Consider the following 72,089-nt stretch of genomic DNA (forward strand, 5'->3'; position numbering starts at 1 on the left):
TTCAGAAAATGGGAATGTCAGCTAGAATATTAAGGAATGAAATCTATGAGACTGACCTTCAGATAGGATATTAGAGACTGTTTTTTGAAACAAGTGGTTATTTCATCCTAAGCATAATACCATCAAAATCTGCTGATGATAAAGTCACCTGCTCTGACAACTCAGCAGCTGTGCTTCACTTAAAAGCTGTCACATATTTAATTCATTACAAGCCAGCTACCTTCTTGCTTCAAGAAATCATGGATTTTTTTACTTCCAAATATTAAGGTACAATTTTTTTCTTTTACACTCTATGGGATAATTGTGCACCAGTATCTAATCCTATAATGGCAGGTCCATAGTCCCTTATATCTTATTTTCAGTGATGCTTCTATTTTTTTCAACCACTTTCATTTTTCTTGTCTTTAATACAGTTGATTGTAGAACCTTTATTTTTCTTTTTTATTTAAAGGAAAATTATGAGGTAAGTGTTTAGAAAGGTAATTGATCTGTAGTTTAGAGATAAAAGGCCTGATCTTTCGTTCTGATACTGAATGTGCATCAAAGTCAAGTTGAAGCACTTTACATGCACTGCTTAATGAAAACTTGTAGAAAATGGAATATAAAAAAAGCCATTAGCTATGAAAATAAATGACAGGAGGTTCTGCAACCCATTCACTGACAATTTGTGTATCACTTGGATTCAAAATCTATACAATTTACAATTACACGTGTAATACTGCCTAGGTTTTATGAACAGCTATTCACAAAATCTCACATGTTGCATGTGTATGCCTGTAACTCTATATCTGAAAAATGCCAAAAATAATTTGGGGTTAGGGTTCAGAGTGGGGAAGTCTGTATATTTTTAGAAGGTAGAATAGAAAGCCCACACAAAAATGAATGCAAAGTCCAGAAGTAGAATGGAACCTGTTCCTCCCTCTCTATGTCAATGCATAATTACAGGAATTTACCCTGTATTAGACTAGTGATCTTTAGTTTACAAACAGAACATCCAAGCTTCCTCACATTTCTATCCCAAATTTAAAGTCTGGTTCAAAAACCAAGGGAAAACCATCTCACTTGGAGGCATAAAGACACTCTGAAAAAGAATACACATCTTCCATGAAAGAAGTCAAAGCAGAAAGCTGGCCCCATCCAGATACAATCTGGATGAGGAAAGATTATGTCCTATGTTTCATTCTGGGTGTGATCACACAAGCTCCAAGACATGTGCAGAGCAGGATAGTCATAGAACCACAGAATCACACAGAATATGCTGAGTTGGAAGGGGACCCAAGAGAATCAAGCCCAACTACTGGCCCAGCACAGCACCATCCCCAAGAGTCACACCCTGTGCCTGAGAGCATTGTCCAAACACCTGAACTATGTCAGGCTGGTGCTGTGACCACTGACCTGGGGAGCCTGTCCCAGTGCCCAAACACCCTCTGACCTCTTTCTAAAGTCATGCCCACAATAAGCTCACCACAGCAGTCACTGTGATTACACCATTAATAAACATTATTTATTTGCTTAGAAAAATAATTGGATGTGAACAAATACTTCAGAAGCAGAGTGCAATACAAAGGCTGTTGTACAGCTCTTTCACAATAACAAGGAGCGATTAGAGAAATTACCTAATCACAAACCAAGAGAAAAAAAATCAGGTATAGAGAACAATTACAAAATGGACAGGTAAACACATGGATGCAGTAAGCTGGAGAGGGTTATTACACACTACAGCTTCTCTGTGCTAATTCCTCCATTGCTACCGTATTACAGAGGAATATGTTATCTTATATTTACCTAGAGTTAAGAGCAATCAAGCTGCAGTTTGCAGCATGGTCCTGCTAGTTCATATTTTTGCTTTATGGATGTAGTAACTTGTTTGCTTACCCATCTCATTATAGAATTAAATAACTGATCATTTCTCTATTAAAATAAAATCCTGTATTAAAAGCTACCCGAAATAATATACTCCCCACTGCACCTCACTGGTGAATGCAATTTTCCAAGGAAATCTGTCATAGCTCTAATATGTAAGATACTTATTGATCTGTAAGTGGAATTATATATGAGTGAAGACATTTGCACCTGTACCTGTCACATTATAAGATGCTTCTGAGTAACTGATGGAAGGATTTAAGTATACTTATTGAACCTCCAACACAGTACTGAATCACTTCAAAGACTACAGGAATGAAGGATCATGAACTGGAAGAACCAATTCAGCCTGCACACTGAGGGGTCTAAATGCCCCAGGAGTACAGATGGAACACAGCTGCAGTGCTGTGGGTTGCTCAGCAATCTGTTTGTCAGTGACCACAAAAGCAAGTAAAGCATCCTGCACTGCTGAGAAAGGAAGAGGGAACAATACTGAAAATATTAATTCACTATCCAGCTCATCCCTTTGTTATCCAAGGAAACAAAGTAACCCAGATAAAGCAAAATCACAGACATTATGAAACAGAAAATGAAGTTTTGATGGGGAGGAGAGAAGTTTGCACCATTGCAATAAAGGGATCACAAATCCAGCCCAAACAATCCAAGCAAAGCCACACAACACAGAACTGTGTAAACTCAGCTATAGTATATCCAGTTTCAGGTCAGTTCAGGCAGAGCACTCATGATTAACTCAAGAACTTCAATAACACAGCCAGGGAACTTTACTGTAGAATATAACCCTGATCACAAATTTGAACCTTTAATTGAGAGTGAAACTTTCTTAATCCCATTTCATTCACATCTAAAAAAAGGACTCTAGCATAGCAAAGGAAAAAAATATATTTGTGAAGCAATTTCTGACAAACATGTCTGTAAATACTAGGTCTTTCCAAATTAAAGCTGCAGCAAATAAGAGTAGATGTCACTTCCTCTACAAAACATCCACACATTTTTACATTAAGTACCACTAGGTACTCTTCCACATAAAAACCAGCTTTAACTATACCAAGGAAAAATTACAAAGATAGAAGTTTTAAAACTACAAAACAGTATTTTAAACGTAAATAAATAAACACTTTGTGAAACTTCTGCCTGTAATCAGCTAGACTGGGAGTCTGCCAGCCATAAAAAGCCAAACTGAATATTTAATCCAGAGAAGGGTAACTTCCACAGCTACAATAAGGTCTAGATCCTCCAAAGAGACACTCACTTTGCAATGCCAATAGAAATATGAACATTTTATGAGGGCACATAAGAGTGGGCAAGATTCAGGTCTCAGATAAGATGTACTGATGCTATCAATTCTCACATACTTTTCTGGATTAAGGGAGAGCTTTTTCCTAAACCAAGATCTATGAGTTCATGCTTTTCACTTTGATTACAATACTTTTAACGTGTTCTGAAAACAGCCAAACTAGATGAACCCCAAGTTTAGAATAAAAGGCCCTGAAACTTCAGTCTGAGCAATTCACCACAGACATGTCTTAGCTGAAGAAAACACAGCATTTTAACTTTGGCAGAATTAACTGACAACTTCTGAAGCCAGCACTGCTGAAATCAACTGGTCAGCCCAAGAAGTGAATGTTTTTGTTACCCAGTCACCTTTCTCTGCTTTTCATTCAAGTTTAAAAATAATCTAAATTCTTATACTAGAATTAGAAGTCTTTAATATTTCTAAACATAGTATTCTAAATAAGAGCAGTCTCAAGAAAGCCACTGAGGAAAAGGACAAAAGTCATTGCATACTTTTGAAAAAAAATGCTGTTTAAACATTTATGATTCTTGAGTAACTGTTTGAACCTGGCAAAACAAGGCCACTATCAGTAACTTTCCTTTAAATGCACAGCTTGAGCAAAACACTAGTCTAGTTCATTCCCCCAAAGTAGCTTACTTTGCATAGCAAGCTATTGATATAACAGAATAATTTATTACATAGTAATTTTAATTTATAGCTCTTGAAATTCTTCACTTCTGAGATGCTATCAGAGATTTTTAAGAAATATATCCAACAGAGCAATTCAGTATCATGGTAGTTGAGCATTTTCAGCAGCAGTTTGGCTCTTTCCCAGAGTCATCCTAATAAGACAAGCGAACTACTGGAATCATCTCATTCTAAGCAGCACAAGCATGTTCAGATTCCCACTGGCAGGCAGCAGGATTTTCAAAAGAAGACAGAATAGTCAAGTGTTAACAAGTTTTGAGTATTAACAAAATTGTGCTTACCTTAAATTTTCAATAATAGCATATTAGAACCAGGCCAGGCTATTCAATTCCAGTTCTGCAAAGATTTTGTCTAATTTCAAAAACTTTCAGGATTAATTGAACCCTGCTCTCCCTGAAGGCAGCAGGAAGTGACAACAGGTTTCAGCATCAGAGTCAGATAAGCCTTGAGCAATTTTAGCAATCTGAGCTTAAAACTTTGCCACCTTGGTCATTGCTTAATATGCATTACATTCAAGTAGGTATGTACAAATATTTCTTGCCTTTTCACTCTTTCTCCCAGAACACATTTATGAATGCACAGACAGACAACAAACAAAAAGAAGATCCTAACTACTTATGTGATTTCTATCCATATGAATTTGCATCATTCAGGAAACAAAACCAAAACAAAAAATCCATTAGGAACAGTACACATTTATTTCTGTTACTTGTTATGCAAACCAGTAAACTTTGTAACCATGCATTTCAGAAAGCACATATTTCAAACTTACATATATATCTGTTCTCTAACTTTGTTCACATTTCCACAAAATGAAATGTAGCCTTTCATTAATCCAATAGAATGTCTGTTTATAAAACAAATACAGTGCTGATGAAGCTAAGAAATTATTTCATGGGTTCCAGCACTGCTGCTGGGGTAGGACAGAATGTTTAGAATAAAGTTCCTGTGATGATTCCACACTGACTTGTCTTATGGAATAAAAAAAAAAGCTGTTCTCCTTCATGCTGGGATTTAGGTTCAGCTGTCTGAATCAGAAAGACATAAAATTCTACGTAAGTATATCACAAGGGTTTCTGGGAAAAGGAAAATGCTGCGTATGTAACAAGCAGGCACTTCTGAGAAAAATACAAAATAGCCAAATACACAAGATGTTATTGCTAGAGAATGAAGCCATTGCCCAATTTAAATACCTGGCAGAAAAAGTGGCTTAAAAAACCCCCCATATCCCAGGCAGTATCTAATCAGTATCTAAGGACCACGTAAGGGAAACCTTTCAACCTCTCAACTCTTTCAAAACTCATAATACTTAGAAATATGTAGAGCTCCACTTGCCAAACACTCCCTAGACTGATTTGCTGTGCTTTGCATTTCAGGACAGAAACTTCTGAGAGAAGGGCCACTCTCTGTCCCTCTTCTGTACTGTGTCACCCTTCTCAGGCAGTCTTGGTCTCTCTGTCCCTTTCCATACAACCCTCTGAGAAGAGCAATGGGGCAATCCTAGATGTACATACAGACTGGGGAACTTCTGGAAAGCAGTGCTGGAAAGAGGAAAGTGACCTGGGGGTCCTGGTCAACAGAAAGTTAAATATGAGTCAGCAGTGCCCTGGGAGCCAGGAAGGCCCAAATGTGTCCTGAGGGTATCAGACCCAGTATCGACAACCAGACAAGGGAGAGGATTGTCTCACTCTGCTCTGGGGCAGCCTCACCTCGAGTGCTGGGGGCAGTTTTATTGTGGCTAGGGACAGTTTTATTGTGGCTGGGCGCTACAATATAGGAAAGACATTAAATTATTAGAGAGTGTTCAAAAGAGGTCAACAAAGGTGGTGGTGTAGGGCCTTGAGGGGAAGATGTGAGGAGCAGCTGAGGCCACTGGGTTTGTTCAGCCTGGAGGAGACTGAGGGGACACCTCACTGCAGTCGCAACATCCTCGTGAGGGGAAGAGGAAGGGAAGGCACTGATTTCTTCTCTATGGTGGCCAAGACCCAAGGGAATGGCCAGAAGTTCTGTTAGGGAAGATTTAGGTTGGACGTCAGAAAAATGTTCTTCACCCAGATGGGGGTTGGGCAAGGGAACAGCTCCCCAGGGCAGTGGTCACAGCACCAACCTGACAGAGTTCAAGAAGCATTTGGACAATGCTCTTGGGCACATGGTGGGGATACTGCTGTGCAGGGCCAGGAGCTGGACTTAGTTATTCTCATGGGTCCCCTCCAACTGAGCACATTCAGTGTGATTCTTCTCTCGTTATCAAGACCCATGTTAGACTACCAGATTTCCCTCCAGGATATGTACTCACTTGCCATACATTCACACCTCCCCCCGTTTGCCGGCTTACATATACATGTAAGCCAGCAAACATGGAGGTTTTTACAAGACTTCCACATACAGTTCTTTCTGGGTGACCAGAAGGGTCCACATACATTTCTCTTTCCTGAACCTCTTTCTGAGCTCAGGCCTCATGGGTCAGTTCTCTCACAGAAACATACTTTTGAGTAGCCAGCATTTTTTCACTGATAGTCCACACTCGTTTTTTGAAAAGTTTTTTCCTTTTCCCGTTCAAATCACTTTCTTGCCCATGTCATGCTCTGCAATGAATTTCCTGCCTCATACCTTTCCCTCACTAAAATATCCTTTAAAACTATTTCTCTTTTTTTTCCTATATAACCCTGAACCATTTTTCCACCAGTGTCCTTACAAGAGCCTCTAACAGTCTCTCTAGAAACCAATCAGGATTCATATATTTTACATACACAGAGTATTCAAGCAATTTTTCAGTAATAATTTTCCAGTAAGACTTTACTGTTCAGTTTCTTTTGACTACTTTTACTTTGCACGGAAAATGGTTTAATGAAACTCAGCCCCATGTGCACATATCTGGGTGCTGCCAGAACTCCCCCCCTCAGACTGTGGCACTCAAAGCAAAACTGAAGTAAATGTAAGCAGTTTTCCAGTTTCTCCAGGACCCTCGTTTGGGTGACAGAACCTTTTATGTTAACATCCCAACATTTCTAACAAACATTGAACATTGATTTTGCTTACACAGGCGATGTCCTGTTAAAGACAGCAAAAGGAAGAGAATCAAAAGACTCTCTACACAGATAAACCTTTGATTAATCCTCAGTAGCTCTTCAGGGTTAGAAACTCAACAAACATGTGACTTGAAAATTAGAACTGTTCAACAAAATTAAAACAGATGCACGCTATGCTAATAAAAGAGATGTTACAAAAGATAAGTGGGTTTTTCAAGGCCTGAAAAATCAGTTTTAGTCAAGATTTCAGAGGTTAATGCAACATAGTATCAGGGCTAAGTTCAATTTACTCCTAACATCAGTAGGAGCCTAAAATGTTACACACAATTTTTTTAATGCTGAATATTACATTTGAGTTGGCTAAATTACTCATAGTATGCAAACATAAACTGAGGCAGAGGAATTCATGTTGTTGGCTGAAACTATGAAATATTAAGCAAAGCCTGCTTTAAAAAGACATAAAGTACTCCACTTAGAAATTATTGTTGATGAAAATCAAGCACCTAATTATAATCAAGTAGTAACAAGTTAAGCTGTCACGTGAGAGTAAAAATGAAAAACACAAGGAAACCTGCAGGCTTGTTGCTAGATGCAATATATATGGGATTGGAGTGCTTTCCAAATTATAAATTGCCATTAAAGCATTATCTAAAATCAGGACATACATCTTGCAGTATATTATTTGCCCAGGGCAGTCATTTTATCCTATGAAAACAGGATACATTCTTATGTACATCCTGTCCTGTCATCATGCTTTTTGTGACAGTGTGCTTCTCCTTCTCTCTATCAACCTGACCTTTATTTCCTGTAAATCTGTTCAAGTGCTAATCACCAGTGGTGGTCTTAAAGGATAGTTTGGTAATGATGGCTGCATCCAGCTGAAAGTGGATTCAGGGGAGACATATCAACAGAATAGCCAGAGGCTAATTTGAGCAAGGCACACTCCAAACCACCGCACTGGTCAATGCCTCACTCAAGCCAAACCTGAACAAAGCTAACATCTCTAGTCAGTAGACAAAAATGACTACAACTCAGTCATCTGACTCCAGATACTTATGGGCAGCCCAGGGCCCATTGAGCTCTCCTGAATGGCCAATGGGCTGCACATTAGGACAAGTCCCTGAGTAGGAATACTTGTTGAATTAAATACTTGGTAAGTGGATTGGGAATAAGCACACTGAAACTTTGAAATCTTATCTAAGTGAGATAGAGAAAAGGATGTGCATATAAAATCCTTTAGACATAAACAATAATTCACCAAGTCTGGGCAAATCTGTATCTAGCTGCATCTAAACTCCCCCCTGAGGAGTTCAGAATGAAAGAGGGGTCCCTTCTGAACCTCATGACTCAACATGAGGGTCTCAGTCAGTTCTTTCTGACCCTGTTCACAAGCAGTAAATAATCACATGTACATTGCCATGGATTTTTGTTAAAGCAGTCACATTTACCACAGAACTTTGTTAACAAACTGCCTGATAGAAACAAAATGCATTGTTTCTTCTTTCTTGTGAGTGAAGTGCATTACTCTATCCATGACAATTTTTCACCAGTTCACACAAAACTTCACAATGAAATCTCACAAATCCTTACAGCTATTATACAACATTTATTTCTCAAATGTCAGCTTTCACTGTGGGCCCCACCCTGTACGGTGCTGAGTGCCCTCAGCTGCAATTTGATATTCACTTTGGCTTAAAAACTCATAAAATTGATTACAATGCCACATTTAACTGATAAATACTTCAGGACAAGTCGGAATTTTATTCAGGGTAAAGAACAGCAAAAGGTAAAAAGCCAAACAGAAGTGAAAAGCAGTGAAGTTTCCAACACATCGGGCACTAGCACTCCATTTCACTGCACAGATGGAAAATGGCCTAAAAAATAAAGAGAAAGACAATGAGTCTTATAGTTGGAAGTTTCATCCTGTGTAGTCATTTATTTCCTTCTGATATTGCTCAACAGACAACAAAATCTCTTAAGATGGTAAATATTAAGGGAAAGGAAGAATGCAATTTTTTTCTTTGACAACTATATAATACAAAGGCATAAAGGGAACAGTTGACACTGATATTTTTCATGACAAGCTATATGAACAGTGAAGTCACATGTATTTAATGCAAAGTTAAAAAAAATCTAGGTTATTTAGGAATGGCACAAAGGGTAGTTTCTCTCACTTCAAAAATTGTGTTTCTACATACTGTGAAAACAATTCATCCAAATGCATTACATCACTACATGTAAAAAAATTTAGCAGGAGCACTTCTATAGACATTATACCAGTATTTTTTTCCTCTCTTAGGGCTGAATGTGTCAGAATTGCTGCAAACCAGACTAATTAACTATTACTAATGAAGACTGTTAACAGTCTAATACAATGAAATGGAAAAGAAGTCTCTGAAAATGTATCCAATAAAAACCCCACAGTCCAGGTTAATTAATTTTCAGGGCCAAAAGACATCATTCAATAATTTTATTTGCCCTCTTACATAACACAACCTTTAAAATGTCACCTAGCTCTCCTCACACTAAGTCAAATAACAAAATACCACTGCCTGAATGCACATCTGCTCTACCTTCCTCAGAACTGTACTTCCAGAGTGTACAGAAAAATGTCTGCAACCAAAATGGGAAAATGAAAGGTTTTAATCTAAAACAGTAGCATTTCCCCCTCTTACAGCAAAACACCATTTGTTTGGTACAAGTAGTTATTCTGCAGCCAGCACTAACTAGACCACTTATTATTGTAGCCTGTCCAATTTCTCATCCAAAACTGCAAGTGGTATTCAACAAGTACTGAGAGCCCAAGGATACAAGAATTAGAGCTGTAGTGACTCTAGCTCAATGATTCTTACTATGCAGTATTTGGGGTTTGCTCCATTACAGAGAAACAGATTTACTGCAACTTGTGGACATTTATTCAAGCTTCAAGCAGCAGATAAGTCAGCTCAAGCAATGAGGCATTGCAGTACTTATTTTACTAAAAGAATGATCTTTCCGTTATTGTTCATGTGGGTTTACTGACAGGAGGAGAGTTAAGAATGAAAAGTGACAGGAGAACGAAGGTGACAAAAGGCCTAAAAGCAAACGTTGCCTTATGTTAATTATGGGGCCATAAATACAAGAGGTTTTTTGGCTGAGAAACTTTTATTGGTTCGCAAAAAGAGGATTTTAAGATTTTCTGTCTCCATCATCATTTCAGCTCTAGTCTAACTTCAGAATTTCAAGACTGGCAAATTGAAGTAGACAGCCATGCCTCCTGCCAAACCAACTTTATACAGATGCCCAGCAAATACACAGGCTATTATGATGACTGAAAAGTGGGAGGAATCAACAGTCAGAAAACAAGTACTAAAAGCTCTAGCTGACACATCAGCTAATCAAAGAGAAGGGTTTGAGACATGTTTTTCACAGGAACACACAAATGATCTCTAGTGGAGTTCTCCATGTTGCATATATTCAAGTACCTGTTTTGTAGTTTGTATTTGATGTCAAGAATGGACTGTTTTGAAACACCTGAATTATATTATAGTGAGTATGATTGATGAGGGTTATCAAAAAATCTGTATTAGAGTGTGAGGGAGCTAACTATCAAATTATTATTTTCTAAAAACTGTTAAAGAGAAAATGCTGATAAAAATCTATTACCAAAATACTTTTTCAGGAGCAAAGAAGCTGTTGAGGGCTGACATTAGATCAATTCAAGAACAGCAGTTATGGAAGGGAGTTTTAAGGTTTATGCTTTAGCTGCATTAAAGAATTCTGAAGAAACAAAAAAAATAATTAACTGGTTTTTTCAAACTACAGCATAACTCAGCTCTTCTAGCACTTCTACCATACAGTGTTGAAAGCTAACTTTCCTTTTTAGTATGACAGGTGGAATTGTCACTTAGGCCATCAAGCCATTAAACCAGTTTTTAAAGAGTATTTTGTAGATTCTGTAACATTCTAGAGAGTTTCTTGGTGCTTTTTCAATCAAGAAAATCTGACTAAAATTGTGCTATCTGACCTTCCGATTAATGGCCTTCCTATAGCCTGTCATGCTAACACAGAATCTGGGGAACAGTTAGGATTCATCTGGAAGCAATATAATTTCTGCCTTTGTCTTTCTTTTCTGGACAGTAATGGCTTTAAGTCTGTCCTCTTCACTCAATGTATGACACATACAGCCGTTCTTTTTCAGTTGTCCATTAACTTCAAGCACTATGACATGAAGAAAGCAACTTCTCAAAGGAGTTCAGCTATATGTGTACTGAATTTCTACAAATCCTTTGCTTCTTAGGTGCTCTTTTCAAGTACCACTAACATGTACCTGAGTGCAACACTACCTATTATAATTAAAAGTGGCTGCTTAAACAAATGAAACAGGTTACAAGGCTTGTGGATTCAACATATTTTTACTGTTCAGTTTCTCTATATATTTCTGATTTTTTTCCTAGAACTCATCTACCTTTTTTAAGCATGAACTGAGGAAAAAAATCAACAATGAGAAACCTACAGTTTGTGGTCTGAAGTCTAAGGCCTGAGCATGGTATTTGATATTGCCCCCTGGAGACCATGCAAAGGACAGACTACAGAGAGCACTCCTAAGCAGAAAGAAGTACATACATTTCCATGGGTACTTACAGAATCACCAATATAAACTACGAGGGGGAATAGATTCTATTCTGAAAAGTGACACCCGTAGTCCTACAAGATTTTTAAATATTTGTGCTCCTTAAATATTTATCACCAAGATGTAAATAAAGCATCTGCAACATCCTGTGGAAATCACATGCATTGGATGGCTTTAAGAAACATGTCTAACTGTGTTAACATCTTTCTTAGTTGTACCAACCTGGCATCTGGTGAATGTCTATATTAAGGCTATGTTACAAAGTACTTTTACTCATCACACTGCTTTAAATAAATAAGAAATCTCCTATCTCTTTTTATTGGGACACTGATGAGATAAGTCTCTAGGTATCGTTGAGAGGTTGGAGAAGCTCTCAACTTCTGTAAAAATATTCTTGTCAGAGCCTCACTGACCAGACAACACACCACAGTTCCACCTGAATGCAGATGACATTTCTGTCTATGTGGCAAAGCTGTTTTTTCTGACTTGACTGTACTTGGTCTATCAGATTCTGGTGAAACTTAGCAGTAATTTGCCTCTTCCCTAGCCAAATTTTCCCAGGACCAGCCATGTCTGTGAAATGATACTTGCAGCTGTGCTTTTCTGTATTCCTCAGTGACACAAAGTTCTACCCTAAGCCTCAGGCACTGTGAGAAGCCAATTCAATTTTGATTCTCTGCTACTTCTCTCTCTCTATCAGACAGCAAGCAATATTCAAAAGATGCCTTATTTCAGAAGAAGACTTAGCCTACACACAGAAAACTTCATGTTGTGCTAGATTTTTTCCTTATTCTTTCTGAGCCTGTCATCAGAACTCCTCCTTGCAGAGAGTTATATGCAATGCAGCAGTATAAAAATAGCTTTGCCCTTCAATAAACACTCATCTCCTTCTAATGTGTGTCTTAGGACCTATGCCCTAAACATTATCCTTTCTTTCTCCATCTACTCAGATTCTAAGCAAACCTAGTCATCACTGGGACACAATTGAGTAAAAGATCAGATCAGTAAGTATCAACATGAGGAACCTGCTTTCTCTGATTCCAAGAGTTCTTTGTTAATCTGAATTCAACAGATCAAAGAAAATTGCTGTGTGCACTTCAGGCATTCAACCCTACAAAGCCAGCTACTGTCTGTCCAGCTGCAAAGCGCAAAGCTGGTGGTAGAAGTGGAGATAGGACAGTGGTGTCTATGACAAAAAGAACAGCTGAGGGAAAAAAAAACAAGCTGTCAGATGCCCAATGCACTGCCACACAAATCAAAATGCTCAGCTTTATATAGGCTGATACCTAAGGTGCTCCGAGATCAGGGGAATGGCAGGTAGAAGATTCTCCAAAATCTTCTATGCCAGTTACTTGTCATTATGAAAATAATTTTGTAGGTGAACTGGAATTATAGATTCAGATATCCAAATAAAATACAGAAATAAGTCTCTACAACCAGATGTAAAACAATGTGGTTTTACCTTCTTCCTGAGTATAAAATTTTCAAGAATGTTTGCCCTTGTAACACGAGCTAATAACACAGGTTAACAGCAAGAGATAAGTTTAAGCTCTCACAGCAAGGCACACAAAGCATAAAGGAATCAACATAGAGCTCTATAGGTGGCTGCAGAGCCCCTGTGGATTCCTACTGCTCAGCTTCTTATTTCACTCCCACTTCATAGCCGTGCAGTAAGAGCTATCATCACCTGAATCATTCTGATACCCTGCTTTCCAAAAGTACTATCTGCCTCTCCCTCTGTTCCAAATGCATTCAGACCATCCCCTCTAGCATTTTGCTGCCACCTGAGCAAGGTTTAGCTCATACTCACCCATGTAATTGGAACAGTGTTGATTTTACACTGCTAAAGAAAACTGTTCGTGATTGTCCATGTAATCACAACCAGCCCAATCACCTGGAAAAGGCCACGGCACTATTTATCCAGCTTGTTTTTGTTGTTGTCAAAAACCAGTAATGCATATTTCCAGCTTGAACCATATAACAAATAACTATGTAAGAATTCAAAAATGCTCAAGCTTTTCAAGTCACTGTTTCTTAAATGTGGAACAGAATCAATCCCCTATTGTCACCTCTCTTTCATCTTTTCAGGGTGCGACTATATAGTGCACAAAAAGACTTCATTATATTCACAGACAATGCAGCTGTGTAATAATGTTAGCTTTGTCCTTCAGTGCAAAATCATTTTTTCTGACATGTGTGTCTTAGGACCCATAACACTGAAACATCAGAAAATAGTGATTCATTTTAAAAATTTCATTTGAACATCTGCACTAAACAGAATTTACAAAGAAAGACATTACTCTGATCATACAACTTCACTGCTTTATGCAATCTACACTGCTTTGTGCTTTCTACAGCTCAGTCACCCACAAGGGATGATACTAAAGGCAAGTTCTTTTTCTGCATGTGGCTAGACAATTCCAATTACAATAAAACCCCAAATTTCAAGGTAAAATTCCATTCTTAAGATTATATCCATGTTTAAATGCAAAAAAAAAAAAAAAAATCTAGTCATTAAATATATGAGAAGGAATTGTTAAAAAAAAACCAAGCTCAAACATCCTAAGAGTATGGGCATGTGCCAGGCTGGGGGTATTAAAAATACATCTTTTAAAGCAAAATGCTTCCATGTGATCCTTGAAAACTACATACCTGTGTATGTGTATGCCCATTCAGACATACACACTATTAGGGCAACCTGCCCTCATCTGCTCTGGTGCAACTCTTGCTGATAACATAATTGAGGCCATGTAATAGAAGGAAATCACAATGGCAAAAATAAATTACTCAGGTTCAGATGATTTTGGAAAGCATGGGAGAAATAGAAAGGTGAATTAAAGCATAAAGACAGCAATCAGTTTTTACATGAAAAATCAGATTATGAGTTTACCTGATGTGTGAGTACTACCCAGCCATGCTGCAACTTTTGAAGGGGGCTGAAAGGCTGCATTACAGGCTGAAAGAGAAGATATTTGCAGAGATAGTCACTGATACAAAATGCAGAAAGGAGAAATAAGATCAGGAAATGCAAAAACAATATAAGAGATAAGCCTTAGAAAACATTTCTACCAAGCTGATGACAAAATTAGCTTGGTGATATTACATTTAGGCTTTGGCATAAATGGGTAATATAAGGTAAAACCAAATTTTTAAAGACATTTTTCTAGCCTACAAAAATTTTAAAAATCATAGGTATGGATTTCATCTATTATAATCAGTATTAGACAGATGAATAATAAAACCCCTTGTTCTAGTAACATACAACATCTTACTATAAATGTTGCTAAGAGTGTAGTTTATCATTAATAGTGGGACTCAAGAAAAGCTGAATGGAAGAACTAGGTTGTCTATAAGGTAACTGTGACTAAACAAATAGCTGGCAGCATTTCATTCTGATGAGACAGGGTCTGCATAAATTAAAGAATTACAATAATGTCAGGAACTACATATAAATGAAGCTGATTGTAATACACCAGGAAGTACATTGTTACTATTCACTATGAATCCACATACATAAAAACTTTGCTTACTCTTGTTTTGATCCCAGCATGCAGTATATATTAACCTGTCCAATTTCACATAGTAACCAATTGTGACTATTACAATCCATACAATTTATCAGATTAAAAAAAAAAAAAAGAAATCCAAGCAACACCTTTCCATATGGCCAATTAGTAAAGTCATAAAATGCAGCAAATATATGATGCTGTATTGAACATCTGTGCTGGTTATCCTATGGGAATTTTTAATAAAGGACCAAACAGCATATTGATGTTAATTCTATGTTACCGGGACTTTAAATAAAAAACTAAAATAAATAGCATCCATTAAACTGATCATACTGTTGTAACTCAAATTGTGTTTATTATGCTAATGGAACATGAAATTAAGAAAAAGACCTTTATGCCAGTGGAATTAATTAATGAGCTTTATGAAGGCATTGGGATGTAATTTATTTCTAGATAAGTAAGTCTAATTTGCAGTTCCATGGGTCTCTGCAATGCTGATTGTAATAGTTATTCCTGCAGATGTGCTGCTCACAGCATGTCTTTCCATTAGAACTGAACACCTCATTATATAAACTGTACCTAATTAAACATAATACAGTGGTGACTTGTTAAACTGGCCTTTTTAAGTCAGCAGCTGCCTAAGCTAATAATACCATACACAAGATTTATATCATCTACCATATAATACTGATATTAAAATGTACTGCCCAAGGGATTGACAACTAATTTACCAGTATGTAACAGGTATACTTCAGATTCTGCAATAGAGATTATTAAAGACTACTAGTCTATAAAAATCAAATTATTTAAAGTCTATTTGGAGTTCTAAATAACAATAAAAGTTTTTTAACAAGTTTTATCTTCTGACAGTTTATTTAAAAAAAAAATCATGGAAGAATACTTCTCCTATGTTTTTTCTCTATATATGATGGGCCATTTTTCTTATGTGGTCTGAATTATTACAGCATTTGAACACAACTAGGTAACTGCATACCGCCTTTCTTTCAGGCAAAATAAAACAATAAACTGCAAGACAGATACAGCTACTTCTTGAATTTTGCATGTTTGATTCTGTGACTATTCTGTTTGATTCTGTGACTATTCTGTACATGTCCTTTCCACCAAATTGTAGATAGAGCTCATATTCAAAATATGACAGTAAGACTCCATGAAGTCTGTTTTGGTCAGGAAACAAGGAAGTTGGAAAATACACTGAGAACAGATTGAGTTTCTCATGAGGTAACATACATTTGAAAGCTACAAAATAATATTTTGGATAAACCATGTCTAACCATTATAACTTTCCATTCTGTATACTTCCTGAGGTTTAAGAATTGTTTTCTGTTTCTCTCTCCTTCAGAAGCTGAATCTACCATCACATTATGTTCTAATGTAGAATAGCATTGCTTTTGTTCTTCCCATTTTGCCAGTCTCTGGAGGAAGTGGATACATTTTGCTCACAGACGTATCAGGGGAACTACATAGCTTCACCTTTTCCCCACAGAAGTCTGTTATTCTTTTTTCCTTTTTTCTCAAGTATGCAAAACTGGCTCATTTTCCACCCTTACTCTATGCCATATCTAAGCCACCTGAAGACATATGAGCAGTCCTGCATTTTGCTGCCATCTTTCTCTCTGAATGAAAAAAATGAGGCTCAAATTCTAAACATCTTTGGACATAAGCCACTTCAAGCAATACCTTTAAAAACATGTATAAATTTAGTCACAGCCTTGAGTCCATTGATGTCCAGTATCAAGAATCAAGTACAAAGTTGAGAAATATCAATATGCTTTCTTAGTGTGGACTGAAACTTACTTTCAGGAAGTTTCTGACAATATTCATTTCCTTGAACAACTTTCAATATTTTCTTGCATGGAGAAGTTGGAAAAAAAACAAAAAAGTAAATGTAAACTTCTCAAGTTTTAGAGGAAAAGATTCAGAATTAGATGAGATTTGCTTTGAGTCACTTTTCTTGTCTTACTGAGCACATAACAAAAGATGGTGTTCTTAAATAAACTAGTGTTTTGTTTTTGTTTCCAACAAGCTGTGACAATTGAACCACAATCCTCTTTTAAAGACTACTGCTCTGATAGCAAACTCTGTCACTCTCATACACCTCAATATCTGAAGTGTCATACTTTACTTTTAAGGTTTCATGGTAAAGACAGTCATTCCCCTCTTCTTGCTACAATATCTAAACCATTCCAGACTATGATGTGAAATACATGAACCACTGCAAATTAAGGTGAAATTACAGTTTGTTCTAAAGTTACAGAGTCAGAGAAGAAAGATCTGTCCTAAAGGCTGTGCATCAAGTAACAACACTATGAGCAATTTAACTCTATTGGCAGAACATGAACAGGCTGCCAGGCTGAAACAGCTCATGCACAACCAGCTTATGCTACTAACAGAAAGAGGATTCTTGTGGTAGAGCTCACTCAGACAGCACACTCAGAAGAAACAGCATTCCAGGATAAAGACTAAAACAGAGAACTTGCAGTTAGAAGCAAAGACTCTATGAGAAATAATGTAATTGTTTCCCATAGTTGCTCTGTTTAAATTCTGTCGCTACCAAGGCTGCATTTTAATTTCCTGGAAGTTACAAGTTGCTTCATGCTTTCAAGAGAGTCTTCCAACTATTTAATTCTTATGCTTAATTCTTTCTTCAGATCTTTATTGCAAAATATTTTATTATAAATAATCACTGTAATAAAACAACTTTCTTTATTTTAACAGATACTGTTTCAATTCAAAACCAGAGTCTCATTTTTTCCTAAAAGTCCCATTTAAATTGTTCACTATCTCTCAGTAATCAAATATGAAATGTAACAAAACAGCAACATAATTTACTGAGGGTAAAATTTAGCAGAATCAATCAACAATAAGAAGAAAATAGGAGGTCATGAGCACCATGGGTCCATTATAATTATTATTTTTAATTAAAGTATTCCAGATACACATTAATTTTCTTTGCTCACTACTTTTATTGTTTGATTTGCCTTCAAATAAGAACTGTGAGCACTTTGAAAAATGGGTTGAAAGACTCTCTTGTTTCACAACAGAGAGAGTAGCTACTTCTCCGTTTGCTGCCAAAATGCATTTTAGTAACGTAACACAGCTCAACTCCTCCATGACTCACCACAGATGCCTTCTGTCTCTTAAAGCAATCTAAAACAAGGAAAACATTTTCTCCATACCCCATCAATGAAAGTACAGAAATCTCACTAAAGGTTTAAAGACATCTAACTGGATCTTGACTTTAAAAGGCATTTTCTAAACTGTTATTTCAAAATTAAGAACCTTTTTTAGTGTCTCCAAAAAGAAATGAAAAATCCTGTCATTGTGCTCATGAACAACATGACATCTTTAAAATTATGAAAGACAAACAAAAGTATGATAAAACAAAATACTAATCCCTTTAATGAGATCAATAGAAGATTTTTGCAATTAATTAAAATTTCAACTATTTTATAGAAGAATTTTACAGTTTCTTACCCTGCCTGGTTCTGGTGAAAAAAATAACTCTAAATACAACAAGAAGGGTTGATTCACAAGCCTAAAAATGTGACTGAGTTTTCAATTTACAGTTTCAGGAAATCAATGAAATTGAGAGAAATACCCTGATAATTTGATGCTTATGTGAGCTGAACTTCTAAAACCTTTCTGAAAAAGTGACTCTCAACTGGTCTGATCTCACAGGTGCCTAGGAATACTGGCTTGAGAGTTATCCTGCCTATTTAACTTCTGACTTTTACATTTAAGCTGTTATTCTGGAAGCATATAAAGATCTCAGATTGTCAGTTATAGCTGATTTTCAACCTCCTTTGGAGATGCAGAAGGGCAAACAATTGGGATCAAATGAATTCTCTCACAAACATTCTTCCCCAGAGGGAACTAAAAATATGCAATAATATGGTCAGCAGGGAAAAAAACCATTATATTCTATAATAAAGACCCCTCAAAAAAACCCAGTTATTTTAACCTATTAATGCTACCATAAAGTCAAAAGAAGCTGTTGGATGAATGAAAACATTATGAAATTGCTCATATTTTTCCTCTCAAACCAAATGCAGAGGGTTATTGTCCACTGCATTGCCAAAGACTTGATTCACAGATACTCTAAAACTTTAGTCTTTTTTCTGCAGTTCTTCCAAACATAAAAAAAGACTTTTAAAAAAACTTTAACACACCATTGACTGAAAAGTCAGTATTACATGGTGAATTGGGACAATTGCAGGAAACATAAACAGCATCTTCTTCCAAATAACTCTACAACAAGGCAAAAACTCCTAATCCATACTCCAGACGACTGAAAAATAGGAGAAAAGTGCCAATCATTAATGACCTGCACTGTCACATCTCCAACAAGACAATAATTTCTGGAAACCCTGAAAAATTACTTGGAAGACAAAGAGAATGTATATGCATGCTACTTTGAATTCTTTTTGCTGCCAGCACTCAGATACCATAACACTGAGAGGTCACGCACACACCCTGACAGAACAGAACTGACACGTTTGTTAATTGATGACAAAGTTACAGCACTAATACCTTTCCAATTATAACAATATCTTCATGATTTGAGAGGTCAGTCTTCATTCCCCACATGCATACCATAAAGGACACTAATGAAATGCTGTGAGGAGAATTCAGTTGTTTCTGCTCCCATCAAGGACAGAAATTTCCACTGGCTTCAGTGTAAACAGAATCAGGCCCTTCATGTGCGTATTAAATAAAGCAGACACTTCTGTCTCAATCTTCTCTGAATTCATGCTTTTGATGCCACAAAGGAGATAAGATGATCTGATAAAAGTAATAGATGAAAGTATATTATTATCTATACTATCTCCATTATAAGATATAAAATACTCTGTAGTGTCTGTGTGTATTACCATAAGCTACAGTGAAAGTTGACCTGTTTTCCAGAGGACAGATTTTTAAGTGTGATGCTGAAGCAATTTTTGATGACATACTTTTCTACAACATTTCTCATGCCACTGAAGATTAGATATGTCTGCAAAACAGAATATAAATACAGCACCAGAATTTTATCTTATCCCTTAGCCACTAGCTATGAAATAAATGTTCCAATATCGCTTTCTATATAAATATGAATCAGTGGAACATCCTTGGAATTTTTTAAAAGAGAGACATTGTTATTATTGTCATGTCACTAACAGCAAGAATTACTATTTTTTAATTGCATGTCCTCTTTCCTCCCTCTCAGGAGGCTCCAACATAGAATCCCTCTACAATACTCTTTAAAAGCACTGCCATTCTGAGTTAGATTTCTTCAGCTTTGGAAACAGATTCTCACAGCACCAGGGGAAAAACAGTAAAAAAACCCACAGCTGGAAGCACAGCTTCCCCAGTGATGGAATACCTCCATTTGGTAGGTCACAAATCTGCAGGGAGAGAAAAAAAGGTGGGGTTTGCACACCAGCTGGCCTTTGTGGAGAAGAGATGTGAGCTATTCTCATTCAGATGGTGCCTCAGGAGACTCGCAGGCTAAGCCAGTACAATCAGGTGACATTGTTTTCAAGACCCAGAACACCAGTGAATGACAATTTAATACATTAGGAGGTGCAGTGGAGTAGTACTACAAGACCTTAGCTAGGCACGTGTGATGTGCTCTGGAGACTTTAAACTCCATAAGGAAGGGGTTGTACAAGGTGGGAAAGAAAGGAATATTATTGACTCTACAAAGAGGGAATCAAGTCAGAAAGGGTTTTGGCAGAAAGCTACTGAATGATTAGCCTGTGAAGGAATCCCAGGCACAGTGGATCGCAAAATAACACTACTGCTTGCCAAACACCTCCTAGTCTCTGGCCTGCATCAATTACTGAAATATACACATAATAATACTCAACAGTGCTCAAAATTATTTTTTCTGAAACTGAGGCCATCACAAATTCAACATAAAACCTACAGGGAAGACATGTACTGGAACAAGGTAAGGGGAAAAAAGCCCGCAAAGATGCTTTTGATTCCTCCTCTCTGCATAATGAGCCAGATTCTCAGCTAATGCATAGCCTCATTTTTCCATTCATGCCTATTGAGCTCTGACATTCTGTACAACTGGTATGTTTAACAGCAGGTTAAGAATAAACCTGTAGACCCAGCCTTAGTACTTGCCAGACCCACAGAAGCTCATAACGCGGTGAAAGGTCACAGAGCTGCTCACATTTCTACCCTGTGCCCAACAATACCACAACTTCAGCCACCCATGAGATGAAAATACGCCCCTGACACCAAGCTGTCAAGCTAAATGATTGAGTCTTCATAAAAAAGAAAAAAGTTCAGTTAAATCTAAAAGCATACACACAAATTCTGACCTCTGGCAAGAAAAAAGAATCTGTATTTGTGCCGCTTTTAGCTTTTATTGGTTTCCCACCAAATCTCTTAACGCTTCTTCTGACTTATTCCAAATTTTCAACTTTTGAATAACTACATTTGCAGCTCTGCTAATTTTGCTGCTCTGGGAACACAGCAAAATCTGGCTGCCACAACTGTGGCTCTTTTGTGTTTAAAACTGCATCACTTATGTATTTAAAAATACATATGATATTTATAAAGCCTACTCAAAACATTACTAAATTGTCCCATTTTCATGTTTTCATGACAATTTATATGTTTTCCATATGGGCAAATGCTGACAACATGATACAAGCTTAATGGAAAAAACTGTGGTTTTTCTTTATTGTCTTGGCATCAAAAATCTTTGCATAAAAATAACTCTCTCCTCCATTTTAAAGGGATGACTTTTAATTAATGCAATTTTAAGGGCAATTCTCTCTCTCTCTCATTTTACTTAAAAATATATCAGAATTTTCACTGCTTACCTTACCATTGTACAACCATTATATTTGGGAACATTAAAAACCTATTGTAAAAACCAGCTGACATCCACAGAGTGCAGAATTATTCAGAATTTTCTATAACTTAGCGTGAGCACCACAAAAGACTCAGGTTTGGGAGGGGAGGAAAAGATGCCTCACTCTTTTCATCCCCAGGAAGACATATTTCCACATCACCCCTCTACTTCTGTTATTTCCCTCCAACTTTCCAAAAGCAGGAACAGCTAATGCCTGCAAGCATTAGGAGGAGCCTGTGTGCTAAAAGTCTAAGGCTGAAAAAGCTGACAGTAAGAGGCTTCATTAAAAGTTCTCAAAGTATCCAATATGGCACTAAAAAGAATTAATATTCCTATACTCCAATAAGCATATGTACTTCAGCCATCTCCATCCAGTCTCTGCTGCCTCCCTCACCCTACCTCACCACAAAGCTGTTCTTGCCTTCTACTTTTCTTCTCTTCCAATTGCTGCAGTCCTAATGGAGAGAAAGCTTTCCCTGACCTGAAGCTCCTCAGTCAGACCAGCCAACCTTCTCTTCATTTAATCCAGCTCCTACAAAAACTTCACAACATGACAGATACGTTAAATGAGTCATCCACTAGGCTGCAGACAGCAGTTTCTAGGGCATAGGAGACACAGGTGATGGAAGAAATTGTTGGAGGAAGTCAGGAAGACGGGAAGCCATAGGTAATATCCCAAGTGTCCTGCTGAAAACTGACAGCTTAATGGGCATGATACTGCTGGTTATTTTATCTATCTCAAGTCTAGACCTTGAATAATTACTACTCACTACTGAGAAGCTAAAGTGGAAAATAGATTTTGCCAGAGTTAAGAACAAAGACTAATGCTATAGAAGTTGTGGGTAACAGGCACCACCTCAGTCAGTCTAAAACATTTTACTTTCTAAGAACTGAAAGCTGATGAAAGTTACTATACTGGTGGAACAAGACCAAGTTAATTCACCCACAGATAAAGCAGCTGGTATCATACACAAACCTTCTCCCAGGCAGCCTCTCTCTGGGATAGGCATTGGGCAATCTGTTTAAGAAGCAGGCTAAAAAGATAGCTGACTCAGACAGAGTCTCTGAACAAGCTTCCTATTAACCAGCTACTCAGCCACCAACTGGTGCCTTTTCCTTCAAGGAGAACGCAGCACTTCCGCCAACTGTTCTCTTTTGAGGTGACTCACCTTGGTGACACTACTGTCCCAAGACATGCATATACTTCCATTTGTAACTCTCATGCCTGATGGGAGAAAATCTGCTGCGCTAAAACACTGGAACAGTTCATGGATTGTCACTTCCTTTTTTTAGCAAGACTTTTTTTATCAGTTATGTGGGAAATGCACTTCAGGACAGTTTTACCGTGTTCTGTACACACCCTCCCATGCTCACAGCAAACTGACACTTTCTACTGTTTTGGGCTGAAGAAGTTATTTTTCTTCATGGTAGCTTATATGGGGCTGTGTTTTGGATTAGTGCTCAAAAGCATTAATAATTCAGAGATGGTTTAGTTCCTGCTGAGTAGGGCTTACACAGCATCGAGGCCTTTCCAGCTTCTCACCCCACTAGTGAGTAGAGCAGAGGTGCACAAGGAGCTGGAATGGGACACAGCCAGGACAGCTGACCCCAAATGATCGCAGGGATACTCCACATCACATAGCACCGTGATCAGCATGGAAAATCTGGGAGAAGAATGAAGGAGGACATGCTCGGAGTTATGGTTTTTTGTCTTCCCAAATGACCTTTTTGCCTGATGGAGACCTCCTTCCCTGAAGATGGTTGAATACTTGCCTGCCTGTGGGAATTGGTGAACAAATTCCTTGTTTTGCTTTGCTTGTATGCACAGCTTTTGCTTTACTTGTTAAACTGTCTTTATCTCAACCCATGAGTTTTCTGACTATTACTTTTCTGATTTTCTCCCCATCTTGCTTGTGGGGGAGCGGGCAAGTGGCTGTGTGGGTGTGGGGCTCAGTTAAACCATGACAAACCCACATGAACAGTAGTGCAGCTTCAGCAGAAATCTCCATTGTTGACATTCTCCAACTAATTCTGTCCTGTTTAATCTGATTCATGTTTTCTTCACTCATCATCTTAGTTTTCCTTATTTCATTACATTTCCTTTAAAAGTGCTTGTGACTGCAATCTAAGAAAGTTCAAGCAATATTTTTTTTTTTAGCAGATATTTTAAAGGTGGATCTCTCAACAGCATTTGTAAGATGAGCATTAACAGCAAACAAAACAAGCTTCTGAGGAACAGAATCTAATAATGACTTCTCTTGGTTTACTTCTAGATTGTTTTTGTATTAGGCACAGTATACATATATAGTATAATTAGGATAAATTCTCTGCTTGCTTATGATCTCTGCAAAACTACCACACCAGTAGTGTTGAATAGGCTATAAATCACTCAGATGTTCACGCTCAGCACTGAATTTCTCTCACCAATTAAACAGGGGTTTGGAAAAGCTCTGAATCCAAAAGTTCACAGGATGAAAACTTTGGCACAGAGGTGAATATTCTCTATTAAGATGCACTACACAGAGAAGCAAGCAATATAATGCACTCGTTCATTTTCCATCTAAGCAGAGTCTTGATTAAATATCTGTCTGTTCCTCTTACATGTCAATAGCTTGTCTTTCAGCCAACTGATTGCTCAGTTACAAAGTTTGCAGACAGGAAACTGAGTTCATTCTGTGCAATATAATAGAACCACTAAAATTAGGTAAACTTCCAGGAAGCTGTACAATGGAATGCAATAACCACCTTTAGTCTTAATAAAAATGCTTATTTCAAACAGCAGGTTATCATCAGTCAATGGATGATTTTTCCGTTTCATGTAGCATCAAAACCTAACAAGCTTCATTTGGAGTTTTCACTTTAGTTCTCCATAGTTCAAGTGACTTAATAGTCACAGTTAATAATTAAATAATAATTTTTAAAATTGTATTGCAGTAAGATGAAATGGTACACAGTAAAAACCATTGACACTCTCCTAAAGAATTTTGTTCCTGTATAGATAAACAGTATTTTATCTTTATAAGGAAATTAAAAAGCAAAAGAAATCTATTCTGGGAAAATGAAAATATGTATTTTTCCTGTTTATCCAGGCTGAATTATTAGTGCTAGTACTCTCAAGGTAACCTGACCTATTCCAGTGAATGTAACTCCTTGTTTTTCAACAAACAGTTGAAAATTAGTTTTTCCACTTATTAATCATATATTAAGTCTATTTCACTTACCTCACAAACTTCAAAGGTTCTTTTTCTTCTAGCCCATCTCTGCATTTCACCCCTAAAACTTGCTTTGCAGTTAAAACATCCATGCCAAAAGGCACTGTGCCATTCGTACATTTCATAAAATAGAACCACAGCACACACATTTAAAAAACACTTAAAATACACATATTTTCATGAATTATTATTATAGGTGGTGGTCACATTGCTTTAGTACTTACCAGAAATAGGAAAGTGTTTTCAAGTGGACTGAAGGGCTTGACCAGTCCTGGCAATGGAAAATAGACCAGAAGACAAATATCAGGTGTTAAAAAATTCCTTACAGAAAGACTCCAAGAGTCAAAGTCATTATTTACTGCATTATTTGGAATTTAAACTGCTCCCTTCTGACTCTACTTTCTTTCAGCAGATGTATTTGAGGTGTACAAACACCGAAAGTCTAGACTCCTTTTTACATAAATTTGATTTTTCTACCTTAATTATTGTTGATATTGTACATCATTTATGTGTGATTATGTTATATTTAAGTATTCCTAAATGAACTCACATTAATCTAGTTACCTAAATTAGAGTAGAAAAATTATTTTAATGTGACATCCTGTTAATTTGTTCCTTTGGTACTTTAGCTTTGCATCCCTGGGGCAATACAACCATATCCCATCTAATGCAAGAATTTCAAAGCTCCAATACAGCACACAAACTTAGGATCACAGGAACTGCCAAATATGATCAGAACCACAGGCTATTTAGTCTCACATCCTATCTCCTGCAGGGAAGATGCTCCAGGGAAAGGTGTAAGAAACCCAGCAGTAAGCAACAACAAAATATAACTTGCAATGTGGTCATTCAACACAAACAATGGAAATGGTGATTTTAAGCATAGCTACAATAAGAACAGAGATTTTAAAAAAATAATTATAAGTAATCACTTTAAAGAACACAGGGATGTTTCTATTACATAAATTTCATTCCAGTGACACTTTAATACAACTGTGATATTCCATCATGAGCTATAAATAATATTATTTCTCAGGTCACAGTTATGGACAAGAGAGAAAAATGTGCATTTATTCTATATGGTGCTATTTAAGAAGTGTTTCCAAGTGGCCCACAAAATTTTATTCAGGGGAAATGCTTTTACTTACACTTGCTGAAATCAGTAGTAAAACTAACAGTACTGTCTTTGGTTTAGAAGGGCAGAATGGAAAGCAAAATTTAGCCACTGTGAACTTAAGGACACACTTACACAGCTTGTGAACCACACAGAGGCTAATGATCTTAATTAACAATAGAATTACAGTAACCCAAAGGTCTATATACAGACAGAGCCCTGGTAATATCACAGCTGCAGTAGCCCCACTTCTTGTACTCTATCTAGACAATAGTATTTCACTAGTTGAAATTTGTTTTATGGCTCTTTTCCTCGCCAAGAAACTTACTGCTTTGGCTGAATTTTGCTTATGGAGCCATCCCATTTCTGCCTGATAGAGATTCAAAAAAGCCAAATCTCCTGGGAAAATGCACCAGGCAATACCAGGGACATGCTCACCAAGATCAGATTCAGTTGTGAAAGTAAATTTGAGAAACTGTTTCACTGTACCACATATGCCCCTGTAGGGCTTTTCCAGATGAAAGGAAGAGATAGCAGTGTGATTTGCACAGGTGTTCACAGGAGTCTAAGCAGAGAACACTGGGACTGCAGAAGGCAGGCACCAAACTAGAGAACCATTACTGCAAATGATGACAAATAGATGAAAACAGCTTGGTTTAATGGTCAGACCTTAAAGTGAACTTGTAAGATCTATATGCAATAAAAGTCTTTAATGCTTTTGCAATGAAGAAATTGATAAGAGGATCAGTGATATACAAGGGAATATGAAGTACCACAGTGCTACTATAGTACAGTTATTTCTAACAGGAACACTAATTTAATGACTTCTTTGTAGATGTTTTATAATGTAATCAATTGTTGGAACACATGTGTGTGACGCCTACAATGTCATGCCCAAGCCCAGGTTCAATTGGACATGTAGGCAGCAAAGACTGATAGAGTTTTGACATCTCTCACCTCTACAAGTCTTTCTGCGACTCTGAGCACCTTAATGTTTTTATAAATCTGGTCTATGTCGACTGGAACAGAGGGACTGATTTCTACATGGAACAACACAGCCAGGTATGAACTGCAACTGGAATTTCTTGTAAAAACATTTATTTCATATCTTTCTAAATAACTGCAGTTCTGAAGTACAGAATCATGGAATTGTTAAGGCTGGAAAAGAGCTCTAAGATCATTTTGTCCAACTGTTAACCCAGAACCACCATGTTCACCACCAAACCATAACCCCAAAACATATGGTAAGTTAAGACTAACAAAACTTTACCATTTCCAGAGAAAGTTGGTTCCCATTTCCAAATGGCTATTTACTGGAAAACACATTCAGAAAACTGAAGTAAATCTTTGGAATATGGGTATCCTTCAAGCAGTAAAACTTAATCTCCCAGATCTGTAAAAATAAATGTGTTGCATTAATAAATATTTTCAATTGCGTGCCGTGCAGTCTGTTAGCAGGCTCTTGACCCTTTACACCAAAAAAAAATAACAGGAAATTCTAGGAAAACAGAAACATTCCAGTGCTGGACACACAGTGGGAGGTGCCCACAAGGCCAGAAAAGATTGTAAAAGGTGTCTAACGGAAATTGTTCAATTTATTACTTCTTATTTAAAAAGCAATATATACCTAAAAAGCTTTGTATTTCCCAGTGCCTGGGAACCACAGATTTTAACAAGAAGGTAAAGCAGAAGACTGAATGTTCCTCAGGTGGCTGAACTTGACCACTCTCTTCACTGAAAACCAAAAGCACAGAATTTGACCCCTCCTGAATCTGTAATTAATCTTAGTAAAAAAATCCTTTCGTACCTGAGACATCACTGGAAAGAATGTTTGCACAATAGTTCTAAAATGCTAGTACTGTGGGTGGATATTTTATTAATTTATACATATACATATATGAGACAGAGCTTGGTTTGAAGATTACCTATCTAGTGATATTTCTATAAGATTGATCATACTCAGTAGAATAATGGGTTTTTTCTACTGGGGAGAGGGGTAAAGGGATCAAAGTTTCATAAATAACCAGTGACATGAGATGGCCAGCTTAAGACCAAGAGTTCAAGATCATAAGGATGCTTGATCACCTTTGAAAACCTAGAGCAGGCATCCAAATTACTCTCCACTCTTGAAAAAACCGCTTGCTCTCTGAAATAGCAGAAATATAGAGCATATGGTCGTCATACCACAAGAATACCATCATGGAAAATAACTAAGATACTACGGTGTCTAAGCATGGTAGAACTGCAGCACAGAAGGAAAAGGACACATTGCTGTTCAAAAGCATTGACTTGTTTGGCCTTTGTGTTTCAACTGGGACAGGCACAAGCTACCTGTTCTAATGGAAGAAGGCTGCACTACCCACCATTGACCCAGAATGCAAGAGCTGTCTTTGGGCATTCAGAGCACAAAAAAACTTGTTACTGCTCCTCTATATGTAACTTCTTGCAATGTAGTTAAAATGTGGCTTTTTATACAAGCCGTGTTACAAGATAATTTCTCCTAAAAAATAAAGTCATGAAAAAAGCTCTTAAAAAAAATGCCTGATCTATGTTTTCAGCCCACATAGATATTAAACCTAGTTTCCTAGACCCTGAAAAGCTAATTATGCATTCAATTAGAGTTTCTTAATAAAGATTAAAACTCTGAAGTCTATTACAGGCCCATATTTAATTCAACTGCCATTTTATCCATGCCATGAAAGTGTTAGTAGTAACAATGAATATAAATTATAATACATGCCATAGAGTGAATGCTATTTGTCCAAGTACGTTACTATAAAGAATTAAATTTTGCTATCGGTTCCATAATCTAGTTAAAATTGGTATTCTTTATTTGGTCTTTCAATGTAGTCCAATTTCCTACTTTGAAAAACAAATTCTAGGGAATAAAGAAAAGAGATTAATTTATCATTAAGACTCTGCTTAATTGAAGTCAATTCCGAACAAACTTGAATTCAATTTCTACTCATTAAATTGAATGTGCTCTGCGTTTCTCTCTGCATTGCTTTGAGCAAGCAGCTGAGAACAAGGGACTAACATCAAAATTATTAAATTGAGGAGATTTTATTTGGTCTTCACATGCCAGAGCTGCTTTGATGAGGAGCTGTTTTGGCACTGAAAGGAAACGAGAGCAGCTGGAGGAAAAATCAAATGAAACTAAGCCTCGGAAAATTGAAGAAAACGCAAGCTTAATAATATTTAATAATTAAATTTCCACAAACAATAGCGGCAAATGAAGTAATCTGCAAAGTCTGTGAACTCATTTGCATAATTGATGCCGGTCCCCTGTAAATGAATAATGAAGATAATAAAAGATGTTTCTAAAAATGGGCACAATAACAGCAAATTTCATCAAGCCGCGCGCTCTGATTAATCTGCTCTTGCAAATCAGCAGTGAGGGGGGACGCGCGATTACCCACGCGGCGGCCGGCAGCAGGCGGCAGCCTGGCCCCGGCCCTGCACCTGGCCCTGGCCCCGGCCCTGGCCCTGGCTCGCCGCCGGGTCCCGCGCCCGCCTGAGACTCGGTGGCAGCACCGGCGGCACCGGGGGGCGGCCTCCGGCGTGGGGCCGCCTGCAGCCCGGCGCCGCCAAGCCCGAGGCGCCCCGGGGGCCCCGCGCCGCTGCGGCACAGTCCCGGGGGCAGCGGCGGGGCCGGGGATCCCTCCCAGCCGCACGGCCGCGGAGCGAAGGCGAGCGCCAGGGGCTGCGCGGCCGGGAGCAGCCGCCCGCTCTGCCCCGCGCTTGGGCCAGGGCACAGCTCTGCCCTTCAGGCTGCCCTGAGCAAACCGCGGCGTCCTACTCAGCGACCTTCCCGCAAGCCCCAGGCCTCTCCTAGAAAACGCAGTTTCCAGGCACCCAGGACAAGGGCCCGCTGTGTCACTGGTAGGGCCTTCAAGGCTGGACAAGGTCTAACTCGGGCCACAGAGCACCCGCAATTTCAGCGCAGCCTTTCAGTCCTACCAACACTTGTTTATTTCTAAGAATAAGCCTTGCCATGTGTGTACCATCCAACCTTTACACTGATGGAGCCCCTCATGACACAACCCATCACCCAACACTTCACACAGCAGTCTCTGCTCTTCACAGATGAAGAGTAAGTGCCGCAAGTACAAACTGTTGGCCAGGTTGCTATCTGGCTCAAATGTTGGTAGCCATAAAATACTACTTTCAAACATGCCACTCAGTTTATCCTGATTTAGCTACTCTCACAAGGGTCCAACGCCACAGATTTCAGTGGCATTAATTAGTGCTTTTCACAAGACTGGAATTTTTCACAGATTGGGGGAAAAAAATTGAGAAAACAGTTATGCTGCTTCCTGAAGCTGATGCATAGGCTGGCAGTGGACACTGCATTGGAAGCAGGAAAGTATTCCAAAAAGCAGTATCTTTTTAGAATACAGCACTACGCTCTTTTGCAGCATTTAGAAATATTCATTTATGAAGAAATTACTTCACTGGGATTACTCATAGGACTATTTACAGTATCAAGCCCCAAATTGTTAATCAGTAGATACAGTTTACTATTCAGTTGCCTGAAACAAGTGATCTGTCAGACCATTAAACAATTTCATTGAATGAGAACTTTTCACTGCATGTAATATTTAAATGCTTTATAGCCAAAGTACAAGATACTCTCTATTTTAATTGCACAAATTCTTTTACTCAAATCATGGATCAATCCACCTGAACAACTAGAATTTCTTTGAAGAGCACGTATTTCATTACAGAGTGGAAATTCCAAAACTAGACACTCCTAGGAGAAGTTTTTTATATCAGTCTAGTGAAAAACAAAAAAAAAAAACCATAATTTTATCTTGTTTATGGTCATCAAGCTGCAGTTCCAGCTATTTAATTTGGTGAAAAAACACCACCTCACTCCCTTGAACATGAAGAAGACTGTCTGCCCTTTGTGGCAAGTATATCCCCTTCATCTTTCCTTTTTCATTGATACAAAACAATTGTTTAAACCTAGTTATTAAATCTATGCACAGCACTATATACACCTGAAATACAGTGTGATATATCATAATTAATACAAAGATCTCATGGGTAAACTGCATTCAGTACACAGAAAAGCAGTTAAGCCATTCAAACTGGAATAAGCATTTTTTTCATGAGCTTGATGGATACCTGCAGACCTGCATGGCAAGAAAGAAAAAGGTTTGATTGTGTTATTAGGCATATAGGTAATTGTAGTGAAACAGGGACAGATCCCACTATACAAAATACAAATCTATATTTGCAGCTTTTAATTCTATCCTTTTTTTATTTTCTTCTAATACTCGAGGAATAATTCCATTCCCAGTGTAAGTCAGGGCAGCCTTAGAAGTATTACAAATTCAGCAACTTTGCCACTGAACCTAAGGATCCTCCTTTTGGCTGTGTATCAATGAAGCACAACATCTGCTGCACATAAACACAAAACAGGCAAGAGGCAAAGGGAGAACTGAGAATTATCAACCAGTTTTGTATGAATCAAGAGTCCTCCCAATAAACAGTACAACAACCATGAACCAGGACTCAGGATCTGAGTCCAAGGGGTTTGTAAAGGTAGGAGTCAAACATGCCACTAATAAGGGGGACTACATTAACAAATATGTGTGAATATAACTTTAGATTCAATTTCTGATAGACGTGATGTATTTGGGGTCAAAGCTAGTTATTATAATGAATTGGGTTCTATGTTCAAAAAGCAGATGTTTGGTTAAGTAGAACTTGCAGTTCTCAGATGATAATATATGTTGATATAAATCTGATTTTATTTTGAAGAATCATCTTTTATTTCCTCCCTTTTTGAGCACTATGATTGTTACACTGTTAGAAGTCATTATCAAAACATCTTTGACAGTCTGACAGTAGGACTGGGAATAATTAGATTTAGTCTAGTTCAGTCCAGTCTAATGACTCCAGTGCATTGACTTAAGACCTGACCTTTGCTGACTAATTAAAAGGATTCTGTATCAGATGCAAGTGTTGTGATTGTTTTTGATGCTCTACGGAACTTTTGGTCAGAAAAATGATTCTAGTTTGCTATTCTCTGGATGTTTTAGTTGAGGTATTTTCCATCTTTGAAGAGGAATAAACGTGTTGTTAATTCTCTGCCTTTCCATCCAAAATATTGTTTTAAAATGTTCTTAAGTTCTCACCTCAATGAAACACTAATTCAGAGATCCTGAGCCTGTGCAATATCTGGATAAACTTATGATTTATAAAAGCAGGAACAGTTCTTATTAATGGAGTTTTTTTCTTTCCTTTCTCCCTTTCCTCTGCTTCCCCATTCTTAGAATGCCTATGAATCCCATGTTGTGCTCCATCAAACATTCCAGTATTGTATCTACATAGACTCTATCCAGACAGCATCCTAAAATACTTCAGCATATCCCTGGTTTTGTCCCCCAGTGTTCCAAAGAAAAACTGACAGAATTTAGCAACTCTTGCAGGAAATTGTTCCATATTAAGTTTCACTTGGTCTTAGCGGACAGTTTTCAGGCAGAAGCAAAATTACATTGCTCTTAGTACAGATTGGATGAGCTCTCATTGCAATGGGAGGAAAGGATTAAGGCTCATTCTTCCTTCACCCCTGATTTCTACTGTTCCTAAGTGGAGTTGGGGGGTTTTATCTACAGAACCTCTCAGTAAATCAGGCCAATATCTTCATAGGCTGAGTCAATCTGGGAAGCTGTATTAGACCTTTTGTATTCCCTTTATCATTCAGCTGCCATGTTTCCCTCTATAGTCACAGTTAACCTGTCAACGTACTTGCTGTGAAACAAGGTTTTTGTGACCATTCCAGCTGGGTTTTTTTCATCGAGTTCATCTTGAAATGGTGTATGATGGTCTTCCAAGTTAACTGGCCCTAAACACTGTAAACTTCAGCTGTGTTCTCCTATATTTCAAAAAAAAAAAAAAAAGAAAAATTCAAAATTGGCCAGCTGATGTGACTTCTATCATACTTTTGGATTTCTTCCTGGGGGAGATTTCTCTTCAAACCTTACACCATTACACTGCCTAAGTTGAGTTTTTTGGCAATTTTCATATTTTAAATGTTCCTTTTTATTTTCTAGTCTGTAGCTGTTCCTAGATTAGTAATGGAGAAGACAGATATAAAGGTGTCACATAAACTTCTGACTTGGCTTAAAGATTGATGAAAGTATCACTAGAGACTGTATTTCTTCTACCAATTCTTGTAACTAGGGCTTATAGTGTCACATATTTAGTCATAGTTGGTGACATTTGGTTATGCAATGTGCTTTTTTCTTTTAGTAAAGGAGATTTATTGTTGCGCTATACTAACTTCCATATAACAGCAAGGAGCAATGGACAATCACAATAATCTTATTGGAAAGCTGATGTTGAAGGGTTATTTTGCCAGAATGTTAAATTGACTATTTAATTGCATAAACAGCATTATATAGAATGAAAATCCAAGGGGAAAATCTTTACCCAAGAATAGTAGTGCTACTAAAAAACATTCCAGGGCAATTTTCTCTGGCTTGTTCAGCATCATCAAACCATTAATTCTAGGTGATACTTTCAATGACACTCAGAGGAAAAATATTAGGCATTCACTTGTATGATCTTCACCTTGTATGAAGAGAATGAATAAAAAATGAAGTTCTTCACTGTGAACTATTCCCAACTAGCTATTTTCATTTTAAAAAATGTTTATTTTACTTTGACAGTCTGAAGGTTAAATTAACTCTGAGTTTTCTGTTCCACCATGAAGCTAGTGGGAAGACTCAGAGCATACTGCCACCTCTTAAGATGGTAAAGGAAGCAATAAAATATAGCTGAGATGTTAATACTCCAACACTATTAAATGTCAAGTCACAGACTCATCAAAAACTTTCTGACCAATGATGCTTTCTTCTGTCTGGAACATACAAGATCTTGATTATGATACAGAGCCAAAGAAAATAAAAATTAATTAGGATGCTGTTTCAAAATAAACATTCCCTGGGATGCATTTTGAATGCCATGCAATGTTTCCTATGCATTCCACAACATGTCTGTATAACTCAGTAGAGCTTCTGTTCCTGAGCCAGATACAGAAAGGATTTAGGTTCTTGTATGCATTTAAGAATTTGATCCCAATTTACTGCCATTGCCTAAACAAGAGAGAATATTTTGACCACCCTGACTATGAAAAATGCATAAAAGTGCATATGCCTTTCTCCTTCTTAATAAAACACTGTAAGCAGATATTAAGACATACTCTGCAACACAAATTTTCTAATTGCCTTCTCTCTATCATTAGTGACCCTTAACTGAATTCACATGGACAGAGGGTTTTCTAAACAGTGAGAATTTTTTTGAAAAGGTTGAAACTATGAGTCTTTTAGCTGAGGTAACCAAAATATTTGTGGAGAACAGCACGTGTCACTGCAGTCATGTCACAAAATATACACACTGCACTGGGCAGCTACACTGAGAGTCATACCAGCTTTTTCTAGAATAAAATTGTAAAGCAGACCAGTAGTGGAGATATTTGCTTCCAGCTCATAGAGAAATTAGTTCAGAGCCTTTTGAAATAATTGTTCTGTGCTCTAGCTGATAAACCACAGCCTATTTATTATACTATTTATGTCTCATTGTTCAAAACGTACTTGCCTGTTATAAAGGGCTGCTATCTTGCTAACTGAATGAAAATCTTAAATACACAGAGTCCTACCAACTCTTTGTAGAATATCTTCTGAAAGTGTATCTGCAGTTGGACATTCAGACTGACTAGTTGTCTTAATTTATGCAAATATAGCCTATAGCTAAAAGCTTTGTATATTTGTTTCCCTGTGGTATTAGTATTCAAAAAATGGGACATTCTTTCAAGGGCATTTTATAAATGCAGAACTATAATTTATAGAGCAAATTAAAGCTTATACAAAATGTGTGCACTGAGCTACAGATTAACATATTTAATTTCACTATTACCTGCAAACCTATTTTTTTCCATCTACTGCTCTAATTAGCCATATAAATCAAGTCAATATATTGTAAGCAATTATTTTAGTGGGAGTAGAAAGAGAATCTGAATTAAGTATATGGTAAGAGATAATATCTTATGGAAATTAATATACTCATTTGTGTCAAGAAAAATGTGTTCCAGCTAAATTTTATAAGATAGTTTGGAGTTCAAACATATGACTCATGTAGAAGTTGTAGTTTTATAGCTCCTAAGATGTTAGACTGTGGATCTTCTTTTAAGTTCCTTATTAATGTGCCAGTGCTCATTCTTTGATATCTACAGATTGTCAGCAACTACTGCCATTTCATACTGTGAAATTTTTCCTATTATGAATATTCACTCCCCCTACAGTCAAATGTGTAAACTGTTAGTAACTTTGCATGTTAAAAGAAGGGTTTTTTCATAATTTAAATGTATAAATCATACATGGCCCTTCATATTTTTTTTATTATTCATTTTTATTTTTGTAACTATTTACTTGAGAGAATTAAATGATGGTGAAAATCAAAGTGCAACCTTCCTTTCATCAAAATGAAAAAGTAATCCTATAAAGAGTAATTTTTTTCTTTCCCATTTTACCCTCAAAAAGTATGAAAACTAAATATGAAAATTCTTTTTAAGGAGTAAGGAAAAAAAAGTGATCTATGTGATGATAAACTTCAGCTGTTTCCTCCTAATACAGTTTCCAATTGTGATGGTATTCAGACAGCAAAAACCATTTCTAGCAGTAAAAGCATTTAGCTGATCAAGTTGCTGCAGTTCAGAATTTTGTACTCAGTTTCAATTTGGAGTCTGCAATATATGCCACAGTTAAGTTCCTTTTAAAAGAAGGATAACAGACTCAGTTCCTCTTACTTCTTGCTCATGATCTCAGAATATCCAGCAAAACTACACGGAAGTCTGATGGCTGCATAACTAGCTTTTGGCCTTAAAGCAACTCTTCCCCATTTCTTGGCATAGAACTTGTTGGCTGACATAGCTGCCTTATACTTCAACTCTGCCCTGGGAGATAACATGGAATCTTATTGCTTGGAAGGGCCTCCCTAAAAAGGCAAGCAGAAAGTAAAATCTTTTTAAAAAGGTGCAGAAAATTGGATTATGTTTTTGCCATTTTGGCTCCAGCATCACAAAAGAATAGCTAATGCACAAGAAACTTCCTGGATCTAGAACTGTAAAGAAAAGTCTTCCCATCTCCTGAAAATTCAAAGTTTCCAGATGTTTTACTATTTCCTATCTGAATAAATCAGTGAACACTACAAAAATACAGTGCACACAGGCATGTACTAGTTCTTCCCTTAGCATTCTCTCACATTCCAGCTGAGCATCTTGGACACTTGAAGTCTGAGGTACATTGTTCTAAAACTTCCCACTGTAGCCTTTTTATCTTCTATGAACAGAAAATCTTCATTTGAAGAACCTGTACCTGGACAGAACATCAACTACTAACCAGCCTTAAGCAGCTGTATTATCTATATTTAAAAAGCCACATACACACACACACACACACACACACACACACACACACACACACACACACACACACTCTTCTGTGAAACAGCTGGGTTTGGAGAAATCATCATCTCAAGTGAAACTCATTCTGTTTTACAAATCCAAAATACTTTCCCTAACTATTGGAGGAATAATTCCCAATCTTCTATATTAATGTGTACAAGTAAAAGGAGTGTGTACAAAATATTTTTATTTAAAACTTTCCTTAACATTGTAGGACAAATTGGCAACGTGGCCTCAACCCAACCTGTAAAAATATGTGGAAGAACTTCCAATGTGACAGCTAAACTTGCACTCAACATAAAGTGCAGTAGGAGTGACAGAAAAAGTGACAGACAAATTAAAGAGCTACCTCTGTTTTAGCAGGTTTTTTTGTGACAGCATTTTAAAAGTTTGCTGGGCAATTACTCTAAAATGACAGTGCACTGCTGAGTGGGTAGTACACTGAGTACATAAAAGAACTTGTCAATGGCTTTCAAACTCACAGGAGCTTTAGTATACATCATTACATCATTAAAATATATTAATTTATATCAGCTTTTACAGATGTAAAATTGTTGCTGCACCGATTTTGTTAATTAACTCTGACACTTATGCTTTTGCATAAATGTTAAATACTTCAGAGATGGTTCATTTCTGCGTGCTAGTTACTAGCCTGTGGACTGTATCAACTTGCTTGTAATATCTGAACCAAAAGACTAAGTACCCAAATACAGCAAACATTTGGGTCAGTGATGCACTTTTGCATGTAATTTTTCTTCCTCAGTTTTTTCAGTGATCTAAGTCCAGCCTTTGGGGGGGCTGTAAAAATTTTTTTTTCCATACAGCATTTTAAAGGCATATTCATTTTATTGTAGAAGAAATTATGTGAAGTATGAGTTGAGATTTTTTTTTCAAAATAAAATGGTTTGCCTACAAAGCAGATACAAATATGGTCATGTAACAGAAAATAAGTAATACTACTGAAGAAATATTTTGCATCCACTTTATATTACATACCTTCTGTGTGCTTCTTTGGTACATATTTGCTCAATATTAATAATGGACCGCTTTAGCAGTTTAAAGATTCTCTGCATATTTCAGTAAAAACGGAATAGGTTTTCTTTTCCTCACACATATCAGAGGTTTTCCAGTCACTTTAAAGAAGTACTCTCCTAATCTTCCTAGACAAAGTGACTAGTTACATTTTTCACCACATTACTCAGGCTGATGAGGTGTTAGAATAAGATGATCCAAACTTAGTTTAGGTCAGAATTATTCAAGTGATTCTAATGCCTTTAGTAAAAAATATTAATCCTGGACAAACTGCTCATGGACAGTCAAGGCATAGATAAATAGGGTTTTCACTTCCATTGTACAAGTTTAGATCTATTCTACTTTAGTATTGTCCAGGTGTAGGCTGGTCTGAGTTAAGTTCCCTGCAGGAAACCAGTACTAAAACAGATTGAGATATACAATACTACAGTATTTTGTTATATACTGAAAGGACTTAGGAGCCATCCAGGATTCTGTTCTATCTCATCAATACCTTTCATGTTAGTGTGTAAATGTGGGGAAAAACGTAAATGCTATCCAAGAGGATTTCCTATCAGCCACCTCAGATATCTCACATTGTGCTCCTTCCCCAGCCCTTCCTATGGATTTGTACTTGGTGTCATCTCATGGCACAGGTTTGTGTGCTTGATTTTGCATCCTGCTGCTACAGAACAGAGCCAGTGTGACAGCCTAGTACCAGTGACATGAATTTTCAGAAATTCTTAAACATTTCTAGTTTTAAAAAGCAACATATTGGGATAGTACTGATAGAGTTAAAGCCAGTTCAATGTTTTCTGAAATTAAAGTGCTTTTTTAAGCAACATAATACAAACCATCACTGTAATTAAGGATAGGCTATAGCTGGAGTAAGCACATGCTTCCCAACAGTACTTGCTCAAACCCACACTCAGATCATTTTCTTCGTTCATACAGAAAACATGTGGGAAGATGTTTCCAGCAAAACCCTACCCAGTCCTGTTGGTGAAGTGTACTCTGGAACTCTGGTGCATTGGCTACAATGTGTCTGTGGCTATCAATCTCAATCCCTGCCCTCTAAAGACATTGTTTGAAGACATTGCACTGCTGAAGAGAACTTCACAAACTCTCATGCACTATTCACAAAATGTATGAAATTTTGCACCTTAAGATTCTCTTTCACTTCAAACCCCAGTTCTGTTCAAATACTGCAGGATCCAGATTCATGCCAGAAAGTGTAGCACTACCACAAAATAATACAAGTCCAGCTCTCCATTAGATCCTGCGAACCAATATGCAGGAGGCGTGGTTTTGTGTTAAAATAGTAACCTTAATCTTAAAACATTTATTAAAAACTGACTTTCAAATTCTGGAAGTTTGAGCCACACAAGGTTATTAGGTTATCATTAGGTTTTGACCAGCAGTTATATGCATAGTTCAAACACACTTCTAAACATCTGTACCCTATTCAAGTATTGAAAGTCATCCTCATTGATTTTGTAAGAAAATTACCAAAAAAATCACAATACAGCAAGGAAATACCATGTTATACAGTACTTTAAAAAATGATAGAATAGGTATAAAATAATTCCCAGTGGTGCATATTACATAAAATGTGTATTTTGAATATTTGTGCCATCTCTCCATTCACAGTCCTAGGAAGCAAAATAATGCAAAAGCAGCAGTACAGAATTTAGTTAACATTATCGACATTAGTCTGTGTATCAACAGTTATGAAGTAAACTTAAATCTACATCACTAAGGAAATTCAGCAGTAGTAAAACAGTTTTCCTCTGATAAATGTGGCAAAACTTGCAATACACATTTCTCTCACTGAATTAACTTCTCCCTAGTTACAACAGTCCATCAGGAGTGTCAAAAAATGGCTTTAGTAACACAAGAGTTCAAGCTGCATTCAGGCAGAACTCCCATCAAAATAAATGGGAATCTCTCCTACAGCTCTATTTCTGAAACTGCATACACATGTGGATATTGAAGGCTACAGGCCTGCATGTTTAAAATTAATCCCACAGAAATGTGTGGGCTCAAGGCCTAAAGAGGGAGTACAGAACCAAGCCTTACAGGAACAATGGCTCAGAGATTCCAAAATGAACTGCTTAAAAAACTTATATTAAGAGTGCAATGCTTAACTCTTCTAGTCTCCTTTGAAAAATCTCTTCATTTACCTCAGCTATTTCCTGAGTAGCTCAAGCCTTCTGCATGCCAGGAAAAAAAGAGAAAAGATATCCTCACTGCCTTAGCTATTCATGCACTATATGAATAGTTTTGATCCAGATCAAGACACTTTATCAAATGGCATAAATATCTAAATATGATAATTCTAGACCTGTATCCATTAGTGCTTTAGTCAATGGGGACATATTTGTAACAGTAAGACACTGTCACTTCCGAGGGAAAAGATCATTTTGTGACAGGTAAATTACTGCTATATCTCATTAGAAATGTTACATTCCTGTGCTAAGATATATCAATTGCAAAGTGGTAATCATCCTAATAGCATCAAGATGTTGCTATATATAATCTAGAAATCAGAAGAATGTGTTCCCCTTGGGCCTGCCCTGAAATTTCAGTGCAATTATCAATACTTTACAATTAATTTCTGCTAACCTTTCTCCTATAAATCAATGGTGCACACCAATACCAAACAACCAAAGCATTCCTTAAGATGGGCAGCTCCCAAGCTTATAAATGGCAGCTATTTCTCTAGTTCAGAATGAGCTCTATCAGTGTCATCTCATTCAGCAAGCAAGTCTTAGAAACATCTCTGCCTGATGCTAGGGAGCACTGATAGTCCCATCTGATCTGAAGTGATCCTGGACATCCCCTGAGAGACTGGTTGCACTTACATGCAATTCTCTGTCCATAAGATCTGCTGTACCAATCCAGTGGGATTGGCTGTATCCATACTGACAAAAATAGAAACTGGAGACCTCAGATTTAGATCAGAAATACTGACAACTTTTCCTCCTGTGACACAGCTAAAATAAGCCACAAGAAATATAAATACTTCTAGTATCAGGCATTTTAAATGGAACTAAAATTTCCTGCAAAAAGGAAGTCAGTCCTTTCACTTTGATTTACTGCATTGACAAAGGAACCCCTCCTGATTTACATTAGAGCATGTGAATCAAAAATTGCTATTAGATATGTCAAAATGTTACCTGATAATTTTTTTAGAATCAGAGATTACACCACAAATATTTTTAATGAAACCTAGAAACAGAAAAGTGAATTTGAATCTTTAATTCATTAAGAGCTAAACTTTCAAGGCTGAGGGACGTACATCACTTCTGGGGGATTCCAAACAAATCTAGATTTTTCACCATGATAGGAAAATGTGACCAGAGTAATAATACATGTTGTTATATACTGATACACAACTTAGAAAAATTACATCTGTTACTGAATAAATGTGGAAAGAGTCTGCATTAGAAAACTTCCTGCTGGGTCTCAAACATACATCAGAATTGGTTTGTTTTCAGCACAAGAAAAATTGCCATTGTCATATTCCAAAGTAAGCATAAATTGTTTTATTATAAACTCCCTGTTGGTCCCTGTTTAACTGAGAAATCACTCAACCTAAATTTATCTTTTCTCTGTGGCAATGCCATGTGTTGATATCACCAAATTTTGCCTCAATAAGACCAATATTTCTGTAAAAGACAGACTGCATTCTTGATCTTAAGCAACCCTGCCATACATTAACTCTTAGTTTGCCCTCATTTCCTTTGATTTGTAACACAAGGTTCTCAGTTTCATGAAGAAAAGGCCTCGTTGTTGATTCACAAGGCAGTCAGTCTCTACAAACTTCTGTCACGCTTGACAATTTGACATTTATGCATATGAAAATATACATTTCAGAAACAGTGAAAATTAATGAAAACTATCCCCTATTTATATGAATTTCTGTAGCTTCAATAGAAAGAAATCCTAGTCCAGATTATTAATGATAGATATACCTATTCCAGCTATCCTCCATGCACTTCATTCTCATTTGATTTGCAAGAGAACTGACCTGCTTAAATAATGCCTCTTAAATGCACACAAAACCAATAGGTAGCCTTTTTTGTTTTCCTTTTTCTACATTTTTTGCTCTTCCATCTTAACTTTAGCATCTGCTGGCAACAGGGTAAGTGTCAAAGACTCAAAAAGAACAGCGAAGCAACCACTCAGACATCATACAGGCTCCAATTAGCATGAGAAGGTGTTATTGTTGTGTCCAAGAGCTCCAGCAAGGAAGGCTTTGTTGACAATGTAATTTTTCACACTTAGTGCCATGAAATGTCAACCTGAAGCAAAATCAAATCCACCACCCCTAATGTCATGAACAGCTCCATTATACCAACAAGAGCACAGCTGTGGAAATAGAATGAATCCAAGTCCCCAGTAAATGCTTATCTGCTAAAGATTAAAAGTGTTATACTTGAATTTATATGCATTGGAAATATTAGAAGTTTGATTTTCATATGTACACATCTGCCCACATTCAAAGGGGATAGAATTGTTTAAAACAAAACATTTCCTTTACATTTTTTTAATTGGCAATTACAAACAAGCAAAGTATCCTTCCTACCCACTAATTTAAGCTCTGGGGAATAGCAATATATTTTGCATCTTACCACTGTTCACTGAAAACCTGGAGCAATTTCTATACTTTCTTTAAAAAAGGAGGTTGAAAAACATGATGTTACTAGAAACTGTGGGGATCCAATCTTTTCTGTCTCCAGCTTCTCCATGTTCTCACTGGCCAAAGTAGCAGCCAGCTCAGTGTGACTTGCACAGGCAAGTCAAGCCAAGTCAGGTGGTATGTGCTGTCTCAGAAAAAAGAAGAAGACAGGATTGCTTCTAAATTATGCTAATGAACTGCATCTTTAAAGCATATATTTCATTCCTCTTTTATAGGGCTTTCCAGAAAAGGATATTTACAGAAGGGCATAGAATGTACTTTTTTAAAAATCAACTTTTACTGGATGGAAAAAACACCAGTCCTTTCAAATATCTTTTTATAATGCAATTTTTCCAGTTCTTCTTCTGCACCAGGTTTGGGGTTTTGTTTGGGGTTTTTTGTTTGTTTGTTTGGTTAGTTTTGGTTTTGGTTTTTTGGTGGTGGTTTTTTGTTTGGTTGGTTGGTTGGTTTTGGTTTTGGTTTTTTGGTGGTGGTTTTGTTGGGTTTTTTTCATATCTGGAGAAAGTAGAAGCCACAAGTGGTGAAAAATTATAGTTTACTTCAGATGACTGGGAGATCTTCCAAATTAAGAAGGGAGTATGTCAATTTTATTTCTGCAGTATGCAGAAATTTAAGCATTTATTTGGAAAGTGGGTGCTAGACTATGGCTTTGACACAGGTTAAACTGAGTAAGGGTTATTTCCTATGCGAGGAAAGAGAACCTGAGTTTGCCACTGCCCTTCTCCTGCCTCCGTGTGTTTTTCCATTCAAAAGCACAGGATGGAGAAGCTGGAGAGTTCCTGGAGAACACTGCTGCTCCCCACTGGCAGCTCGTAGGTCCAATCTAGTTCAGCTGGGACTAATTTAAGACGTCACAGGTGCAGCAATAATTTACCAGCAGGAACTAAGTCGTTGTTGTTACACTTTTGGGTATAGAACTGCAAGCTACAGACTGAGATCTGTCTCAGGTATGAACGTACATCAGGCCTGGTAAGACAGTAAATCTTCTGCAGGGACCTCAGAAGTTGGAGAGGAAGAGAAAATTTAGCTGTACTCTGAGTTTTGGACATATGTGGTATACTGTGTTATTCTGCAGATCCCCTAGTCTAAAATGAGATAAAAATTAAGAATAATTGTAAGGAAAAGCAGTGACTTTAGCTGCTACTGGCTTTCTTTCCTATTGGGAAAAGCAGTTTCTGAAATATCATTAGATAGTTTCTTGAAGCTGCATGATATCTCTTTATTAAAACCCATTGATGCAACTAGGAAGCAAAACTATTCCTAGAGAAAAGCACAATCATCCCAGTTATCTTCACAAGGGTGTGTTTCAGAAAGACTTACAACGGGCCAATTAATAATTTGTGGGTTTTCTGTTAATAAAATTACTGTCTCATGATATTCAAGTATAAATTTAACCTTCCTTTGGACAAGCATCTAACAATGAAAAAAGAGGTTATTAATTTGAATATAAGAGCCTTAGAGAAAAAAAAAAGATTTTTTTATTAGTCCAAGTCAAGAGCAATAGCTATGCATACAAGAAATGCATCCAAAATGTGGTATGCTTAGTGGTAGGATCTCACCTATCCCAGAGCTACCAAAACGCTCTTAATGAAGTATGAGTGTATAATTCAGACAGAAAAATGAAGAAAGTGTTCACCTTGTGAGAAAAGAAGCACAGAGACCCCATTAAAGGAGATACTAGAGCTAGAGAATGAAAGCTAGGAAACCACTGCAGATAAAATGGGAAATAAAAAACAGCCACATACATTTGATTTCTGAAAACTTTTGAAAAGGCAGCAGTTGAGAAAAACAAAGTAGAAGAAATCAAAAAAAAAGTTTATTTTCTGACATTTCCCTACCAAGACCAAAAAAAAATACAGATAGGTGAAACAAAGCACTATCTGAGGATAATGTGAACACACAAATTGGCAGGCTGGAGAGTGAGCAACTGAAGGGACTTACAAGGTGAACAACAGTCCAAGTGCTGGGAGAAATTACTTGTACATTAATCATTCACCATCTGGGAAAGAATTAGAATGCCTACCCACTCCTCAATGACCACAATTTCTGGGATTTATTGTGGCTGGAATATTATTTAAATTAAAAATATGAACAAGTTAAAAATATTTTGTTTCACAATACATTTCATTGCTATCAGTTTTCTACTAACATGAAGTGCTTAACAGAAGTCCTTTCATACCTGACTTGCTGCTTCTATTTAAAAAATCAGCTAGTCAATCCATTTATTTCTATATGTACACTTTAAGAAACATATTTTTAATGAAAAAATCCCTTTTTAAAGGCTGCCTTTCTCCCATCTCCAATTTTGTTAATTCTAGCTGTTTGTTACAGCACAGCTGTAGGGCACTACAAGGATGGAGGGAGGGGGGGAAGGGAGGGCTTTGGGAAGGGCATCTGGTTCAAGGTCAAGATGAGATAAAGCCATAACTTGCTTTAGACTTATCTATGTCTCATCTCAGCTGTGTGATATGACCCTCTCTTCTTGCTGAGCTGCACTATCTCATGCTGATACTGTGTATCAGCTGACAGACATCCTGAGCTTTATTCTTGCCACTGTGATTTCAAAAGATGGCTACAATGAAGTATGGTCAGATATTTAGCAGACTGAAGGAAACTGGGAAATAAGTTTTATAAGTTTTATAGTAATGTGTTTCACAACCATTACTCAGCTAAACCTGCATCTTGTAATAAAATATTTACAATTATTGTCAGTGAAATTAAGGTTTCATTAATTTCCAGTTCATTCTTAATTGTGTCTTGCTATTTTTATGTTAATTCAGACTACTTTAAATATACTCAGCTCTTTGAAGTGCTCAATGGAACATTTGCAAAAGTAACTAATTTGAGAAAAAACAGGAGCATAAGTTAAGAATAATCTGCAGCAGAAAACTACCTTAGGGTGTTTATTTTAGGGAGCCAAACACTGTCTTAAGCACAGGAAATGGCTATAAAATGCAGAGCAGGTTTTGAGAAGATTTCAGCTGAATTCTAGAAGTACTAATATTACCCAAGCCAGCAAATATCAAGAGGCTGTCAAAGGTTTTGGCTTTGGCCCACTTCAGTGCAAAAGCCATTATGTTGATTCTAGAATACTTTTGTCTTCCTGCATTACAGAAGCAGCTAACAGTTCTCTACCATTAAAGACTGGTCAGAGCTTTAAGCTTCAGCTGGAGTGACTCCAGAGATGCTTACATCTGCTTTTATGCTTCAGTGACCACTGAGTCTCAGTAAAGTAAGTTAATACCTTGGATTTTGATCTTGTTTTGCCCTTGTGCCATAACAATTAAAAGAAAGAGTTGTCTTCTGTCTCCCACCAACCATTCTAAAATGTCTTCTTAAAAGAACACGTGTTTATTTATGAGAACAGCTTCAAATAATTTAAATCTTATGTTCAGAACAAAGGACATTGCATTTACAAGTAAATTCCACATATTTGTTTCTGCAGCATGCATACCTGACACATTTTGTCAGAGATTCTGATTTATAAATCTTAAATTTGTAGCAGATTACCATGGGCCCAGAAATACCATAGCTGTAAAATATTTGCTTCTGATTTGTTTTATTCAATTTCTATTATTAGGCCTCATTAAATAACAACTGGACATTCATTACAAATGTTATGAAATATGTAAAATGTATAGGTTTTGTTACTCCACTGTTTTTGATAGCAAAAATAAATTTTCCTAAAACAAGATTGAAAATCTTGTATGGACTATCCCCTGCTCTGTTTTCCATTCAGCATCTAAATATTCAAGGCAAACCAAAGCTTAACTCCACATATTATGAAAACTACCATTTAAAATTTATTTATGTTTAAAATTACCTATAAAACTTTTCTTCTAAACCTCAGCTGAGGTATCAGTTGTTTAAATATATTCATCACATTTAGCAGAATCCTATCATCTCTCCTCTTCCTATTTAATTAAGAATTAGTTTTGCCTGCCACAGGAGAATCAGAAGAGCTTTCTTTTGAGTTATTCAGAGAGTGGTAAAATAACACATGCAGATACAGCAGCTGACAACATAAGCAGGGTCAGTATTAGGACAAACTGGCCAAAAAGAGCAGCTTTTGGCATAATTTTAATCAGTCCTTGGGTACATGAAATGTCATGGAGTTTCATATGAAATGAAATATTCCCTTTCTCTTAGCTTATTTTTGTTCCAACTAATCCTCTAACTCTTTATTAAACATTATCATTACCATCTGCTCTGGGTGAATGTTCAACACCTTGCAGAAGAACTCTGGGCTGATTGGTTTTTATGGGCAACATGATCTGAGTTTTATGCACATAAGCACATACTTAGGATTATGTCAAGGACAAAGAGGATGAATAATCCATTAACTATAATAAGCAGGAGCCCATATCAGTGAAGCTCAAACATGTGTTATGTTTCAAAAGGAAAAGATGAATTAGAGATATGTGGATCATAAAATACACATAATCCAGGACCCTCTCTATACCAGAACATAATTTCCATACATACATACTCCACTAAACAGCATTCCTTAAAGTAATGTTTCGCTCTTGATGAATCAGAGTTTATAGTGCTGAAATGGAATTTCCAGGCCTACAACATGCAAAGAAATAGCTCTGCTGAACTGGGCATTTCCTCTAAGGTAGAACAGATGGTAGCAAAATATCTGCCCCATGCACAGGTCTTTCAGCCACACCTATATGGTCAATAATAGAACTTCACTCTATTTTCATACTTTCAGTAAGCCTCTAAAATAAATCATCAAGGAAGTGCTGCTGTTTGAAGTCACAATTTAAAAATTTACACTTAAAAAATTAATTGTCAAAAGTTAGTCAAATGTTGCTATCAAATATATCCAGTTATTGCTTCCACTCTTTGATTACCACAAACACTAAAATAACATTATCATTATTAATTATGATATTTAGGGTAATGTGTATTAGCCCACCAAGACCACATTTGCCACAAAACACATAAGCTGTAATACTTTTTTATATTTATATATTTTTATATTATATAAAAATTATATTAATTATATAAAAATTATAAAAAGTATATAATATAAATAAAAATATTTATATTATATACTTTTTATATTTATATACTTCTTACACATAATTGTAAGAGTTTGGTTCCTTGCTTGCAATAGTTCATGTAATTACTCACCTTTTCCCCATCTTCTACAATAATTTGTCTTCCTCTGGCTAAGCTTTCAAACTGAAGTATTTACATTTTCTTCCACTATAAAGGTTTATGATCCCAAAATGAACAACAGTTATGATGGTATTTGATAACAGTATATTATCAACAGAAAATATCTGGACAATAAGTCTTTACTCATCTCCATTTATGCAGAAGTTTTGCACCATGTATCCTTACAGTATGCTCTAAGGCCTAATGACTGACTACTCTTCTAAACAACTTGTTGAGAATTACTCAACTCGCAGTAAGCAGCATTCTTCACTGCTGTATCTTGCCATACATGAAGGGAAGGATCAAGGTTCTCCACTGATTTAAGTTGCATGAATTCTGTTGATTTCATTAGAACTGTGTTGATTTGAATCAATGGTGTGATCTGTACACTTTTAGAATCAGTGAAACATTAGGGACTCTGAGAGAGATAGTCATTAGTAGCTACTGGATGTGCTGCTAAAGACTATGAGAATTGTCCAGCGGAGAGCTTTGACTGGCAACAAAAGGCTGCATTAAATCCCAGTATTCAAACCTAATGTGCTTTGGCTGACCAGGGACCTTGACTTCTTTATCTGTTCCTGTAGTACACACTAGGGGCAAAACAGGCTTAGAAGCAAATCACAGAAACCATGCTCCATGAACCATACTCCAGACCACTGCCCTCACAGCTCACTGGATTAAAGCGAGATCAGATTAGGCCTGGGATCATTTACTGTATGGGGACCTGCTCAAGTTGCCTACCCTAATCTAAATCTCAAGTGTGCTAAGGAACAGATGAAAAGCTACACAATAATTGCATAGCTCAGGTACTTGGTAAACTTACTTTCTTATACTTCCAGACTAGTGACCAGCTTAGAAACAAAATCTAGTAATAAATAAAAAGTAATACAGCTTAAAGAGCCCAAAATAGCATTTTGGGCTAAGATACAAAACATAACCTAGTATCTTCCTCTCCAATTCCTCCAGCCATGGGCAGCATTCGGTGATAGTCATAGATGGGCAAGGAAGGATCCAGTATGTTTATGTCACAGAATTTCCCATGTAAATAATTAGCTGCTTAACACACCCCCAAGAGTTCTTCCTAGACTAACAAGTCTTTGTGAATCTCCCAGTTCAGAATACAAACTTCATTACTAAATGAAAGAATAAACACACATCATATTCAGAGTAAATCTCATCTAAGATGGGATATTACTATTCTTAAATAGACAGAAAAATGGGTTCCAAACACTCAAGTGCAGTCAGAGGTCTGGGCCACTCAGCAGAAGACATCCCTATCAGCTTCCATCCTAAACACTGAATTTCAGAGACTTCAAAAGTACATAAGGGAGTTACTTTTTTTCTGTTAATGCTTTCATTAAACCTCTTTTTATAAAAGTCAATTAAAGTTACTTTCCAGTCCAAATTGTGAATTCAATGGGAATTTTAAAACAAAAGATAAATGTAGTGTTCATTTTTATCTAGAAAGTGTCTCTCCCCTCCCTAAATCTCATTACATACATACATGGATGATTTAGATGAGGTAGAAGGACAGTGAGAGATGAAGAAAAATCTTCTCTAAAATAACACCTTTGAAATTATAAAAAGAGGAAAGCAAAAGAGTTATGTAAAGTGTTAAAGGGTAATAAAGATTTTATACATATCTTAACTGTTAGCATGAGTAATACACAAAATGGATTTGTTTTAGGTTACCAGCTTTTATCCAGATTATCCAGACTATCAGCATCTGGTTTAAGTCCCCAGTGTAACCATCTGTAGTAATGTCACATGAAGGATTAGCCTTATCTGACATTTGTAATGAGTATATGGATGGAAGAAGAGGAAGGAGTGTGACATAGAATACAATTGTTAAACCTTAAAATCAGGTGAAACCACATCTTTATTTGCTGATTCTAACCATGGGGTTTTTTACTTTTCAAATATTAGCATATGTATTGAAAAATAACTCATCCTCATTAATTTTCTAAAGAAAAGCAGGCAAACTGAGAAAATATATTTTTGTATTTGACCTTTTAAACATAATTAGAACATTAAATAAAAATAAAGCCTACTTCACCATGTTCAGTTATGACAGATGGGTATGATCACAAAAACATCAAAGGTAGGCTTATCCTAATCCTGTAAAGTGGTAAGTGCCTCCTGAAAGGTCCTGAGTGCCTTCTAATCCTACTGAGGACAGGCTGCAAGTGCAATGAGAGGTAAGAGGAGGAAGTAACAGAGGTAATAGTGAGCTTTCCTGGCCCCATGATGAACAGTCTGTATTAAAAAGATCTGATACATTAGGAAATAACCTGATTTATCTAAACACAGAAATTAGAAAGTGGGAGGATGTGTATTTATTCTCTACTCTCTGTAAGTTAGTCCCACATCATGCAGCCTGAATTCAGAAAACCTGGCTTCTCTTCCAGGCTTTGTTATTTGCATAAAATTGCACAGTGTCCTAGGTCGATACATTTACCCCTTAGCATCAGTGTCTTCTTTCCACAAATGGTCAAACTGAAGTGCCCTCTTCTCAACAGATCATGAAGTTGTGCAAAATTGGCAATACAAAAGAATCTATGACCATAATTAGTTTTAATGCATCAGAATGTATGATGAAAAAGCTAGGGTCTAAAGCAGAAAGAAAAACTCAAATCCTACAAAATGTTTTGAGGGTTTCCCCTTTGGGTGCAATCAAACATTTGGGATAGGGGAAAGAGAATAAAGGATTCTATCAACTTAAGGCAGGTACCACTACCTTTGGAAGAACAGTTGAATTGGAATGAGTGCTAATCAGGTCAAGTTCAACAAAAGTATTTTTATTCAAAAATGGCCAGGTGAAAGATCTCAGTGAAGATCAGGCTCTGTGTTTCAAGGCTAGGTGATATGAGAATACAGTACAGCAGTGGAGTGCAGCAGCTAAACAAGCAAGGTATATTGTGACAATGCCAACCACTCCTCCCCAGTTTAAAACAAGCTTGCTAAGTCACACTGCAAAAGTACCTTATGCAAAGGCACAGATGATATCTAGTGCAGCCTGAGAACTAAGCCGCAGCCAGTTTTATCTCATCACAGTGAAACTCTAGAATATTCCCATTGGTCATTCAAGACATAGATATCTTATTTCCTTTGGTGAAATGGACACAATTAATAGCTGATATTAAAAAAAGGCTTCTTCATATGTGTATTATTAGATGTCGCATGTCCATGAAGCTCAAGCTTGAAGTTTTTTTCAAGTATCCAGATACCTGTTACCAGGCAGAAGGTCAAATGCCTATATTTTATAATATTGCATGAGACATTTTTATAGCACATGCTGTATTGGCACCAATTGCCCCAATACTGCAAGCAATTACTTTGTTGTTGCAGTTGCTGCTGAGGGCCAAGCTCTAACAAATTAAATTTAGAGAAGGGAAATAGGCTTATATGCAAATGGAATTAAATGCTGACACAAGGATAAAACAGCCCTGGATTTAGACAGGGCTCTCCCCCCGACTTTTTACCAATCATTAGATTTAAATTGAACAGACAGATTCATCTTTGATTTAACTCCACTGTAATCAATGGAACTGCAGCAGGGATGAACCCGAAGCAATATGTTTTTGACAGGTTTTATGGAGTGGCTATCCAGAATGAAGTAGATGAAACAGATTTTTTTTTTTTTTGCTTATAATTTATGAAATTATTTCACGATCCCCAAATCCCTACATCAAGGAAATTAGTTGGTGCATAAAAATGGATAAAGTAGGCAGTTGCATGCCAAGTACCACCTGCTGACCACAGGCTCTGTACCCAAATACACAAAGCCAAAATATTTATCTGACTTACCTGTGATCCAGAACAAGCTCCCTAATGGTGTCAGTACAGCTGGATAATTGCACAGTTTCTCCTCAATGTCACTTGAGCTGCATAAAAAGAATGAGTACATTTACTATCTCTATAATATTAGTATCATATATAAGCAGTGCCTGAACTTAGAAAATTATGTTTTTTGGTGACCTATAGAAGTCCTAGGAGGAATAATGACAGTTTATCTGATCATTGCATTATACAAAAAATGCATTTCAGTAAACCTTTAGAACCCTTGGTTGCCTTTTGTGCCTTTGTTACATGACTGCTCCTAGACATTGCTTCCTCCCTTCTCTGTCTCCACTGGCACATCTTATGGGAAGAATATACTGTTTATCAAAATACTTAATAAATTAATGTAGGACCAAAGGACTCTGACAACAGGCACTGTATATGTAGCTAATGAAAACTAGGGACTATTGCTCATACCAATCTCTCTGATTTTTGGCACCTTTTTTTCAGCATCAACTCCTCTTCATTCTTCTCTCACTTCCAAGTTTTCCATTGTTTCTTTTCAGCTGACAGCTTGTTGCTTATTCATTTATTCATGGTCTCATTTTTTGGTTTTAAGGATTCTTTATTCAATGGTAAGTTCAGAGGTACAACAGTTTGTTATTCCACACTGCCACTTCTCTGTACTAAAGCCACCAAATGATACAGAGAACTTCTGTATGGGTGTGTAGCTTTACCATTCTTGTGTCAGTTTCCACTCCTGCACTGTTTTTTCCCACAAAAGGTTGTAGCTTGTTTTTCACTGTATATGCACATGTAATGCTATTTTTGGTAACAGCTAATGGTTGACCAACTGTACATGAAGCATAACAGACTTTCTATGGCATGGTCACCACCAGCCAGAGTTTGCAGATTATCTTCTTGAAATATTAGAGTAGACAGTGCTTTTTACTTGGAGGTCCACAATAGGTTACTAAGATAAGTGTATTGTCAAAATGTAAGTCCATGCATCAAACATTCATTAACTGCTGCAGTAAAGATATCCTCAGCTGGTGGAGTAGCCTTGGGGCTATAGGTACTCTAGGCAAAGACAGCAAAGCAGACCAATTTCAAAAAGCAAAAATATTTCCAATACCAATTTATTGGTATTATAACCACATTATTACCAATTTATTTCCAAAATACCAATTTCAAAGCAAACTCAATTCAGATCAAACAACCCTAGAAAAACATGTATTTCCTTTGTATATCTTGTCTTACCTACATAAAAACAAGAGGTAGGAATCTAGCAAGGCCTAGCATTGAACTTACATTGAGGGGATTACTGATCTTTGTTTACATTTGCTGTTCTGTAGCAAATCATTAGGGACATAGCAAAACAGTGCTTATCAGTACTATTATACTAAATGGAAGTGCTTGAATCGGGTCTAAAGCACATACAAACTTCTCTTCCTTTCCTCAAATATATGTATTTCCTCCAAAAGCACAAAGCAGGTATTTGTTACAACCACATTTTGCTCACTAGAGATTTTTGAAAGTATAATCAGAATTACTTTGGCAACATGCAGCCCTGTGAAAATATGTAGAACAGAGAGAATTACGGTGGCATTATGTATTTTAATGCAAAACTAGTTTTAAAAAAAAGTTATGAAGATATAAGTCAATAAAAAGTGTGGAAAGCAACTGCTTTTAAAATACACATCCAGCTTTAAAGAGAAGGAAAAGATACTACCTTTACAAGTATGTCACTGTATAACTTATAGAAAATTAAGATTTTTCATTTCAGCTACTAATAGTTTCTAGAACATAAAGCATAAAATTCTGAGTACTCCCTTTTTTCAAACAGTGAAGGTCTCAAGCTTTTACCCTATTCATATTTGTTATCATGTTCCAATCATTTGTATTTCATTGATTTCAAAACATAGAAAATGGTCCATCAAAATAATGCTTTTTATAGATGTTACAAACTGTATTACAATCCTTCTACATTTTTCACCATGGAAACTACAGTAATTTTCAAGTAATGAAACTTCATGCTTACTTTCTGGAGTTCTAATTCTAAACAATTCATTTTGTTCAGTTATCTGGTGATACCACAGCACTCAACAGCATTCATTCTTCTTATGTGAAAAAAGCAGAGTTAGAGATGGTAACTGATATTTGCATGAATTCAGGAATCTAAGCAAAACTAAGATATTGGATGGATGTTCGTTAAAAAGTCAAATCGGCATTCAACCATCCCTTTAAATATTTTTAATACTAGTAAGAAAGTTTTCAACTCAAACTTATAAGCACGATTTCTTTCCCTAGTCTTTCAACAGATGAAATTAAAAAAGCATCTTAAGGTAAGACACAGGCATCAAATCCAGCATCTGGAAAAAACTTGCTGGATTACTATCAACCTCATAGAGTAACTGCTTGCCTTCAAACTTCAAAGTAAGTGGTCCGTTAATTTTTAGCTCTTTCTTCTACTCCAGCTTTGAATTTCTTCTTTTTGCCTGCCAGAATACCTGAATTGATCTGTGGTTGCAAGAATATGATTCTCCATGTGTTTCTTGTATCTGCAAAGAATCAGTTTCAAAACCAGTTAGAGAATTCAATCTGAAGCGAGGCTGTCCATAAAATCAGTTATTGATTCATGAACACACTATAGTGTTTTATGCTGAAATAATAAGAAACTTATTTAGTACTCTTTAAAACGCTCTTGAGTCCTACGGGTGCTCGGCTGCCTCAGGGGAGGGCTCTCTCTGCCCTGGAGCCCCCGCCGGGCTGTGCGTGCACACCCTGCGAACGCCAGGGGGGCTGCCTCTGCCCGGCCCCGCCAGCGCAAGAGCCGCTCAGCCACAGCTGGGGAAGAGCCCGCTAAAGCTCAGCTGGGGAAGGGCCCGCTAAAGCTCCGCTGAGGAAGGGCCCGCTAAACCTCAGCTGGGGAAGGGCCCGCTAAATCTTAGCTGGGGAAGAGCTGAGCCGGCTAAACCACGGCTGCCAACGGTGCACGGCTATCACACGGACTAATAGGCTCTCGCATCTTCTACTAGGAACACTCCCTCTTCATTTTTCCCCAATGCTAGAAGTTTATGAGTCTTTTATCCAAATTAAATGATGTTCCTAAAGAAAGTTTTATATTCCTTTGGGAAGAAAGTAGTAAAATGGAAAGTTGGATAAGAGTCTCTTATACAAAACAAAGCAAAATATTCTAAATATGCAACTGTGTAACCATCATAAATATCTAATATGGAATTAAAAAATGGGTTTGTTTTGAGAAACTTCCCCATTCATGGGACAGCACCCACAACAGAGAGAGAAAGAACAAATGCAAGTAAAAGGAATCAACCAAACAGAATCAGAGAGAACTTTCAGGGAAAAGCATTCTACCACCCCTAATATGATTGAATATCCATCTTGCAAAGAAGCAGTCCAAACGGGGGAAGGGGTGGGGAAATTAGTTACAATTTCAGATCAAACTGAAATGAACTATTGCATGGCAATGAACTGTGAAACAGGAGAATTTGGATTGTTCTTGCAGAGCTGTGTGACTTGTTATGAAATCTCATTTGCTATCCTATCTTCCTCAGTATCCTCCATTCCCTTTCTCAACTCTGGTGATCTACAGAAATTATGGACCAGTTCTCACAGTGGACACATCTATGCTAAAATCAGAAGAGTAACAGAGTGGAGTGAAGGAAAACATTTCCAGACTAGCTTTACTGTCACTTGCCTGCTCAACAGAATTTAATTGTCCCAATAAGTATCCACTGTGTCTTTCAGAATCTGCATCCTGTGCTGTAGTCCATGTTTCCTGACAAAGTTCCTTGATAAAATTTCTTTAGCTGTGCCTACCAGTCCTTCACTTACGTACAGTGTGCAATAGTGATTTTGAATAGGTGACACCTGAATCTCAATGGGCTCTCTTAAGCACTACTTTATAATACATAAAACTAGGTGCTGCTGAAATACAAGCAACTTTCTTGCACTGATGATTTGTTGCTGGACTAGCCCTGCTTTTCACCTAAATTGCTTCTAAAAAGCATTTCCTGCAAGTCTGGGCAATTCATGCCCCCTCTGCCTGGAGCGTGGATCCCTGCAGTTGGTGCACGGAGCAGACCCAGCTGGTGCAAGCCCTCTGCACCAGGCCCTGCAGCCAGACACCCTGGAAATGCACCAGGGAGCAGATGCATCACCTCCTCCTGCAAGCACTGCAACAGCCACTGCACGGGTGGTTGCCTAATGCCAACAGTATGATGTGTATTTCCTGCACTGAATGAAATTGCATCAGGCTCTGGCAAAAAAAAAAAAAGCCAGCTAGGGAGAATAGGGAGAACATATTTCAATATGAGTGAGCTAATTATAATATTGGCTCTTAAAGCTTTTTAACAGCCAACATATAAAGTCCAGCTGGCATGTCCTTCCGCCTGCCTGAAGGAAAAAAATCCCAATTTATAGCATAATCAAAAATCATGTTTCTATATTTTTGGGGTTTTTTTAAGTTACTGCCAACACATCAGCCTATGGAAAAGCCTCAGATTGCTTTCCAAGTGATGGAGTGCCAGGAAGAAAAAGTTTCAATGTATTCACATTTTACTGTCTTTACACTGGTTTAAAAGGCACACAAGATTGCCTGGCTGGAAGTAAGGGGAAAAGAAGTATCAGTTAAGTAAGGAATTTGTGAATCACATAGCCCTGTGCAAGTAAGGGGCCATTGTTAATTTTCAGATTGTCATAAAGCCATCAGTGAATTTAAGACAGTTCAAAACCAGTTACAATAGAAGGAAGAGGGGATTGCGCAATCTGCTGAAATGAAATCCAGCTCACAGAAACAAAAACTTGCAAGAACCCAGCACTGAAGTATGCTGTGAGAATAAAAAATATATGAGCAAGTGCAGCAGGTATAGTCTTTTAAAGACCAATGTTATTTTGTCTGAAGGCAGACGATGTTGCACAGCTCTGACCACAGATTTGCTAAGTATACCAGGCTCTTACTTCTTTCAGTGAATTATACTCTGAAAACTTTGAAACTACCACAGATGTACAGAGAAGCAGCTATATTGATTTTCACCCACTATACCTGTAGTAATAAATCAATCAATATCTCTCAGAAAAATACCATAGCACTACTTGCCCTGAAACAGCATTTTGAGTATGCACCTGCAAAGGCAGATAAATTTTTCTACATCTCATAACTAAAACACTGCACTGCAAATAGCAGTTTGCAATGATCAAAACAGCGTTTATACGTCTATTTTTAAGTGATGTTTCTTTAGCAATATAATTATGATTTTGATTACTCATGCATCAATGTAAACTAAATGAAACATATCCTAGGTTGTATTGAAAAAAATGTAAGTGACCAAATCTACAAACTTCATTAAAATGCACAACTCTAATATGATCAACAACATAGATTTCAGCATGACTCTTTTTGTAGGTAACAAGTTTGTGTAGTAACCCTAAATGAATTAAAGCCCAGGAATGTGATTTTCGTTAGTAATCTTGCAAACCAAGGATAGGGAACCATATTTATTCTTCAAGTGATAGTCACCTTGTGGCGTCTGTAGCACATGAAGTCTAAAACATAACATTTACCCAGGTTCTGAGACTGGAAGTTGAATAGGGTACACCTCCTGCATTCTGTGGTGCATTGTGACTTGAATGCAATTTTCCATGCCATACTCATCCACTCTACATTTGTATGTCAGGTATTCAAATTCCTTCAATCTAAGTCAATGCTTGTCTAAGCCAACCTAACAGCAGAATCTAGATGGAGGACTTTAGGTGTCTGAAGAAACAGCCAATTTCAGCAATTTTTTCCAGTTACCGAAATTCTTTCGGTAGTTAAACAATGTGCAACCTTAAAGCATGCTTTGGATGGAAATGAAGGCAGAATGGAAACCTGCCTCCACACCTTGCCTGTTACTTCAGCCTTTAGCCTTTATAACACCAAGCCCTTCAGCTGCTCCTGGTGCCTTTCCACAGCATGCATTTTCTTATTACACTGTAAAGGATGTAGTTTGAAGTATCAATATTTTGTGACTTCTAGTTCAATCTGTGACAATTGTCAAGCACCCATCAGTCTCCCAGTACTAATAGCTAGTTATTTACTAGCAACTACATCCAGAACCCTGATTTTCTCTCAGGACCCCTAAGGATTTTCCTGTCTTATTAGTTAAATTCAAAATTCTACACATCTTTATACCTTGTCTATCTGGATATCTTAACTACATGTGCTTTGGAGGTACCATTTGGGTTGTACGAGCTCTTGAGGAGAGGATGCCAGTCTTCAGGGGCTGCAGAGATTGCCAGGATCCATTTCTTGGGGGTGGGGCAGGTAAGGCAATGTCCTTGCTTGCAGCAGGGAGCTCACATTATATCTGGTGAAGACAGCACCCATCATCCTGTACTGTAGAAACACCATAATCCGTAGACTGAGGGAGGAGAAACTCATCACTAGTTAGACCACATCTGTAATAGTGTATTTGGGGTTGGAATCTCTACCACTCAAAAGACATAGGTAAACTGATGTGTCACCAACACTGTCAGGGACAGAATATACATATGTATCTCTAGAATATATGTATACATCCAGAATATATCTATTATTCAGATCAGCAAAAAATCCAAGTTTTCAACTGGCTCAAAACTTGCAAAAGCTGGACTTAGAAATTAAATGAAATGTGGAATCCCTCTCCTTACGGCAACTTTTTCAGAAGATCTGTGTAAAATTTATAGATCATAGCTTTTACAAACCAACAGTCTACATTCCTGTGAAAAAAGTTTTCAGTATTTTTTCTCATTTTTATATATACATATACAAAAATAGAGTACACGCACACAAACACACACACACACATATATATATAAACAAGCATTTCTTCATTCAGTTGGCTGTGTGCTCAAAAAACACCTAGATGATATACTTGATATATATTTTCATATAATTCCCTTTTTATTTGGCTACTTCTAGGAATAGGATATTGGGCTAGACAAACCTTTAATGTGATTTGATATGAAAGTTTTTATAAATACTATTTTCAAGTGTATCAGCAACATTTTAAGTTTACTAGCCCAAATATCCAAAAAGCCTAATTGAAAGGAATCCAAATAATTTAGAGGAGTTTGGATTAGCTACTGTTTTCCATAAAGAAAGAATGAGGTTCAGGAGAGTGGAAGACAAGATGAGCCACAAGAGAATCAATCTACAGCCATGGTCCACAAAAGTCTGAGAACTACCAAATCACTAAGTACTCAAAATTGTGTGCAAAATATGAATAAAATATTGATTTCATTAAAAATGTTAAGGACTACTTAATTCAACAACATTTTATATGTTTGCATATTTATTTCCAAATTTGCATATCTGTTTGCATATATCTTGTAAAGCTGAACGATAATTATACTTTAAAATAATGTATAAATTGTAACCAAGAATGTTGCATGAATTTTTGAAATAAGAGATGCTGAAGTACCATTAATTACAAACTGCCATTTAAAGCACACTGAAGCAGACCTCATATTGAAAAAATATTGAGCCCTTGACAAATAAAAAAGGCAGCAAGAGTTATTAACTGGTCTAGCTGATTAAATGGTGCTTCCTACAAGCATAGCATAGATTTTTTTTCCTCTTTCTCCCTCCAGACCTTTCTCTCTCCTGGGTTTCTTCTACTTAGAAGTGACTCATGACAATTTGCTGGCCAAGGTAAAATTGCTATTAAGACCACATGATTCACTGGTTTATAGTTTCTGTTTAGGCCAATTCTCTTTTTGAATCTTTATTCATGTAGCACTGACAGTAATACATAACAATAGACAAAACTTCATGAGTTACTTTAATGGACTAATGTCAAATGAACTGAGTTGAAGTGATTTTCTCACACATTAATTAGATCTGTGAAATTATTCTGAGTAATTTAAAAAGCAAGGTCAAATCTCAAGCAGCTTCCAAAAACCTAGACTTGCTAAATATACAAGGCATGTTGATCTGACTATCACTTACAGTGGCAATTGGAGACAGTCAAAATTCTAATAGCTTTAGATATAAATCCAAGGTCAGCTATCCCAGTAACCATTAAGGGCCAGGAGTTTCTTAAAAAACTGTTCCTTAAGAATACTGCAGAAGTATTGCTCTTGTTAATTTTGAGAAGATGTGCCACAGATCCATTAATAGTTAAAGAAAATAATTCAAATGTACAGCTTGCATAGAAAAGGCTCCTCAAGTTTATTAGTGCAAATCAGTGTTGCTGCCCTTAAAAGTTACCTATCTCTGCAACAGGCTGTGCCCTAAAGAAAGGAGAGCAGAAAGGAAAAGTCCACACCTCTCTCTAGTCAGTCCAAACTTGATATCTTAATTTACATGAACAATGAAGCTGAATTTGCATTAATCCATCAGACTGAAAAGTATATAAGTAGAGATGCAAACTCACCTATCTTGTTGGGCTAGCTTTGCCTCAGGGGTGGTAACACCAGTGCAAGGAGCAGACTGACAGCCAGGAGCAGTGAAGTCTCAAACTTCTGCATGTGTTATGCAAATGGGACCATGTTCATCATCTTTAGTGGTATTGCACTACAGATTGAATTTGGCCTGCATAGGTCTGGCCTAACATTGGCATGCTATCAGCCATTCACACTTCTTGGTCAAGCAAGGGAACTTTCTTCAAATCTATGGAAGCTCTTTGCCTGATCTGTATTTCCCACTAGAAATACAGACTACAGCGAGAGGGAGAGCCAAGAGATGCACTATGGAAATAGAGCTCTGTGGTTATCTCTATGGTGAAGTTGATTACAGGAAAACAGCCATAGAGCAGCCACCTCAGAGACATAAATCTCTCATTTAATCCTGTCTTCTGAGAGACACCTATTCTGCCTGCACATTCTTTCTTCTCCAGCCCACACTTGAGTCTAACCAAGTGGTTCCATTAGAAGACACACATACCCTAGCACAGAGGCCTTCTGTTAACATTTCTTCCACCATGCAAACACTGTTCACGCTTGCAGAGCTGAGTTAGATTTGCACTAAACTTTAATAGCTGTGGATTCATAGTATAACATGTCAGTGGTAAAAAATCATGGCAAATTTTCTTGCTCTTGGTAGGAAAGTAATGTAAAACCCTACGAGTTCTGACTTTTGATTTTTCAAGGTTTCCTATTTTTTTTATTTTTCTTTCCCTTTTCACAAAACAGTCTGCAAAGGAAATAAATGCTGCAATTCCTGTGACCCTTCATAACATCATATGTCATTACTTCCAACAGTACCTGATTCTCAGGCTTGGTTCTTTCTCCTGTATCAGTGTAGAACTTAGAGAACCTAAAGTAGCAACCAGCACAGCTGTATAGAGCAGGGAACTTCCCCAATGGCTAAAAATGCAATGAATAAGTTACCAGCAGCCATTACCTACAACCATGTAACATATATTTTTAAAAGATGGGAAAGAAAAAAGATGCTTCTGTTTCTTGAAACTAAGATATTGCTACAGCTGTAATTTCTCGTTCTAATGAGGATCTATAGCGAATGAATTACTAAAGCAATAGACAAGCACCAAACAGTTCTCCTTCCTGATTGATTACACTCTTAACAGCAAGAAAACCTCATGGCTGAGCCACTAATGAGTCTTCGATAACCCATCTGTTTGTAATAGGAACATGCTATTGTAGTGCCTGTAACAGAAGGACTTTGTATAGATATTTTGTTACAGAAGGGTCTAGAAATATATTTTTTCAAGAATTGGGATCCAAACAAAGATCTTTGTAGTAAAAATGCCAATTGCAGGGATAAGCCAAAATCCTGACTCAGTGTTACGCACTCAAACTTGTATGATTATAAGTATTTAAGTATTGAGTCAAGTTCTTTTGCTGAGCTTTCATGACTAAAGTTATCTATTTAGCTAAACACAGAAGTAACTTGCAGCATGTTTTAAACACATGCTAAACTAATACAGCTAAAACTTTAATTTCCTCTGTTCCTTTATAATGGTTTGCTACTTTGATACAAAACAGCAATTGTATTAGATTTAGGCCTCATAACATTCAGAAATGTTAATATAGCAATTCACAGTTTGTGTCACCTTTGTTTAATTTTAGTGCAGGTAGGTAGTTCAGTAATGTTGACAACAATCATTGTAGTTTCACATATTCAATCTTGCAAGACTAACACATGAGCTATTGTCCAACTTACTTTTTTTTTTGATTTTTCAAGTCTAAGAATCTTCTCAAGTGTTTTATCAGCAAATTCATTTCTTAACAGAAAGTAGTATACATAAAATATATATAAAGATGCACCCACCAATTTTTCATTTATGGAAAAACTACGAATACCAGTGTAGTTGTTGGAGATTTTCATATGCAGCATGCTTTAGATCACTACTTTAAAATGGATGAGCGGATAAATGTACTAATTCCTTACTACTTAGCAGCCTATTATCAGTGTGATTCCCAAAGAGAGGCAGGCAGGCAGGCAGGAAGGAGGAAGGAAACGTAATTTTGTCCTTTTTCAAATTATAATAAAGAATAATTAATACAGGAAAAAAAAAAAACCCAGTGAGAAAATAAAGGGATTTTTTCAGATAATTGCCATGCCTCATTATTGTAGTCCTTCTAATAGACCATATTCTGGTCTCACTTCATAAAGAACTGTGCAAAAGTAAGTTCCAAATTTCACTTTTTGATCTCATTGATTTTCATTCAAAAAAAACCCCAAACACTGTACTTTTGGAAATACACCTGTAACCATTAAAATGTCAGGTAGCTGCAGCTGGAAAGGAGCTACTACCTTACACTTTCAGGTACTCTATCATGTGTCTCCCAGTTTTGGTTTCCCCAAAGATGCAAAAATATACCAGGGGCCTTAAAGGAGAGCACACCAGCTTTTGGACTTGCCTACTGCAGCTGTAACCACGAGAAAAGAGATCTCTGAACATAACAGTGATCCACAAAGGAAAAACAGGGGTTGAGTCTTTTTGCTGCATTTAGGCATCCTGCAGAATGCCAAGATAAGGTTGTTTTACAAGTTGCTTAAAAGCTTACTTTTTGCTTTTTGAAAAACAAGGGAGACCAGGTTTTGCTCAGCACTAATTGGAGGGGATGGAAATATTGAGCCTCTGTCAGTTTTTTTCTCACAACTGCTATTGATTAGCAGTTGAGACATACTGAATATACGTTTTTTATGCTTGTTGTAAATTTGAAAACAGCATTTGCTGTAGTCTATTATCTATTACTCCTGCTCAGTTGTATATACTCTGCTTGAGGAAGATAATACATAGACAGCTTGTGGTGACAGTCCAGCTTTTCATGCACTCTTACATGCACAGAAAACAGTAAGACAACAAAACCTCATTTGATAATGTCAGGAAAGGAAGTCTCTAATCTTCAATAGCTTGATTTTGCAACTACCAGGCTAATCTTTTGTTACAATACTACTTCATCCTCAAAAACTCTGTTCTGTGTGTAAGCAGTGATGTCAGCATTGCAAAGGAAGGGCTGTATGACCATTTTAACAAGCCTATCACCCACTTCCTAGCGTGATTCTTTTTTAATGGTTAAAGAAACTCTCACAGCAGAGCCTGTCCAAATCAAGCAGCAGTTAAGTGTATCACCTGAGATATTTAATTTTGTGTAGCTTTGGGGTTTTTGAACTGGCCATGTATTTCCCTCTAATATGACAGTAAAAATGATACAGAGAGAGAGAGAGGGAGAGAAAGAGAGAATATGGGCAATAGAAATCATTCATTTACTAGATACATCAAAACTTCTGAATATATACAGTGTTGGCAGACTCTGAGAAATTCCTGTGGACAGATCTATGCTGAGCAATCTGGTCAAGGAAGAGGTGGAATCAATGCCATCCTCTGTATATAATAAAGTCAAAGTCTTAACTACATAGAAAGAGGCTTTCCTTATTTTCTTTCTCTATATTAAAATTTCCACTTCAATGAAGATGAAACCAAAGCTATTGGCTTATTCAAAGTTCAGTCAATTTACTAAAAGAAAAAGCAGAGTTCTCTTGCTTTGAGAAGTATCTGCAATCTGTGACACCAGAGAAAACACAGAGCTCTATGACACTTGTATTTGTAGGATTGCTTAATTTGGCTCTAAAGTAGGAATATACACCTATGCCAATCTAGCTTTCAGATGAGTTTTGCAAGCACAGCCTCCTATGTCCAAATTTGTACCAACTTAACTAACAGAAACAAAAAATAAAAATTGTTTTTTTAATACGAGGCACATTTCTAAAATGATCAGTATATGAACTAAAATGTACCCATCCTTAGAGTAACTGCTTGGCTGAGCTGAAACCAAAACACAGGAAGCTTGAATGTGGAATTCCTCCCGGCTGTAAATTGAAATCCCCAGGAAACCTTTGTCTTAGCCATGTTCTGAAAATTATTTCAGCTAGGGGGCGTTCAACTAACATATTTTCCATGGCTGCACTTCAGACATCAACCTGTTCCCAGCAGCCGTGACAGCAGCCTCCTGATGAGAGCTCTAAGTGCAAAACCTTGATATTCCAGGATTTTAAATTTCTCCCTTACTCTGTAAGCAAGGGCCTCAGACTCCACTGTGAAGCTGTAGCAACACGAGTAAATAAGAATTAGTGTCTGACACAGAAAGGTGCCTGCCATTTTCTCGTTCCATAGGCACTCTAGTGCAGGGATACCCCGACGTTCTCCTGCCGTGACTGTTACAGGGATGTGCATTATACCAATGCAGTTAAGCCATAAGGCACAGAACAAATTACAACAGCAACAATTTTGCCAGTGTAAGTACATGTTCACAAAACTCCTACTGACATAAAGCAGAGATCATACCTCATGCCACCCCAGCTTTCCTACTTCCTACAAGTGACAGCAGCAGCATAACTACAACCTTAAATACTTACCAATGCAACTATTTTGAAATACTACATTTGGGGTATTTATGGAGGCAAAAGCTTTGTATCAATTAAAGCTTAGCTTCCCTGGCCACATGTCACATATGGCTCCAGGACACCAGCACCTCCACTTTTCCTTGGTGGACCGAAGTCAAAGGAAGTGTCATCACATGTCCACCCACCAGGGTCTTAAGAGAACATTTATTCCTGCCTCTTCATGTAGGCAAGACATGAGCATCAACACCTTTTTACTGGCTTAAATAAGGGACACAAATTTCAAAGCTTTGAACCAACAAATAAGATAAATATAGATCTATAACCATGGGTTCAATAGGGATAGCTAGACACTGAAGGAAGGCTAAAATTTTCCTTCAGAAACTGTCACCTCTTTTGCACTGATGATTCTCTGGCATGTCATAGGCTTAGATGACTGTGTTGGGGCAGGGGGTCTGGTTAAGAAAATGCTGTAATAACCCTTCAGTCCATATTGCATGAGATTTCTTTTGCTCTTATCTCCCCCTCTGCAGATGAATAACAAAGGAAAATACACACTGCAGCTGATGACTCATTATATTAGTAGATGCCCTGTGCTAAACTTTATATATGAGAATTTCCAAAATTTCATGGGTGTCTCTTTACGAAACAAAATGAGCTGAATTTCATTGTACTGTGGGAAGTAACAGCACATCAGCAGTTATGGTATTACATGTGGACTTTTGCTTCCTCCTGGGAGTTGTTTTCCTTAGAAGCAAAGCTGATTCCTATTTTCCACTTTGCTGATAGCTCTGTTCCTGCATAGTTTGTACTACAGTGGGAACTATTATGCACCCTTCCCTCTCCCTCCCGCCCCTGCATACCTACACACTTCCTCTTTCCAGAACAAAAGCTTTTTCCAGTTACTTAAGGAATCTCACAAAATTATACTTCCTATCCTTATATAGTGATCTCAATTATTGGTTCCAAAACATACTTTTGAAGGGAAAAGTATAATTGTTATTCAGGAGCTGAGGCTTAAGCCTCCATCAACCTTGTATTTAATGTTAAAACAGTGATGGGAGAAAAGTTTTTGGGAAAAATGGGATTCCCTGCCCAGTTCTGGTTGCACTACCTGTGTGAAAACAATTTCACTTCAGAGGATTAGTAATGCAAGGATACCAGAATCCAAACTTACTATAAATTCTGGTTACTTCCAGATATTCCTAGTTACTGTTTTATGGAACTACTATTTGGGATTTAGTTTACAGTCTGCAAGCAGTAATGATAGAAACTCAAGACAGGTCAGGTTACTACAGCTTAGCTATCAGACCCCTTGAAAATATACTGTACAACCTTTAGAAAAACAAGCTTCTAATAACCATAATAGGCAAGTTCCAGTCTCTGACTAAGAATTCTCTTATCTCTTAGCCCTGGTTCCCAGGCTGATGAGATGACTTTGAGAAAGCTGTCTTTAAGTGTCTTCCCTTTATGCTGTCCAGAATTCTGCAGGCTGTATGGCTCATTACATGTTTCTCGAAATACTGATTTGTCTCTGCCATAAGCTGTCTCTGTTGCCTGAGTGCAAGAATGTCTCACATTAAATTAAAGGGCCAGAAGTACAGGACATCTCAAGAAGGACAAAGAGGTGGCAAAGCTCACTGATTCTGCAGGGAAATTGCTTTCTTGAGGGAAGTGTTTCTTGTACTCAGGAGGTCTGGAAGATGGACTTTCTGGGAGAAGGTGGCTCAGTGCTGATAGGGGTGCTAATATAAACTGTATCTGAGACTATTGTTATCATTTTAAAATTAAAGAGATATACAGCCAATCCTTTAGCCTTTTTGTTCCCCAAAGTCAGTATTTTTTTGTTTTTAAAGCTTTGTGTTGACACAGTGCCGACCAAAGGCAAACACTACAAAATACAAGCACAGACCCAGCATGTCACTTTGCAAAACAAAAACAGAATAGGGAAGAAGTGCTACAATGTCATGCAAAACATCTCTAGGCCTAATGAAAAAAAAAGACAGTTTTAAATGGAATGGATTGCCCTTAACCTAGAAAAAGAAATATATTCAGAGACTGGAAGAAAAACAGTGCCATACACTATTACATCAAAAAAATGCCTTAGCTAAACTGCACCATTCTATAAATGATTGAATTCAGATTGAATGAAGAACCGCAAACACCTGAAGAGTTAAAATTACTGTCTTTTGTTACAATCCATTAGAAAATAGCCTAAAACTGGAGGCAGAATTTTTTTGAAACTATGATATTTTGGAACTATGCTTAAAATATTTAGCCACACACAGACAACAGGAGTGGTGTACTTGAGAAGGAGTTGTGGGGCACTGGACTACAAAACACACAGGGCCACAAACTGATCTGGGATTAGCACAGGGCTGTGGAACAGCATTTGATAATCAAGCCGCAGAACAGTATCAGACTAAGAGAGAGGTGCTCTTGTCAGTAACAACTTTATTAAGCAAACCATTGACATTTCCCCACACCTAAACAGAAAAAAAAACAACCAAAAAACAAAACAAAACAAAAAAACCCCAAACAAACAGAAAAAACACAAAAAACCCCCATGCAAAATCAACAAGCAATCCTTTTTATTGATTATGCCTTTCTTTTTGAAGAGTAAATTAAATTTACAAACAGCATGGGGCAGCCTAAATAGTACCACTGTAAGCCTAGTTCAGACTTGCAGTGAATTCAATAAAAGAATTTTCCATTTACATTGCAGTTGGTCTCACTAGGCCAAGTTTACAGAGAGCACATCCCTGTAAAGGTAGTCAAGTTGAAAACAATGGCCCTGTTCACACAAGTCCAATTTTGTAGAAGTAGTGTGGTAGGAAGGAAGGTGTTCAGGATACAGTGCTATTGATAACTTCTGTGGCACAAAATCACCTCGGCAAAAAAGAATCAGGCTGCATATTCTAAAGGTTAAAAAAAGAGGAAAATATACTTTACTGTATAACAGGCAAACTAGAGTGCCTTTTGATATTTCCTTATCACACAACCCCCAAAATATGAAAAAATTCACTCAGCAGTTCCAATCATCCATCCACCATGAAAAGAACTGTTTTATAATAATTTGTGATGTTTCTGAAACAATAAAGAATACATGCAAATTACACCAATACAATAAAGACTTGATTATGCAACTGTTTTGCCTCCTTCACTACAGCAATAAGCAAGAAAATAGAGACTGAATTGAACACAATTTATGCTGCAAAAGAATATTCACTTGTGTTACTGCTTCGGCTACTTAAAAGAAATAATTTTGGTAAATCATTATCATTAGGAGACCCTATTTAAGGTTTATATCAACAACCTTGAGACCAATTTCATCATGTCTGTACTCCGCTTCCAGATTTTCAAGACTCAATTGCTTTGCTCTCAAAAGACAGCAGAATATTTTTTACAAAATGTGTTCAATAAATTTTTAAGTGTCAGCATTCCATTTTTGAGGATTAATATCTTGAAATAATCTTTCCAAAGTATTTCTACGTGAGAATACCTACGCATATTTTAATTTACAAGCCTTTTTTTAACCTCATTACAGTCAATGGAAGTTAAGTATAGACTTAAATGTATTCTATTTTTCATCCTGAACCAGGATATTCCATTGTATTTTAGACCAAGAAAGAACAACACTGAAAACTCTTTATCAGGCAGTTTTCAGAGTACATATACAAGACATGCTATACAAATCATGGCAATATGCTAATAAAATCAGTTTTTTCTTTTCTCGTGCTGTTGTAAGGCACAAACAATGTTGGTTTTGGGGTTGATCAGAAGAAAAAGACACCTTTTATTCAGCTACACAAAACCTAAATTTAAGAGTACGTTTCTCTCTCCTGGTCTCTTCTCAGAGCAATGGACTTTTTCACACCACTGCAGATGAGAATCCACATTTAAAATTTGGTTCATTAATGGTGCTAGAAGCAGCATTAACTCATCCTCCAGCCCCTACGAGCTGTGTCAGAAGGGGTCACAGAGTACTGATGCTGGCCAGCAGCCAGTGACAGCATGGCGAGCAGCCAGCCATTCTGCTATGAACTGAAGGGGGTTCCTGAGGGAATTTTAAAGTTTTTCTGTATTTCCACCTTTATTGCAGCTCAAGATCTCCTGCAGAGTTTGCATGTACATTATGGATACTAAAGGCTATGCTTTTGTTTCACTGAATGCTTTCATAAAGAAACCAAACCAACAGTAAGATTTTTATACAGCTTCAGGAAGCTTAGCATGAACTTCTTTTGGCCACATCACATCCACATCTAAACTTTGCAGAATTGATCATTTAAGATAATTCACGCTTTCCTTGCAGGCTGAGAAAAACAAATATAGGAATTAGTAATACTATCTTGTCTAAATTCTCTATTTAGGAGGAAAATAATCTTCTTTGTTACAGTTTCCTGTACTTCAACATTCTTAACAATGAATTACCGGATTTGGTCCTGAAACATTCTGCAGCAAGATTTGGAAAATCTGTACATACCTTATGAAATTATACCAAGTTACACATGGCTTCTGAGAAAATAAAATAATTTAAGCTTGTATAGAAGCAAAAGAGGCAGTATGGGTTATGGAGGAAAAAAATGCACCTCAGCATACTACAACAGTAGGCAATATCACCAAGACATCATTTTCATGATGTTTCATTTCATACATATTTATAAAGGTCCATATGTAAAAGCACCTGCCCACAAACGCACAACACAAAAATCCACAGTTCTTTGGGAAATGGGCTTTGTATAATCTGATAGAAAAACTTTCTGCAGCATGCTTGAAAATAGATTGAAAATTATTGCCCCACTTTGAACATTTCCTGAAATGCACTGTAATATCAGTACAAAGCTGACTGCATCAATCAGGTATCTTTAGATGCTTCATTTGATTTTTCAGAGAGATGAGAAAGCAACAAAGTGACTAGACCAAGCAATTCCAGGTACTTATAGCACATTAATCAATTTGAAAAGAACTCCTTTTGTCTGCTGCTGCAATGGTTTAGAAGATATTTCCTAAACAAATAGATAATACTTTCTTTTCTATTACAAGTGATCAAACTCTGAGACTTATATAAGAATTTTTTTAAAAAACCCACAACACAATACTAGTGGTTTTTTGTTGTTGTTTTTTTTTTTTATTATTAAAGAGCATGCTTACAATTGTGAAATCATGGTTACAGAAGTTCAAATAAAGCTTGTTTTTTAAATTCTATCTGACCTTGGATTTGACAAAATTGTATATGGGTCAAGATTATGAAAGGGCTTTCATTACATGAAGTTATCTAAGTATTGTTCAGACTGGTTTTCAGGATGAAATACTGGCTGAAGTTTGTATTTACTTCATGTGCAATCACTTTAACCTTGCTATTTGCACAGCAGATGTCTTCTTCACAAGACTACAGAAGCTATTGACTATAAATCTTGATAAGATAAGCTGTTCATTCCTTCCTTGTCAGAGCACTCTAAAAAGTAGCATAAAAGAAAACAATTACTGAACTGAGGCAAATACTGTTGATCCTAGAGTTCTCATGGAGTCTTCTATACAGCAGCTTCTGACCAAGCCAAACCAGCAGAATTTGAATCCTTGTAAGAAAGTCATTATACAGAATTTGATTCATTTGTGACATTTAATTCATATGAATGCCAAGACTGCAGTTACAATTTTTCTAATTACCACTATTCCTGAAATCTCAATAGTTAAAAGAAGATTAAATAAGCATAGTAATTCAGCTACTTCCTTTATCCTTGCATCTTACCCATTCAGTCATCAGTGACACAATGTGTGTGGTTATAGCAGGAATGGATAAGCTTGTATTCCCCATCCTAGTGGGGAAGAGAGTGCCCAAGACTGCCAACTCAACAGTTTAAATTAACAAAAGCCTCCACTGAGTGCTTTCCACTATCTCTGGAAATAATTATGGAAAGCCGGTTCCATCCATTTTTCTGGTTTACTGATTAAGAAAGTTTGTTCCACTTACAAAAACAACATCAAATCAACATAAGAAAGTCTGAGGGCCCCCACTTCCTATTAAGAACAGAAAGGTAAGAAAAATACTCAGCTGATGATATTTTGGCCATGTGTGTCTTCAAAATAATGCTTAAAAAAAACCCAACTGGATAAGGTGAACTGCCCGGTGGAGAAGGGAAGATTTCCTTCATTAGAGAGCTATTAACATGCTCTAGGAAAAGCTTCTAATTCATCCCAAAAAGTTTGGCATTCTTGAATTTGGATTAGTGGCCTAAAGGGAACTCACTGTAAGGACAAAAGTATTATCTTTTTAATCTCTCTCCAGAAGGTGAAACAAAAAACCACCACTCCTGTTATTTCAATTGTCTTCTACAAATGAACTTTCTTGAAATACAAACCTGATTCTGCTTTTAGTTACATGATGCTGATGAGCTTATTAACAGCCAGGTTATTTCCTATTGACTTTCTGTGGGCTAACAATTCATTGATGCTAAGCAGCAAAAGATGCGTTATGTCTAAGTCCTTTTTCATATAGGATTCTATGCTTTGACTTAAAATATTCTACAGCCTTTAGGCATCTGGGAATCTCAGAACAAACAGGAAAGTTATCTGCAACCCTACCTTCAAAGATGACTTATTGGATAACATAAAAAATAATTGGCAAACCACACAAGAATGCCATAAGATAGTCCCATCTTTAAAGCACATGGGCAAGGGGACAAGCCTCAAGAAACAAAATTAGCATTACTATACATAAATTAGTCAGATAATCTGTGTATACTCAGCCCAATAAACTGGATTTACTCAATTCAAACAGGATTCTATGGTAGTGACCATAGTCACTACTTGCATATTTGCATGCTGCAGTGCAGCCTCCTTTGCCTGTATGCTGCTGTTAAATCTTTCTGAAAAGCAGAGATTCCCTACTGCACTTTCTGCATTAAATGAAACAGAAATTACAAAGGTATACAACCCTTTAATACTTAATTACCTTTCCAGTCAAGGAGTGAAACCAAGCAAGGTTATATGACTGATTATAGTGATGATATGACTGATCTATTTGGATTGTTATTTGTCACACTTAACACAAGTAATGAGGAGAGCTATCCTTTGGTTGCTTAGAATCAAAGTTTAACACATTTGCTGATGATTTTCCTAGCTTCCCCTGTCAGCCCTGCCAAATTTCTTTTCAGCAAACTAATACCCAGTTATTTTTGCCAAGTCTTCAAGCTTTTACTAAGTTAGAAAATTATGATCTATCTGTTTTCAGAGGCTGAGAATCCACAACTTTCCACATACTCACATGAGTGGCAGACCCTGCTATCTGAGCACCATAACCCAAGTGTCCTTTCATAACTGCCACACACAGTAAAGCAATTGTTTTAGGTCATTTCAAAGCCACCTCTTTTGTGGAAGAAAACAGCCATTAAGATCAGATATGAAACCTTGTGAGGATGGCAAGTTACATGGTGGCAAAGTGGGTGAGCTGTAGAATTAAGTCTGTAACTGGAAAGCATTTTAATAGCCCTAGAAGCAGCAAACAATAAATGTGATGGTGCACAGGAAATTCATGATGCAGACCTATTTGCAGGAGAACATGCAGAGAGTGATTACTGTCTTACAGCAAACAAACATGACATAATATTATGTTTAAAGTAGGCAAATTTCAAACTAAGTTCAACATAATCTATCCATCCTTTTTAGCAAAAGATCCTATCACCTTAGGAAACAATCTCATCGCTAGAAAGTCACAGGTGTTGTTTCTGTTTCTCAGTAAGTCAGGTGCATTTCCTACAGCCTTGTGGGACATTGCATCCTCCTACAGTTTTGTAATGTAACACAGGCCTGTTACCTCTTAACAGATACAAAATTGTATGATCCAGATGCATCAGCCTTCCAGACTCTAAATTTGCTCAAATACAGT

At 37.0% G+C, this 72,089-nt stretch overlaps 1 long non-coding RNA gene across 1 annotated transcript; it reads right to left on the reverse strand.

The window, feature by feature from the left end:
* Window positions 1–8,271: 8,271 nt before the first annotated feature.
* On the reverse strand, window positions 8,272–51,458 carry LOC127059841 (uncharacterized). Its single transcript, XR_007778040.1, has 5 exons — window positions 51,382–51,458; window positions 27,486–27,608; window positions 25,326–25,372; window positions 14,397–14,462; window positions 8,272–8,768 (listed from the first exon to the last, which is right to left on the reverse strand). It is a non-coding gene; the product is annotated as an uncharacterized LOC127059841 (long non-coding RNA).
* Window positions 51,459–72,089: the final 20,631 nt, after the last annotated feature.

This window comes from Serinus canaria, chromosome 8 (genome assembly GCF_022539315.1).
Source record: "Serinus canaria isolate serCan28SL12 chromosome 8, serCan2020, whole genome shotgun sequence".
In the NCBI taxonomy this organism is placed as follows: Eukaryota; Metazoa; Chordata; class Aves; order Passeriformes; family Fringillidae; genus Serinus; species Serinus canaria.